This window comes from Nicotiana tabacum, chromosome 10, assembly GCF_000715075.1.
Source record: "Nicotiana tabacum cultivar K326 chromosome 10, ASM71507v2, whole genome shotgun sequence".
Classification (NCBI taxonomy): Eukaryota; Viridiplantae; Streptophyta; class Magnoliopsida; order Solanales; family Solanaceae; genus Nicotiana; species Nicotiana tabacum.
Genome location: NC_134089.1, coordinates 82,682,121 through 82,754,209, shown reverse-complemented (window position 1 = coordinate 82,754,209; position 72,089 = coordinate 82,682,121). Strand labels below are relative to the sequence as shown.

At 38.6% G+C, this 72,089-nt stretch overlaps 3 protein-coding genes across 10 annotated transcripts; 1 reads left to right on the top strand and 2 right to left on the bottom strand.

Annotated features, from left to right (window-relative positions):
- Positions 1 to 30,727: 30,727 nt before the first annotated feature.
- On the bottom strand, positions 30,728 to 35,703 carry LOC142165215 (uncharacterized). The gene is made up of 4 exons (XM_075223817.1): positions 35,543 to 35,703; positions 34,887 to 35,269; positions 34,291 to 34,789; positions 30,728 to 30,917 (listed from the first exon to the last, which is right to left on the bottom strand). Exons 1-4 carry the CDS (start codon positions 35,701 to 35,703, stop codon positions 30,728 to 30,730), a joined length of 1,233 nt encoding a protein of 410 aa, XP_075079918.1.
- A 5,121-nt stretch (positions 35,704 to 40,824) lies between these two features.
- LOC107776408 (glycine-rich RNA-binding protein RZ1A-like) lies at positions 40,825 to 45,728 on the top strand. Its single transcript, XM_016596303.2, has 4 exons — positions 40,825 to 40,964; positions 44,148 to 44,279; positions 44,812 to 45,327; positions 45,418 to 45,728. The coding sequence occupies exons 2-3, from the start codon at positions 44,169 to 44,171 to the stop codon at positions 45,316 to 45,318; spliced, it is 618 nt and encodes a 205-aa protein (XP_016451789.1). The 5' UTR covers positions 40,825 to 40,964; positions 44,148 to 44,168; the 3' UTR covers positions 45,319 to 45,327; positions 45,418 to 45,728.
- Positions 45,729 to 51,829: 6,101 nt separating this feature from the next.
- LOC107776409 (uncharacterized) lies at positions 51,830 to 68,565 on the bottom strand. Of its 8 annotated transcripts, XR_012695593.1 has the most exons (9): positions 64,458 to 68,565; positions 61,663 to 64,274; positions 60,871 to 61,562; positions 59,697 to 60,767; positions 58,473 to 58,949; positions 56,642 to 56,745; positions 53,050 to 53,128; positions 52,584 to 52,886; positions 51,830 to 52,247 (listed from the first exon to the last, which is right to left on the bottom strand). XR_012695593.1 is itself a non-coding variant. In XM_075223019.1 (4 exons), exons 1-4 carry the CDS (start codon positions 58,580 to 58,582, stop codon positions 52,865 to 52,867), a joined length of 315 nt encoding a protein of 104 aa, XP_075079120.1. In that variant the 5' UTR covers positions 58,583 to 68,558; the 3' UTR covers positions 52,330 to 52,864. The 8 variants fall into 8 exon arrangements, 1 of the variants encoding a protein (XP_075079120.1); XR_012695597.1 differs by lacking the exons at positions 61,663 to 64,274; positions 64,458 to 68,565 and adding exons at positions 57,787 to 57,886; positions 57,973 to 58,028 and having other exon boundaries at positions 58,138 to 61,002; XR_012695595.1 differs by lacking the exon at positions 53,050 to 53,128 and having other exon boundaries at positions 58,473 to 64,274; positions 64,458 to 68,287; positions 68,371 to 68,564.
- Between the last annotated feature and the right edge of the window lie 3,524 nt (positions 68,566 to 72,089).

The window sequence follows — 72,089 nt, the reverse complement described above, 5'->3', positions numbered from 1 at the left end:
CTTAATTGCTTGTCCTCTCATCTCTGCACTTGATTGATGGTAAAAATCCTAGAATTTGAGGGTTCATCTGAGTTTTGAGACCATTGGCTATGTGATTTGCTTGTTCTTCATCTCTGAACTTGATTGATTTCAAAAACCCTAATCTTTTGGACCTATTTGATTTCTTGGAGTTGTTTCATCTACTGCTTTATTAAGTTTCAAAATCATTGTTTCAATTTTGTTTTTTCATATGATTCTGACTTTTGCTAAACTCTATAAGACCTTTTACATGACCCCTTTTCGCATGCCCTATACTTGTGTGCTCTTTATATGTGCTGAACTTCCTTCTAAAAGGGTTTTCAATTTTTGATTAATTTCAGACTTCATTTGTACAAGTTTGATTGATTTCTTTCCTTGTTTGCTGACTGCCCTGTTACTCGACTTAAGTTAAAAACTTTTCTCAGCTTTTCTGACTTGGTTCATTCATGGACCAGTGATTACAAAATCTCTGATCCTTGATTTACTGGCTACTAACTGATTTCTCTTACCTTATTTATGCAACCGTGTATTTCAAAGCTCTGCCCCTAAAATAAACTTTTATGTATTTACCCCTAATTGCCTACTTTGCACAAGATGTTTATTTGATTTCTTTCCTTAAACAGTTTTACCTTTTGAGTCCGAATTCTTTAATTAAAGGAAGTCTTGTGTTGATTGATTCTTAATTGACATCCAGTTCCTTAATTATTTTCTTACCTTATTTCTGCCTATTTTTCACACTATAAATACACGACTCTTTCATTAGCACACCTATCACTCATAGTCTTTCTGAACATACACTTACACGCAATAGTATTCTCTCTTATTGTCTACATTGTAGCATGTTTACAAGACCTACTACTTTTTCTATTTGTTTCTTTGAAACTGGTATGTCCTGATTTAAGCTTTAGCACCACAACAAAGTGTTTATTTACTGCTTTTGTATCTATGTCTACTCATTGTTTCTGTATAGTTCAACACTTACTATAGCATGCTGATTTCTTTTTGCCTGTTCTATTCTGAATCCCAAACCCCTGCCCCCTATGTGTTTGAGCTATGGTTTAAGGCATGACAATAAGCAAATTATTGTCCATGAATTAAATTTGATCCCTTGGGATCCTAGTCTCTAAATAGTGTGTGCTAACAGGCTTATGAGTATGCTGGCATTCTCCATTGCTAGGCATACCCACAGCCTGCCCTTGCTTCTTTCAATTTCCCTATTCCCCCTGAACCCCTTATGTGTACTTATCTGTAGCTCTTTCCCTCTCCTTTTCCCCTTTTAGAATTCTGTTTCTGCATTGCACACTCTCTTAGTCTTTAAGTTCTACCCCTCTCTTGTGAGCCTTGCCTTGGGACCCTTTGAGCTCCCTCTGAACTTGGACACTTGAGGGCTGGCCCTTCATACTGCACGTGTCCTAATCTGATAATACATTTGGGTGTGAGCATTGCCCGGAGTCCTTTTTGAGGCTCTTAGGGAACTTTGACACACTCGAATGGGAGAAAGGCTTTGGATCTTGATATTATGGAGTTGGTTTACCTCATATTTCAGACATGAAGTGTGAATCACGCTTTCCTTTGGTTGTACTTTTATTTACATTTTTCTGATATATTTTACTTTATTCTGGGCTGTAATAATTTGCAATAAACTCTTGGGGATGGCTAGTGAAAAGGGCGGGTAACTATGTATGCAAAGGGTAGATACCATGCCTATAGGTCATTCTAAATTTTGCAACTCTCATATAGAAATCATGCCTATAAGTCATTCTGAAATCTGCATGCATATAGAAATCATGCTTATAGGAATCATGTCCATAAGTATGGAAATCTGAATTCTGCATATGCATATAGAAAATATGCCTATAGGTCATTCTGAATCTTGTATATCCATTTTCATCTAGAAATCATGTTCATAGGTTTTAAACAATCAACTGGATATAGATATCATGTTCATGTCTTAAAACAAATTCTGCCAGTTAGATACCATGTTTAGAGGTTAAAACCCGTCTTCAGTACCTATATATCATGCCTATAAGGTTTCTGCACTTTTACCATGTCTATAAGGCTTCTGACCAACTACGTGTAGAAGAATGTCTATAGGAATTATTAATCGAATCTGAATCGCTTCATTCACATCTAGAGCTATACCAGTAATAACAAGAATCATCATTTGCAGAACTCATGACCTTCGTAAAAAAACTTGCTTTCTTTAATAATATGACAACCTTTTTAATCAGTACATATTCAGTTTATTATTATTGCTTTTTGAATTTAGTAGATACCATGCCTATAGGATCCTTGTCCAACACTTAGGCAAGCCTTAGGGCAAAGTTATAAAATGAATCTGTGTTATTAACTACAACCAGCAGGCAGGCCTGATTCGGGTTTCTTATCTGAATTATGTAATAAATCAGTCTGCCTCAACTTTTAAGTTCTTAATCAGACCATAAACAGTATGTGAAAGTCATGCTAATTATGTGCTTTCTTTGTTCAAGGAGGTATATCTGAGCCTTTTACTTGTTATGTGCTTTCCCCTAACTTGCTATACATGTTTTTTTGTATGTCGCCTTAGAATTTGTCTTTGAAACCACAAATAAGCCTCATATCCCTCCCCCTTAGGATTAGTAGTCTTAAATGCCTCTGGTACTGATAGGATTGGGACGGGTAATAGTATGCAATAAGTAAACGAGACCATTCCGCGCTTTAATACCTTAACGGGGTGGGAAAGGGTAGATGTGGATATGATGACCACGCGATAACGTCTCGTGTAGCCCCTAACTGAGAAATGATTACCGAATGTTGTGTGGGGTGATCCATATTATTAATAAACCTAGGACCCCCCCCCCTTTCCCTTTGTTTCTTTGTTTCTTTTAAAAGATTTCAAACTATTTCTTTTAAGAAAATCAGCTTCCTTTTAATTCTTTCCTATTTTGTTTGTAACTATTATGTGAAAATCCCCTCTTATTTGAAGTTTTATTTGCCTACATGTTATTTGCACCTAAACTCACAACAATAGTCTAGCTGGGAACCACACTAGTGGATCCTGAGGGGTGCCTAACACATTCCCCTTGGGATAATTTCAAGTCTTTACCCAATCTCTGGTTACTCAAATCAAACATTTTTGGTGTCCTAATGCACCTTAATCATTAGGTGGCGACTCTTCAATTCAAACCCAAATTCCCAAAAGGGGAACGAGTTGTCCTCCCAAATGTCATAAACCCGATTTCGCGAGAAAAAGGGGACGCGACAGCATGGCGACTCTGCTGGGAAATCTTTTAGGCTTTTACCATTTCAGACTATTATTGTGGCTTGACATTTTTTTATATGCCTTTATTTGTTTAATACCTTTAAGCATTTCATTCCCCTTTTCAACTGCAAAACTGACTTGTTTTTTTGTTTCTTTCCTTTATTTCTTTTACTGCTTTCCTTTACTGCTTTCCTTTATTACTGCTTTAAATTTGAAGAACTGTTGTATTTACTGCTTTCTCAACGTGCAAATACGTGACAACCTGCTTTAGTTATTGCATAAACATGTTTTCAACATCATATTCCACTCGTGCCAAACAAAATACCATAGCAACACTTATAATGAGTGGTTGCGCTCTTTCGATATTATCACCCCCTAAATCCGGCAAACACATATTTGCGGTAAAACCAGTTGATCAACAGTGTAGTCGATGGTTCCGCACCTTTCCCTCTTGAGTTGTCCGCTCAAGGGTACCAGTCTAAAACCCAATAGAAACCTTACTCTGTTTAATTGTGCATGCATCATGGTCAAACCTAGCCGAGTCAGTTATGTTGTCCGCATAATGACTCTTTAAGATAGCCATGTCCAAAGTCCACTGGGTTTCCCTAAAACCTAAACGGACACTACCACGTTCTGTACATTTATTTGGAGAACTAAATGCTTCATGCTAATTATTGATGTTAAATAGTCAAGTCTGGTGGGGGTAGGGTCTAACCCTTTTGTTTTGCAGAAAATGAAAAATGAGGTCCACAACTTTGGTATGGTTAGCATACCCTCACTCTTGCTAGACTGGTGGAGGAGTCTTCCATCAAATGACCAAATCAATGAGTGGAAAGAGAGGGCCGCCAAAGCTAGCGAAAAGTTGGAATATCTGGAATACAGTCTGCTGGAATTGGAAGGAAAAGCGAAGAAAAGAGTCACCGACTACCAGAACGCTGAGGGAAATGAAGGAGAACACCTGGCAAAGGCATGTTTACTGGTGAACCTATGCGAACTGGAGGATCTGATCAACGAGAGCATTCAACCTGAGGAAGGTCCTTCTGCGATCAAATAGATAGGAGTTCATCTTTTTTACTTTATAAATATAATAAGGCCAATGGCCATTAGTGACTTTTATTTCTTGCTTATTTAGCGTCCTTTTGGGATTCGTCTACTTTTTATCAATAAAATGAGGCATTTAGCACTCTATGTTCTCAAAATTAATTTGTCGCTAGGCCTACCTCGGGCACAAAGAGGTTCCCCAAGTTAGGATACGATTTACATTCTTGCACTATGTGTTTAAATATCGCAACATTTTTCTTATAATCCTCACTAACTTGTTACCTTTTTGTTTTTAGTTTTGTTTTATTCCCCTCCCCAAAGGTTAGTTCGTGCACTCTGGCATCATCATCCTATTCCACGAGATCTAGGGGCCCTCCACCCACTCCTCCTCTTAGTCCTATCAAAAACAAGAACAAAGGGAAGATGGAAGATTCGAACAACACCAGAAAGGAAAACTCAACTGAACGGGTAGAGGTCACTCATGGTACTCAAGTTTCCAAAGAAAGTGCGTCCCAACTCGAGTAGAAACTGTTGAAGTTATAGGAGGAACTTGATCAAGTTCGGAATCTGGCGAATTTGTCATTTTCCCTTAGCACCCCAGATATCAACTTTCCCCACACTCAAAACCCTACACCTCCTCAAAATATCCCAAAGCAACAGAATCATCCCGTTCCTCACCATCACACTATTCCACCAAAGAACCAATGTAACACCTACCATACCCCAAACAACACTCCACTACTTATCCCAGAACCTTAGAAATCCACAAATGACCATTTCCACACGCCAGGCCACCATAATACTCCTATTTACGTGGGATATGAGTACACTTGGGAAGAATTCAACAACTGGTCGCCACCATGGCACGGTCCTTACTATCCGCTGGAGCAGCCAATACTACATTTGGAGCAGACTTTCCAGCCAACCGATGTTATCTATGGGTCAGAGGAAGAGGAAGCATTGACAGCGGTGAAGAACTTGTTCTTAGAAGACAATGACATGGACTGTTGTGTTGTTCTCAAGGAGAAGGAGGAGGAAGGCCCTTCCATACAGGCTGTGAATCGAGGGGCACACCTCAATAACTGGACCATAGGACAACCAGAGTCCGACAAGCCTCGGGGTAGCAAGGCTAAAACAAGCATCATGCACTATTTTTATTTACTAAATGATTTTCTTCTCGCATTTTTAATTCTAGCAATAAGATCTTCAATGTTCAAAACAATTATGCAATTTATCAAAACATTTTGACTTTTCTTATGAATCAACACTCATTATTATTTCTCTCATTACTTTACTTATATAGTATTACTATTACTTATCTTGATGAACCAACGACTGTGACATGCAACGAGACAACGCAACAAACGGACATAGATTTAGAGGAAGATGACATACTGGAAGATATTGTTAAAGAAGTCGAGAATTTTGAGAACAGACCTAAGTCCAACCTGGATGAGACTGAGATTGTTAACCTAGGAGATGCAGAGAACGTCAAAGAAACACAAATCATCGTTCATTTGTCACCGTCAGAAAAGGAAGAGCACACAGAATTTCTAAGGGAATATGAGGACATATTCGTCTAGTCGTATGATGACATGACTGGTCTGAGTACATCTATTGTGGCACACAAACTGCCAACTGATCTGACATGTCCGCTGGTAAAGCAAAAACTCAGAAAGTTCAAGCCTGATATGAGTTTGAAAATCAAAGAAGAAGTCACTAAGCAAGTCAAAGCCAGGGTTCTCAGGGTAGTAGAATACCCGACATGGTTAGCCAATATTGTGCCTATACATAAGAAGGATGGGAAGGTCAGAGTCTGTGTCAACTACCGAGATCTCAATCGGGCCAATCCAAAAGACGACTTCCCCTTGCCGAATATACACATCCTGATTGATAATTGCGCCAAACATGAGTTGCAGTCATTTGTAGATTGTTTTGCGGGGTATCATCAAATCTGGATGGATGAAGAAGATGCTGACAAAATAGCTTTCATTATGTCGTGGGGGATGTACTGTTACAAGATGATGCCGTTTGGATTAAAGAATGCTGGGTCCACCTACATGAGGACCATGACCAACATTTTCCATGATATGATATACAAGGAGATCGAAGTATATGTAGACAATGTTATCATCAAGTCCAAGAAAGCCACTGATCACATGGAAGATTTGAGGAAGTTCTTTAATAGACTGAGAAGGTACAACCTAAAACTGAATCCTGCGAAGTGCGCATTTGGGGTTCCTGCCGGAAAACTACTTGGGTTCATTGTAAGTCGCCGAGGAATAGAACTGGATCCATCAAAGGTCAAAGCTATTCAAGAGTTGCCACTGCCAAAGAACAAAAAGATACTCCGGGTTGGTTACTTTTGGATGACTATGAAGACAGACTACATCCAGTATGTCCAAAAATGCCACTGCTTCCAGATACATGCAGACATGGTCAAGGTACCCCCAAATGAGCTTACTGCAACAAGCTCACCATGGCCGTTCGTTGCTTGGGGAATGGATGTTATTGGACCAATCAAGCCTGCCGCCTCCAACATGCACATATTTATCCTAGTAGCAATCGACTATTTCACCAAATGGGTCGAGGCAGCATCTTACAGAGCAGTGACTAAGAAAGTCGTGGCAGACTTCATCCACGACCGTATCGTTTGTCGGTTCGGGATACCGGAGTTAATCATCACTAATAATGGTTCAAAACTAAACAGTGACCTGATGAAAGCCATGTGTGAAACCTTCAAGATCAAACATAAGAATTCTACATCCTACAGACCTCAAATGAATGGAGCCGCAGAAGCCACCAATAAGAATATCAAGAAGATACTAAGGAAAATGATAGAGAAGCATAAGCAGTGGCACGAGAAGCTATCATTTGCTTTATTGGGATATCGCACCACAGTTCGCACATCAACCGGGGCAACCCCCTATATGCTAGTTTACGGTACATAGGCCATCATTCCCGCTGAGGTAGAAATTCCCTCCCTAAAGATCTTACAAGAAGTTGGGCTCGACAATGCAGAGTGGGTGAAGAGTCGTTACAAGTAGCTGGCTCTTATCGATGGAAAGAGAATGAATGCAGTTTGCCATGGTCAACTTTATCAGAACAGAATGTCCAGAGCCTTCAACAAAAGAGTTAAGCCGAGACAGTTCGCACAGGGGCAGCTGGTGTTAAAGAAAAATTTTCTGCATCAAGATGAAGACAAGGGAAAATTTTCTCCCAACTGGCAGGGTCCATACATGGTTCACCAGGTTCTGACAGGAGGAGCCCTCATACTCGCAGAAATGGACGGAGAAGTCTGGTCGAAGCCGATCAATTCAGATGCAGTCAAGCATTACTATGTGTAATCTTTATATTTTCCTCATATGATGTAATTTGAACTATGCCTGACCTAATTCTCGTATAAGAGGGGATATGTAGGCATCCCTATGGGTTCGGTCACAATTCAATAAAATTTTCATCCCCCCCCCCCCGTAATTGCAAACTGGGGCAGAATTTTGAGGAGGACCCTCAAAATTCCGAAGCAATTTCAGCTAGTCATCGCAAGCAGCCGTCAGAAGCATCAACCCAGTAAAAGGTCGCAATGTCTTGAACCACGTCGTAGTCGTCGGCTCATCTAAAGAAAACTATTCTCAATTATGTATTTATGTTATATTTTTACTAAACCATGCCAGTTTGTTACCAAAAGTGCTCTGTTTAGCAACGCTACCCCAATGATACGTACAGTATCACCAGATTAGAGTCGAGAAGGTCAAGCAAAGCCAACAGGGATACGAACTAACCTCCCCTCTACAAAACTCACGATTTTTCTTTGGATGCAGACATTTGGATTGCGAAAGCATCCGACATGCTATATATTCACGAGATAAACAGTGTTCAGGAATACAACTCTCTGAATTGTTCACGTTTACCAGCATTTGTTATCCACGCACACCGGCGATATTCCCTATATCGCAACGTCCCCAACAGTCACAATATCGCAACCTGCTATCAGTTAAGAAACTCTATTACCATTTGCCTTTTTATTTTTATTTCTGCATTTCATAAGGCTACTATTCTGCCTTCCGAGACTAAGCACTGTCTCCATCTGTATTTCCTGCATTGCATAAGGCTACCATTATGCCTTCCGAGACCAAGCACTGTCTCTATCTGCATTTTCTGCATTGCAGAAGGCTACCATTCTACCTTCCGAGACTAAGCAATGTCTCCATCTGCATTTCCCGTATTGCATAAGGCTACCATTCTGCCTTCCGAGGTTAAGCTCTACCTCCATCTGCATTTCCTGCATTGCATAAAGCTACCATTCTGCCTTCCGAAACTAAGCACTGTCTCCATCTGCATTTCCTACATTGCATAAGGCTACCATTCTGCCTTCCGAGGTTAAGCTCTACCTCCATCTGCATTTCCATCTGAAAGATCGCCGCTTTGTTTTACACTTGCATGGCTGAAAGATCGCCGCTTTATTTTACACTTGCATGGCTGCAAGATCGCCGCTTTCTGCATTGCATGGGCTAAAAGATCGCCAAATACTGCATCTCATTAGCTGAAAGACTGCCAAATTATCCAAAGGCTTCATTGTTCGGAGGCACCATTTTCATATCCCGAGAACGCCATGCCATGGCCTGAGGATCTCCTTTAATCTTTTGCATATCATTATTCAAAGGCATCATAGTTCGGAGGCATCATTCTCATAGCCCGAGAACATCATTTCATGGCCTACGAATCCTTTATCATATGCTTCATGGCCCAGGACATCATGGTCTGAGGACATCATTCTAACCGCCCAAAGACAGCATTCATGGTCCGACGGGAACTTGCATTATGTATAAATTTATGCATAATATATGCTTGTATTGCTTATTTGCAGGTAAACCGGTGAGCAATGGCTATCTCAGCAGGAGAAATCTCGCTCTAGTTCCCACAGCTCTATTAGACCTTAACCATTCATCCCGACCTGAATATTGCGCCCGTTCTTGAAAAGGTCTCCATCGGCATACTCCGCCGACAGATCCTAAACTACATATGGCCTGATTCCTGTAAGACCAGGGATATGTAGGCAGCTCAAAATCCAGAGCACGGCCAACCTCTTCAAACCATTTCGTTCGGTCAAAAATTGGCCATCATATCTTTACCCGACAACTCTTTCATCCTTCCCGGGTAAAGAGGGGTAGTTGTTGATACCCAATTTTTTCTATTTTTTTATATGCAAAACACCTTTCAAATAGCATGTATATGCATATATAAGTATATTCCAAGGTTACATTATTTTTCTTAATTTTTCAAAGATTTTCAAATCAATTTATTGCCTTATTTTATCAAGAAAAATCCAATAATTATCCCCAAATTATCATTTTGATGATTTATTTATTGGATTCTCATGTTTATATTAAAATATAGCTAAGACATGTTTCACACATTTTTTACAAATTTATTTGGTTTTTTTAGGATAAAATTGTATAATTGCAATATTAGCCATTTTTATGTTTAAATCCGTCTCATGTTTATAAAATGGGATTCTGTATTTTTAAAGTGATAATTATACGTTATAAGTCATTTTAGTGGTTTTAATTTGTTTTCGAAAATTTGTTTATTATTTTTTTTATAAATTAAATGAGGAAAAAGGGGCTATTTAACTTATAGCCACATTTGGCCTTTTTATTTGACCTAATTCAACCCAATACCCAACCCAAATTAAACCAACCCAAGTCCCAAGCCCAATCCTAAATCTACCCGACCTAACCCAGACTAAATCCTGGTCGTTGATCATTTTTGATCAACGGTCCAGATCCGCCCTTACCAAATTAAACCAAATGACCCCCAAGACCCCGCTCATTCCTCACTCAACTGACTCTCTCTCTCTATCTCTCTATCTCTGGTTCTCTCTAGAACCTTCCCCCTTCCCCTCCTCTTCGATGAGTTCCATCCATCTTCTCCGACAACCTCCTAGCCTGAATCCATGGTGGTTTCACCACCCACCAGCCTTCTATGGCTCCTCACGCTTGGTTACTAAAGTTTCATGACTTGACCACTAAGAGCTGGGTCCAAACCCTTGTTGATTCAACTTTCATGGCCATGTCCGGCCTTGCTCCGCCAAGCCATGTCTGTTTCGAGCCTGGCCTCGACTCCTCCTACTTAGATCCAAGCCTTTCTCACCGTTTGGGTTTCTCTGAAACCCCAGCTTTTGAGGTTTTTCTGATCTCTGTAGATCTCTTCCAGATCCATGTATTCCCTAAGCTTTTAAACGATTTTCTGATATTTCTTTCAAAAGTTATGCTTTCAAAGCCTTTATTTTCCGATCTAGGGTTTTTAGATGTTTCTCTGATTTTTTTTTTCTTTTGTGTGCTTCTTCTACTATGTTTCTTTTACTGTGTCTCGCATGTTGTTCTTTTACTATGTTTCTTTTACTGTGTCTCGCATGTTGTTCTTTTACTATGTTTCTCATGAGTTTCTACTACTAAAAGAGCATGCTAAGGGTCTCAGTTCCCTTTCTGAGACCTCTGAACTTGTTTCGATTAGTATCTTTTCCTTAATTGCTTGTCCTCTCACCTCTGCACTCGATTGATGGTAAAAACCCTAGAATTTGGGGGTTCATCTGAATTTTGAGACCATTGACTATGTGATTTTCTTGTTCTTCATCTCTGAACTTGCATGATTTCAAAAACCCTAATCTTTTGGACCTATTTGAGTTCCTGGAGTTGTTTCATCTACTGCTTTATTAAGTTTCAAAATCATTGTTTCAATTTTGTTTCTTCATATGATTCTGACTTTTGCTAAACTCTATAAGACCTTTTACTTGACCCCTTTTTGCATGCCCGATACTTGTGTGCTCTTTATATGTGCTGAACTTCCCTCTAAAACGGCTTTCAATTTTTGATTAATTTCAGACTTCCTTTATACATGTTTGATTGATTTCTTTCCTTGTTTGCTGACTGCCCTGTTACTCGACTTAAGTTAAAAACTTTTCTCAACTTTTTTGACTTGGTTCATTCATGGACCAGTGATTACAAAATCTCTGATCTTGATTTATTGGCTACTAATTGATTTCTCTTACCTTATTTATGCAACCGTGTATTTCAAAGCTCTACCCCTAAAATAAATTTCTATGTATTTACCCCTAATTGCCTACTTTGCACAAGATGTTTATTTGATTTCTTTCCTTAAATAGTTTTACCTTTTGAGTCCGAATTCTTTAATTAAAGGAAGTCTTGTGTTGATTGATTCTTAATTGACATCCAGTTCCTTAATTATTTTCTTACCTTATTTCTTCCTGTTTTTCACACTATAAATACACGACTCTTTCATTAGCACACCTATCACTCATAGTCTTTCTGAACTTACACTTACACGCAATAGTATTCTCTCTTATTGTCTGCATCGTGGCCTGTTTACAAGACCTACTACTTTTTCTATTTGTTTCTTTGAAACTGGTATGTCCTGATTTAAGCTTTAGCACCACAACAAAGTGTTTATTTACTGCTTTTGTATCTATGTCTACTCACTGTTTCTGTATAGTTTAACACTTACTATAGCATGCTGATTTCTTTTTGCCTGTTCTATTCTGAATCCCAAACCCCTTCCCCCTATGTGTTTGAGCTATGGTTTAAGGCATGACAATAAGCAAATTATTGTCCATGAATTAAATTTGATCCCTTGGGATCCTAGCCTCTAAATAGTGTATGCTAATAGGCTTATGGGTATGCTGGCATTCTCCATTGCTAGGCATACCCACAACCTGCCCCTACTTCTTTCAATTTTCCTATTCCCCCTGAACCCCTTATGTGTACTTATCTGTAGCTCTTTCCCTCTCCTTTTCCCCTTTTAGAATTCTGTTTCTGCATTGCACACTCTCTTAGTCTTTAAGTTCTACCCCTCTCTTGTGAGCCTTGCCTTGGGACCCTTTGAGCTCCCTCTGAACTTGGACACTTGAGGGCTGGCCCTTCCACACTGCACTTGTCCTAATCTGATAATACATTTGGGTGTGAGCATTGCCCGGAGTCCTTTTTGAGGCTCTTAGGGAACTTTGACATACTCGAATGGGAGAAAGGCTTTGGATCTTGATATTATGGAGTTGGTTTACCTCATATTTCAAACATGAAGTCTGAATCAGGCTCTCCTTTAGTTGTAGTTGTTTTTACATTTTTCTGATGTATTTTACTTTATTCTGGGCTGTAATAATTTGCAATAAACTCTTGGGGATGGCTAGTGAAAAGGGCGGGTAACTATGTATGCAAAGGGTAGATACCATGCCTATAGGTCATTCTAAATTTTGCAACTCTCATATAGAAATCATGCCTATAAGTCATTCTGAAATCTGCATGCATATAGAAATCATGCTTATAGGAATCATGTCCATAAGTATGGAAATCTGAATTCTGCATATGCATATAGAAAATATGCCTATAGGTCATTCTGAATCTTGTATATCCATTTTCATCTAGAAATCATGTTCATAGGTTTTAAACAATCAACTGCATATAGATATCATGTTCATGTCTTAAAACAAATTCTGCCAGTTAGATACCATGTTTAGAGGTTAAAACCCGTCTTCAGCACCTATATATCATGCCTATAAGGTTTCTGCACTTTTACCATGTCTATAAGGCTTCTGACCAACTACGCGTAGAAGAATGTCTATAGGAATTATTAATCGAATCTGAATCGCTTCATTCACGTCTAGAGCTATACCAATAATAACAAGGATCATCATTTGCAGAACTCATGACCTTCGTAAAAAAAACTTGCTTTCTTTAATAATCTGACAACCTTTTTAATCAGTACATATTCAGTTTATTATTATTGTTTTTTGAATTTAGTAGATACCATGCCTATAGGATCTTTGTCCAACACTTAGGCAAGCCTTAGGGCAAAGTTATAAAATGAATTTGTGTTATTAACTACAACCAGCAGGCAGGCCTGATTCGGGTTTCTTATCTGAATTATGTAATAAATCAGTCTGCCTCAACCTTTAAGTTCTTAATCAGACTATAAACAATATCTTAAAGTCATGCTAATTATGTGATTTCTTTGTTCAAGGAGGTATATTTGAGCCTTTTACTTGTTATGTGCTTTCCCCCAACTTGCTATACATGTTTTTTGTATATCGCCTTAGAATTTTGCCTTTGAAACCACAAATAAGCCTAATATCCCCCCCTTAGGATTAGTAGTCCTAAATGCCTCCGGTACTGACAAGATTCGGACGGGTAATAGCATGCAATAAGTAAATGAGACCATTCTGCGCTTTAATACCTTAACGAGGTGGGAAAGGGTAGATATGGATATGATGACCATGCGATAACGTCTCATGTAGCCCCTCACTGAGGAGTGATTACCGGATGTTGTGTGGGGTGATCCATATTATTAATAAACCTATGGCCCCCTTTTCCCTTTGATTCTTTGTTTCTTCTAAAAGATTTCAAACTATTTCTTTTAAGAAATTCAGCTTCTTTTTAATTCTTTCCAATTTTGTTTGTAACCATTATGTGAAAATCCCCTCTTATTTGAAGTTTTATTTGCCTACATGTTATTTGCACCTAAATTCACAACAATAGTATGGCCGGGAACCACAATAGTGGATCCTAAGGGGTGCTTAACACCTTCCCCTTGGGATAATTTCAAGCTCTTACCCATTCTCTGGTTACTCAAATCAAACCTTCTTGGTATCCTAATGCACCTTAATCATTAGGTGGAGACTCTTCAATTCAAACCCAAATTCCCAAAAAGGGAACGAGTTGTCCTCCCAAATGTCATAAACGCGATTTTGCGAGAAAAATGGGGATCGACAAACCTTAGGCAGAAATTGGGTGAATATGGTTTTGATTTGAAAAAGGCCGAGGGAGAACTGGTAAAGGCTCGAAAAAAATTTGGCTAAGAATGCGGAGGAAGGAGCACGCTTTGTTCAACAGTTAAAAGGAAAATATGACAATGAAATCATGGGGTTGAAGAAAAAGATCATCGTCCTTGAGAACGAAATGACCAAGCAGGCAAGAGATTTCAAAGCGGAAAGAGAACACTGCTATGCCCTGATGTCGCAGCTAGAAAAAGATTGGCAGTAGCTACAAGAGCAAAACCATAAAGCCGAACAAGTTTTGGGGGCCAGATCTCAGTAGATCGGACGGTTGCTACAAGAGAAGGGTATTATCAGGTAAAGGGTTAGGAGGATTGCGGGCTACATTATAATGAAATGCAACGAATGTGAAGACATGACCAGGTCCATGTTCTTCGCTTCCGCTATGATTTTTGTCTAGAAGATTATGATGACATATTTCGTCTTCAGGAAGATATGGCGCGTAGGCCCACGGCGAGGCCGACTGATGTCCCGCGGGCCCCTAGAGCAGTAATTGAGGCACTTATGTAGTCATGATTTTTATTTGAGTATGTATTTTCAGTTCCTTTTGGAGATTGTTAGTCCATTTTCGAGTCTGTATTTTCATTTTTCTTTTGGAGTTTGTTAGTCCATTTTTGAGTCTGTATTTTCATTTTTCTCTTGGAGTATGTTAGTCCACTTGTTGAGTCTGTTAGTTTTTATATTTAAATCTGTAGGGAAAGTCGTTGTTATCAGGATATTTTGTTTTTTTGTTTATTTTATGAAAAATTGGAAAAAAACAAAAAATGTATCTTTCTTTTATTTCACATTTGTTTCCTAAACTACGTAATTATCTGATTCATGCGGCATCATGATACGTAGGCAATCCCCATAGGATTCGATCATAACCCTAAAAAAGGTGGGGAAAAAAGAGAAAAAGGGAAAGGGAGTAAATGAAAAGAAAATTGAGTGGAAAGAAATAATGGCAAAACAAGAGAGAAAACGAATGCAAATAAAAAGGAAGTAACAAAAACAAGTGGGAAAGGCCAATAGGGATCAAAGAGGGATTGGAGTAAAAAGAAAAGAGAAAAAAAAAAGAGAGAAGAGAAAGCTCAAAATGCGAAGAGTTAGTTAAAAGTCGGGATGAAGCATGCAGCCGTTCAAATGCACGATAGAAGCTTTAACTGTCTAGGTGCATTGCATCTCAAATGTGTGGTTGCCTATCTGTTAAATCTTTTAACACTGACAAGTTCGCTGTTGTTATTGAGAACAGGAAGGTGGTTAGTTTGTGTGGCATTTTGGCAACTCACCCGTACAACACCAGGTCCAAAGACAAGTTGATCATGACTGGACAAGAATTGGATGCAAGCATTATTGATCCACCGAGGGAGGTGGAGGAAACTGAATCTGGTCTGAAAGAGGAGTTACATAAATTGAAACACCAAATGGCAGAGATGTACCAGGCATGGATGAAAGGGCATCCCCCACCATCATACCCTGCCAACCCTGTCTTCATCCTACTGCTAGCTCAGTCCCAAGAATCTCCCGCCACAGATTCATCCCCACAACATGCGCCAAGATTCACCCCTTACCACCATTACCATGGCACCACTTCCCAAACCATACAAGCTCCACCAACCAAAAAAACCCCATACCCTTCTCCACCAGCTACCCCTGTTTTTGTAGCACCTCCACCAGCTACACTCCATCGATCCTCAAGTGATCCATTATTCCAGACCCAAGATAATCAGTACTATCCCCCAGAGCCTACTTTCAAGGCCCTAGATCATTACTCATAAACTCCTCGTTTCGACCTCCCGGTTGAGATTGAGAAACCACCTAAAAACCCAGAATAGGAGGAGATGTTTAGGAAGGTGAGAAGCTTGGAACAATCGCTCAGAAACATGCAAGGGTTGTTGGGTCAAGTAAGTGTAGCCTACAAAGATCTATGTTTGTTCCCTGATGTACAACTACTTGTTGGGTTCAAAATGCCCAAATTTGATTTGTATGACGGGCACAGAGACCCAATGGCCCATTTAAGGGGATTTTGTAGCAATATGAGAGGAGTCGGTGGGAAAGATGAGCTGTTAATGGCATACTTTAGTTAGAGTCTAAGTGGCGCAGCATTGGAGTGGTACACTTGTCAGAATCACAACAGATGGTATACCTTGAATGATTTGGCCCAAGCATTCGCTCGTCATTTCCAATACAACATCAAGATTGTTCCAGATCATTTGTTTTGACTAAAATTGAGAAGAAGCCTAGTGAAAGTTTCAGGGAATACGGTTTTCGCTGGAGAGAATAGGCAGTAAGGGTTAACCCTCCAATGGAGGAGAATGAAATGGTGGAATATTTTCTTCAGGCCTTGGAGCCTACTTACTTTGGTCATTTGATCTCGTCCATAAGTAAGTCTTTTAATGAAGTAGTAAAAATGGGAGGGATGGTAGAGGAAGGGCTCAAGTCAAGCAAGATCATGAGCTACTGTGCCAGTAAAGCAACTACGCAGGCAATTTAGAATGGCACCGGAAGTGTGCTTGGGAAAAAGAAGAAAGAGGATGTCGATATGGTCATTTCAGGATCATGGCACGGACCAAGGGTTCTCCTACCCACTATACCCAACCTCGACCCCAGTTTCAAGCCTATACCTCAACTCCATATAGTCTACCCCAGCACTACTTCCCACCACCAAAGCCTCAATACTCAGTCAAGCCACCCCAATATCATGTCCATCATGCACAATCATATTCTCAACCACCTCCTCACCCGTAATGGAGTGCACCAGCTCCACAAAACCCTTACCCACCACCACAAATATACCGAAACCCCACTGGTCCAAATTTTCGAGCCAAGCCAGAATTCAGGAATGAAAGGTTGCAGCGGAAGAAAACCTTCACCCCGCTTAGGTAATTGTATACCAGCTTATTTCAAAAATTGAGGCAGTTAGATGTTCTGAGGCCAATTGAGTCAAAACTACCAAACCCCTATCCAAAGAACCTAGATTATTCTCTCAGGTGTGGGTATTGTTCTGATACTCCGGGGCACAACACAGAAAAATGTTGGCATCTGAAGAACGCCATCCAAGAGCTCATTGATATGAACCAGATCGTAGTCCAGAGCCTAGATGCCCCCAATATCAACTAGAACCCATTGTCGGCCCATGCTGAAATGCACATGATTGAGAAAGTGCACAGAGATGGGAAGCCCAAGAAGCCTTCACAATCTGTCATGATGATCCGGTCTAGTGAAAGTAAGCCGGTCAAGGACCCGATTGTCATAAAAGCAACCTCTTTGATAGCTGAAGGATCGACGGACAAGTTGAGTATGCCAAATGATAAGCCAGTTGTGGTAGTTGAGAAGAGGTCCCCAAGTAATGTTGTAGCAAAGCAATAAAAGCCAAAGTTAATCATGCTGGGGGTCGCAAGTAAATCAGTCATAATTGTGGAGGGTGCTCGCACGGACCCTATCATTATCAAACCTATGACCTGGTTGCCGATAGCTGACACCAAGATTGTCATATGGAACTATAAGCGAGTGACAGTGACCGATAAAGGGAAGGAAGTTAACAAGGCCCAGGGATTAACTCGTTCGGGGAGATGCTTTACCCCAGAAGAGTTAAGGAAAGCTAAAACACTCAGAGACAATCCAGTTCTAGTGAAGAAACCAGTCACTAAAGAAGAAGTGGAGGAGTTTTTGAGAAAAATAAAGGTACAAGATTACTCCATCATAGAACAGCTGAGAAATACTCCTGCTCAAATTTCCCTTTTATCATTGTTGATCCATTCAGATGAACATCGCCGGGCCCTGATGAAGATTCTGAACGAAGCTCTTGTCCCCGACAAAATCACGGTAAACCATCTGGAGAACATTGCCAATAAGATATTTGAGTCTAACCGGATCACATTCTCTGACGATGATTTGCCTCTGGAAGGTACAGAACACAATCGAGCCCTCTATCTCACAGTGAAATGCTAAGAGTCTGTGGTCACCAGGGTATTAGTTGACCAGTGCAAACATCTGCCCTCTATCGACTCTGAACATGTTAAAAGTTGATGATGAGAGGATTCACAAGAACAACATATGCGTCCGAGGTTTTGACGGAGGAGGAAAAGACTCTGTTGGCGACATCATACTTGAGGTGACAATAGGACCAGTTGAATTCACCATGGAGTTCCAAGTACTGGACGTTGCTGTTTCTTACAATTTATTGTTGGGTAGGCCTTGAATACATGTTGCCAAGGCGGTTCCGTCCTCTTTATATCAAATGGTGAAGTTCAAATAGGATAGACAAGAAATCGTCGTGCATGGCGATGAGAATTTATGTGCTTTGAATGATACCTCCGTCCCGTTTATTAAAGCTGGAGATGATAAGGGGTTGTGGGTCTATCAAGTGTCTGAGACGGTATCAGTTGAAAAGGTTCCGGAAGGGGAATACATCCCTAGTCCAAAGTTAGCGTCTGCAATCGTCATGGTAGCAACCGAGATGTTGAAAAATTGTTTTATGTCGGGCAAGGGTTTGGGTGCATCTCTGTAAGGTATCGTTCAGCTAGTGTCCTTACGTGAAAATCTAGGCACATTTGGTCTGGGGTTCAAGCCTACAGGGGATGATGTAAAGAAGGCTCGAAAGCTAAAAAAGAAGGCATGGTCGCTCCCTAAGCCAGTCCCACGTCTCTCTATATCTTTCATCAAGGTAGGGGTGGTGAAGCGTCTAGTGACAGGAATTCCAAGGCCGGTGATTGATTTTGATGAGGAATTGATTAAAAGGTTCCAGAGTCTGTTTGATGAGGTGAACATGGTAGAAACTAGGAAAGGTTCCAGCAAAATGGATGTGCAGTTTGTTGGGCCAAAAGTGAAGATTAACAATTGGGATGCTACTCTTCTCCCTACCCGGAAGGAGTTTTGGTAGTTTGCTTTGTTTTTCTTTCAGTTTATTTGGATTATTCCAGGGTTGTAATTCAGATTTTATTTTCCGTCTATTTTGATGTACAAACCCTTCTATCCTTTATTTCAATGAAATGCAATTTCCCTTTTCCATTACTCCTGATAATGTCATTTTCTTTTCTTTCTTTGTACGTATCTTTTATGTTGGTTTCAATGACATGACATGCATGAGGAATCTTCAGCCAAGTCTTAAAAGCCAATCTAACTTTGAAATAATAATCCAAGAAATAGAGTGTGATGAGGAGATAGAATATGATGAAGAGGAATCATTTGAGGAAATTAGTAAAGAACTAAGTCACTTTGAAGAGAAACCCAAGCCTAATTTGAATGAAACTGAAGCAATCAATTTGGGGGATCCAGATAATATCAGAGAAACCAAGATAAGTGTACACTTGGAACCACAAATCTGGGAGGAAATAATCAAAGCACTGTTTGAATATAAAGACATTTTTGCATGGTCATACGACGACATGCCGGGTCTAAGTACTAACTTGGTGGTTCATAAATTGCCCATTGACCCGGCATTCCCTCCCATCAAGTAGAAGTTAAGAAAGTTCAAAACTGACATGAGTATGAAGATCAAGGAGGAAATCACAAAGCAATTGAACGCAAAGGTCATTCGAATCACACGATACCCCACTTGGTTAGCTAATGTTGTGCCAGTGCCAAAGAAGGACGGTAAGACTAGGGTGTGCGTTGATTACTGCAATCTCAACAAAGCAAGCCCAAAGGATAATTTTCCATTGCCAAATATCCACATTTTGATTGACAATTGTGCCAAGCATGAGATCGGATCTTTTGTGGATTGCTATGCGGGATATCATCAGATCTTGATGGACAAGAAGGATGCAGAAAAGACAGCATTCATCACACTATGGGGAACTTATTGCTACCAGGTAATGCCATTTGGTTTGAAAAACGCTGGGGCAACTTACATGAGGGTGATGACTACTGTGTTCCATGGCATGATACACAAGGATATTGAGGTTTATGTGGATGATATGATTGTTAAGTCAAAGCAACAGGACGACCATGTCGCAGATTTGAGGAAGTTTTTCCAAAGGCTCTGCAGGTACAATCTTAAGTTTAACCCTGCCAAGTGTGCATTTGGTGTTCCATCTGGAAAATTGTTGGGATTCATAGTCAGTCGTCGAGGCATTGAGTTGGACCCGTCAAAGATCAAAGCTATCCAAGAATTGCCACCTCCAAGGAACAAGACTAAGGTGATGAGTCTGCTCGGGCGTTTGAACTACATCAGCAGGTTTATTGCTCAACTCACAACAACTTGTGAGCCCATCTTTAAGTTGTTAAAGAAGGATGTTGCGGTCAAATGGATTGATGAGTGCCATGAGACATTTGATAAGATCAAGGGGTACTTGTCAAACCCACCTGTGTTGGTCCCACCAGAACCCGAGAGGCCTTTAATTCTTTATTTGACAGTCCTGGACAATTCGTTCGGTTATGTACTGGGTCAACATGACATCATCGGCAGAAAGGAGCAAGCCATCTATTATCTCAGCAAGAAGTTCACATCATATGAGGTTAAGTATACTCCCCTTGAAAGGACATGTTGCGCCCTGACTTGGGTGGCACAAAAGTTGAAGCATTATCTGTCGTCCTACACTACATACCTCATTTCTTGTTTGGACCCTCTAAAGTATATTTTTCAGAAGCCTATGCCCACAGGAAGACTTGCAAAGTGGTAGATTATGCTCACAGAGTTTAACATTATCTATGTGACTCGGACTGAGATGAAAGCCCAAGCATTGGCCAATCATTTGGCCGAGAACCCAGTGTATGAAGAGTATGAGCCATTAAGGACTTATTTTCCTGATAAAGAGGTGATGCATATTGACGAGGTGGATCAGGTTGAAAAACCAGGTTGGAAACTTTTCTTTGATGGAGCCGCTAACATGAAAGGTGTCGGAATAGGGGCCGTGCTTATTTCTGAAACAGGGCACCACTACCTTGTTACGGCTCAGCTTCATTTCTATTATACCAATAACATGGCTGAGTACGAGGCATGCATTTTGGGATTGAGGTTAGCTGTAGATATGGGAGTTCAGGAAGTCATGGTCATGGGAGACTTGGATCTTTTGGTGCACCAGATTCAAGGAGAATGGGAGACTCTGGATTTAAAGCTCATACTGTATCAACAATGTTTGCATGATCTTTGTCAACAGTTCTGATCAATAGAATTCAGGCATATTCCAAGGATCCATAATGAGGTTGCCGATGCTTTAGCTACCTTGGCATCAATGTTGCACCATCCGGACAAAGCTTATGTCGACCCTCTGCATATTCAAGTTCGTGATCAGTATGCCCACTGTAATGTGGTTGAGGAAGAACTTGATGGTGAACCGTGGTTCCATGATATCAGGGAGTACATCAGGATGGGGGTATATCCGATACAAGCCCCAAGTGATCAAAAGAGAACAATTCGGCGTTTGGCTAGTGGATTTTTCTTGAGCAGGGGAGTTTTGTACAAAAGAACTCCAGATCTTAGGCTATTGAGGTGCATAGATGTTAAACAAGCCACGACTATCATGACGGAAGTGCATTCCAGGGTTTGCGAGCCACATATGAGCGGGTATGATCTGGCAAAGAAAATTCTTCGAGCAGGGTAATATTGGCTCACCATGGAACGAGATTGCATTAGCTTTGTGCGCAAATGTCATCAATGCTAGGTACATGGAGACTTGATTCATACTCCACCATCTGAGTTGCATACAATGTCCGCATCGTGGCCCTTTGTCGCTTGGGGCATGGATGTCATCGGACCAATTGAGCCCGCGGCATCAAACGGGCACATGTTCATTCTGGCGGCCATCGATTATTTCACTAAGTGGGTTGAAGCTAAGACTTTCAAATCTGTGACCAAGAAGGTAGTCGATTTTGTTCATTGAAATATCATTTGTCGGTTCGAAATCCCAAAGGTGATCATCACAGATAATGGTGTTAATCTTAACAGTCATCTAATAAAAGAAGTATGTCAACAGTTTAAGATTACGCATCGAAATTCCACCCCAAACTGCCCCAAGGCTAATGGAGCAGTCGAGGCAGCCAACAAGAACATAAAGAAGATACTTCGGAAAATCGTGCAAGGTTCCAGGCAATGGCATGAAAAGTTGCCCTTTGCTTTGTTGGGTTATCGCACTATTGTTCGCACATCAGTAGGTGCAACTCCTTATTTGTTGGTATATGGCACTGAAGCAGTGATACCCACGGAAGTTGAAATTCCATCCCTTCGAATTATTGCTGAAGCCGAAATTGATGATGATGAGTGGTCAAAACCCGTTTGGATCAATTGAGTCTGATTGACGAGAAAAGATTGGCAGTAGTGTGTCATGGCCAGTTGTATCAAAAGAGAATGGCAAAAGCATACAACAAGAAGGTGCGTCCCCGAAAATTTGAAGCGGGTCAGCAAGTATTGATACGCATCCTTCCACATCAGGCTGAAGCGAAAGGCAAGTTCACCCCAAATTGGCAGGGGTCGTTCATTGTAACAAGAGTGTTGTCTAATGGTGCATTATATTTAATAGATATAGAAGGGAAATATGTAGATATGGCTGTCAATTCTGATGTAGCCAAAAGATATTATGTATGATTTCTTTGGTTTGTCTAGTTGTTGTTTGTACTTGGGATGTTTTGAAGATTGGAATGACGAAGGTATTTTATTCTGCTATCTAAACACTTTATCCTTTGTTACCCCTTTGAGCCTTATTTATTTTCTTTCATACCCCTCTTTTGGAATCAGTAGCAAAGTTCAGAAACACGGACACAAAAGGTAAATAAAGAAGAAAAGAGGAAACGAGAAGAGAAAAAGAGAAATAAAAGAATGGAAAAGAAAAAAAAGAAAGAGAAAGGAAGAAAGGAAAAAGAGAGAAAAAAAGAAAAGAAAAGAGAGAAAGGAAAAAAAAGAAGAGAAAAGTAACAACATCCAAGCAATTCCTATGACATGAACTACGTTTGACCTATTTCTTTTAAAGGATACGTAGGCAACCTCACGGTTCGGTCCCATCCAAATAAAAATTCAAAATCCCTCAGGCAAAGAAACTGGGGCAGAAGTTGTGGTTATGTAAAAGATCTGATTCCAAAAGTTGTAATTGTGAACTCATTCAAGTGGTTTTGAGCCTTTATCTTTTCTTTCTAACCCATCCAATAGCCCACATTACGGTCTAAAGAAAGACCTTCTGGCCAATATTTGAGAATGTCAAGTCAAGCGAGATAGAGTTACGATTTGTATCAAGGGAAACACTCCGTTCCGCACAAGGAAAATGAACAAATGAGAGAGTCTTATTGGTGAAAACCCTCGCAGGCACTGTAGGGCGATGGAAAGATAAGAGAAATTAAAATGAAAGAGTTTTATCGGTGAAAATCTTCACGGGCACCGTAAGGCGACAATGAGTTGAGAGATGAACAAATGAGAGAGATTTGTTGGTGAAAACCCTTCAGGGCACCGCAAGCCAAACAAGGTTAGTGACTTGGCAAAGAAATTGGGTTATGGAGATCCCGAGGCATAAAGTATGACAACTGAGAGGTGTTTGGTCGAACAGGTTAGGCTGATTAATCCGAAATGCATGTCATGATCATTGGTGTCAGCTGGCCTTACTCAGATAAGTTCATTTTCCTTTTCTACCTCAAACAATCATCTTGTCTCAAGTTTTTCTTCTTTATTTCTTTACCCCCTAAGTCATTGCATTTCATTTCTTTTGGGTTTATCTTTCTAAGGTTTTTCCAATGTCAGCCTTGTTTAAGCAAGTAAGAAAGGATTTCAAAGCTTACTACCAACTTCCAATTGCACAAAGTAAAGTGTGGCCAAAACATACCAGAAATAGCACGATGCAAAGTGGAAAATAAGGTGTTAGTGAAAGTTCCATTGGTCGAGTGGCTTGGGAATTTTGTGAAAGATACAGAGGTTCAGGTAGAAAGGACAGAAATGTAAAACAGCAGGTTGAGTGTAGAGCACTCGAGTCATTTAGGGTCCTGTGGTTGAAATTCAGTCAGAAAGGCAAACAATTCTTAGCCATTTCAAGGCAACCAGTCAAAGCAAAGCACGGCAGTAAAAGGGCCACCTTCGGCAAGTTTGCCACAAACTAACCACCACATTTTTCAAACTAATAAAGGTTTCTTTGATTGAAATAAGGGCAGGAAATCTCGTTTGTTCCGGAGGAACCCTCCGTAAGGAAAGCATGTATCGGACAGGTTCGACCGTAAATTCTCAGGACCCGCTTGGATAATAGGATTTAATTGAAAGTTTTCAGGGCCCTCCTGGATAATGAGACCTAGTTAAATTTTAAGACCTTCATTGATAACAAGATTTAGCGTGATTTCTACCTTTAGGAAATATGATTTAGCTTTAAAGTTGTCACTCTTAAGATGATATTTAATTAGAAGTTTTCAGGACCCTCCTGGATAATGGAATTTAGCTTTTAAATTCTTAGAGATTTTGGGTAACATGATTCGATTAACACTCACAGATGCGCCCAGATACCAAACTGGGGCAGAAAAGTTTCTTTTGTTTTGTCTGTTTTGTTGTAATATCTGGCGCCCACTTGGAGAACAAGGGAATACAATTAAAGTTTTGGCAATCAGGCACCTACATGGAGAACAAGGGAATACAGTTCAAGTTTTGGAAATCAGGTGCCCACCTGGAGAACAAGGGAATACAGTTCAAGTTTCGGCAATCAGGTGCCCACCTGGAGAACAAGGGAATACAATTCAAGTTTCGGTAATCAGGTGTCCACCTGGAGAACAAGGGAATACAATTCAAGTTTTGGCAATCAGGCGCCCACTTGGAGAACAAGGGAATACAATTCAAAATTTGGCAATCAGGCGCCCACCTGGAGAATAAGGGGATACAGTTAAATTTTTGGCAATCAGGCACCCACTTGGAGAAAAGGGGAATACAGTTCAAGTTTTTGGTAATCAGGTGCCCACCTGGAGAACAAGAGAATACGGTTCAATTTTTCAGCAATCAGGTACCCACCTGGATAACAAGAGAATATAGTTCAAGCTTTGGCAATCAGGCGCCCACCTGGAGAACAAGAGAATACAGTTCAAATTTTGGTAATCAGGCGTCCACCTGGAGAACAAGGGAATACAGTTCAAGTTTTCGGCAATCAGGTGCCCACATGGACAACAAGGGAATATAGTTCAAGTTTTGGCAATTAGGCGCCCACCTGGAGAACAAGGGAATACAGTTCAAATTTTGGTAATCAGGCGTCCACCTGGAGAACAAGGGAATACATTTCAAGTTTCGCCAATCAGGCGTCCACCTGGAGAACAAGGGAATACAGTTCAAGTTTCTGGAAATCAGGCGCCCACCTGGAGAACAAGGGAATACAGTTTTAATTTTGGCAATCAGGCGCCCACCTGGAAAACAAAGGAATAAAGTTCAAATGTCGGAAATTAGGCACCCACCTGGAAAACAAGGAAACCCATTTCAGAATTCAATTCGCGTCAGCAACAACAAAAAATTCGCCTCGAGAGTACAGGTCAACAGTTCAAGACACACAACAAAACTGTAGAAGCAGCAAGACCAAGTTTGAAGATGGTATATAGGATTCTTGTAATTCATAGATCATAGTTTAGCCTAACTTCTTTTATTTTTGCCTCGGTGTAATAAGGAGCTCGGCAAGCAGTAACAGCAGCAGCAACAGTAAAATCATAGCTTCCCAGTAGACCCAGCTACCAAAACTTTCCAAACTACACTGACCTAATTCCTTTATAGCCAAGGATATGTAGGCAGCCTCGGAAGCAAGGTTCGGTCAGATCTTTCAAAAAAATGCTTCCCACGGAGTATTCAAACGGGCAAAAATTGCTCGTATCCGCTCACTTTATCTTTACCCGAAAATTCTTCGTGTTCCCGAGCAAAGAGGGGCAGCTGCGAGCACGTGATTTTTGCTCTGTATGAATTGCTCCCATAAATTCAAGGAATAAAGTTTTTCCAGTTATTTGCCATTTATAAGATTTTTGTGCATATTTAATTTCCATTAAAAATTATGAAAAAATACCATGCATTGAATTTAGTTTTTTTTATATTTTTTGGAATTAATTAGTAATTATTTCTTTTATTAGAAATGAAAATCACAAAAATAGCTCATTTTACACCTTTTAATTTTTAGTTTATTGATTTTCCCTTTTAATTTAGGACTAAGTAACTTTTATAATTATTTTGATTAGGTAATTAGTTTAATTTTACAATTTAGACAATTTAGGGTTTTAATTTGAGGATTTCATTAAATAAAAAATTTAAATAAAAAAAAGGAAAACGAATTGTAAAGGGGTTAGTTTCATTTGGGCTGAATTTCAATTTGACCCAGCTTCCCTAGCCCAATTACCATTTAAACCGCCCCAGCCCTTAACCCGCAACCCGTCTGCCCCAAACCCACCTCACTCACCCAAATATACATACAAACAATACACAAGAACCCTAAACCTAATCCCAAACGGCGCTTAACACTGCTCATTATCATCTTCGCCCAAAATTCGTTCCCAGACTCGCCAAAATTCAAGCGAGTGAATCCAAACTCACCTCACCTCCCCCCCCCATCTCACCACGTCACCATATTTGTAATAGCTTCTAACAGATTCTCTCATCCCCATCTCCTTTGTCACGTGATGGAAGCCTCTAGAAGGTATATGCTGGATGAATGGGGAGTGTGGGATCGATTTCGATTGATTCCAACCCTTCATTCATCAGGTGTTTGCCTGATAACTAGAGGGATTTTTCGGAAATTTGGGAGAGGTAAGCAGAAGGGGATTCGTTTTTAGAAAAGGGGGCTAGGGTTCTTAAAGCTTTCTTCAGCTTTTTTTTTCTTCAATTTTTGTTGGCACATTTGAGAAAAAAACAAACAAAAAGCAAACGGTATAGTCTGAGTTTCCATTTTTGAGTTTTACTTTCATTTCAAGAAAAATCACAAAAAAAGATTTTTCAGCATTTTATATTGTCTCTTGATTCCTTGTTCTAAAAATGGAGCTCGATTGAAGTTAAGCTGGTGTTGGCGTTGAGTGTTGAATCCTGGTGCTTGTTTCAAATTTCTGTCCGGGCTTCATGATTTCTACTCGAACCAGTTGCTGTTTGGATTGATATTATCTTCTCGAAATCTTTGTGATTGTTGGTCATACTGTGTTTGTTTGCCATTTTCACAAGTATCAGGTTCATTTCTAATCTCCTTTAGTCTATCTTTGGCGTTTGATTAAAAAATATATTGAGAGCTTGGGTTCAGCTGGTTTAGAACTGTCTAAATCTTTGTGATTGTTGGTCATACTGTGTTTGTTTGCCATTTTCACAAGTATCAGGTTCATTTCTAATCTCCTTTAGTCTATCTTTGGCGTTTGATTAAAAAATATATTGAGAGCTTGGGTTCAGCTGGTTTAGAACTGTCTAAATCTTTGTGATTGTTGGTCATACTGTGTTTGTTTGCCATTTTCACAAGTATTTCTGCTTGGTTTGGCTGAGTTTATATGTTAAAATGAGTTTCTGAAATTGTTCTCTGATGTTCTTTGTCTGTTATTGACTTGACTAGCTTCGTTTAGTTTCTAAAAACTGTACGAATCTTCGAATCTTAATCGAGTCAATCCCAGTAGTTTGTGTATGCTTAATTCATCATTCAATCATGATCTCTCTGATGTCTCAATTTGATTTGGATCTGCATAATCTCCTGCCCTGTTTTTCCTCCATGACTGATTGACAATCACATAGTAAAGCTCTCTTTTCTTGGATTAAATCTGCCAGTTAGCAAAGTTTAGATTAGTTTGGTTCTATTTTCTGCTTTTCAAGTCCAAGCCATGAATCTACAGAACAATTGCTGGCTAGTTTTTTGTGTTAAAAGATAAAGAATGAATGCGAATATTAGCCATTTGACATCAATTCCATGTATTTGCTATGTTCTGCCTCAAGATTGAGTTATTACTATTGGGATCTTTTAGCTCATTAAGGATAAAGCTTGAAGTAGGTTGTTAGTTTGTCATTTTGAATAGAATTGTTCTTGTTTTCTTTTTCAAATCTTAAGGGGGTAGAATTTGGTTCTTGATTAATGAGTTGAAGGAAAAAATGATGCCAAATGAAGTCGTGCAATACATATTGATTTGGCCTTTAGGTGCTCAGTGGCTTTGAACTTTTCTCATATGTCAATCAAGTAATTTCAATGCATATTGATTTTGTTGGATTTGTCTGGTGTCTTCATAGTGGAGTTATAATAAAATTTGGCATATAATATTCTCAATCTATTGGTGATCGGTCATCTCTGGCTAAGTTTGAATGAAATTGAAATCTTCACTGTTGTGTTAAGGTTGGTAGAAGATAGGAAACATATATTTTCTTCCTGTTTGTCAGTGACAACATTAGTTAATTCCTTTTTAAGTTAATCCCTACCTATTCAAGTTTAAAAGATCTTTTTGTCATTTTCTTTAGTTCTAGATTATTGGTATTTGTTGGGATTGGTTCTTTAACATTCTTGGTCTCTTCTCTCTTTAGCTAGATGAGTAAGTGTTATAGAAATGTCTATGTTTGCGCCCAGGCTTCATGTTTCAAATTGTATGGCCAAGGTTGCAGAATGTGTTGCATTTGTAGTCTTCTCAGTTATCTCCAAAATTGTGTTCTAGCTTATTTTGTTTATGAAAGCTTTGGTTTGCTCTTGGTCAAAATTTTGACATTTCTAATCCTCGTGTGCAATGGGAATCATGTTTGCTGCTGAACACGTGAGAGTGAGGGGCGGTCTAGCCAGAATTTTGAAAGCTTTTGTCATATTGGAATCTGTCGTTTATTTTTATTGTTTGTGTCCTTCTGTAGCTTATATGTTCTAGATGCCTATTCTCTTTGGTTGAATAATATTTGTCTGGATGGTTGCTGAACTGTGGGTGGGGGAATATCGAGTCCATTAGGATCTAACTCACTTGCATACTTTAGGATTGGGCTTGGTCTAAATACATGAAACGAGAAATTAAAGGGAATGGAGCATGAAATGAGTTTTTATTTATTTGTTTATTTTAGTTTTCTTTACTTTTCTTACTTATTCGTAGTTTACTTTAAGCGTGTTATAATAAATCGTCATAGTTATGGGTACGATTCCCGTGGCGTAGTTGTGATACTTAATTTCGAATTAGTTTTAAATATGAACATCCGTAGTTAAATGCTTTTCCCCTTTAATAAAATTGAGGTGTGCCATCCAATCACCTAGTCTATGGCCCTCACATCAATATCCTAACTAATGTAGAAAAATGCCTTGAACTCTCGTAGTTTGCTTTAGGCGCGTTAATTAAATAAATTGTCATAGCTACGGGTACGGTTCCCGTGACGTAGTTGTGATGCTTGATTTTTAAAATCTGGGGGTACATTTATGTGATCCGGCCCCAATTTAATTTTGTTAATAAAATGGACATGTTGAGGATTGTGGGTACGGTTCCCGTGACATGATTCGCAACGTATAATCAAATAATTAGTTGCATAACAATTGGATTATTAAAAGTGGTTTAAAAGGAATAAAATGCAGATAGGTTTAAAAATATTTTAAAATCAGATAAATAGGCCAATAATAATAGTTGAGCGACCGTGCTAAAACCACGGAACCCGAAAATGCCTAACACCTTCTCCCGGTTTAACAGAATTTCTTACCCGGATTTCTGTGTTCGCAGACCATAAATAAGAGTCAACTTCCTCGATTCGGGATTTTAAACCGGTGACTTGGGACATCATAAATCATCCCAAGTTGCGACTCTAAATTTGAAGAAATAATCCCGTTTCGTTTTCTAATCTTTTTATATTTCAGAAACTCCTACATATTTTCTGTCTTTCTCTTTGATATTTTTACTCACCTTCTTTCTCCAAGCTTTCACTTTTCACCTTCTTTCTCCAAAATTTCATTAGTTCAAGTGTTCAACAATGCTTTTAAGCTTCCAAATATTCTATACTTCTATTTCTCTATGCTTTTACATTAATATATTTGAATTAAATACAAATAATTATTCTCTAGATCAAAATATTACATAATAAAAAAATTAAATTCTCAACATGCATGTGCCTAATAATAAACACAATAATAAAATATTGTATCCACAAAATATTAGAATCTTTTTTAATTTACATGTAAAAAAGTTATCGATCAAACACAATTCAAAAATTAATACTTATGGCAGTTGATGGTAGAAGTGATTGCGGGTATGATTGTCAAACCCGTGAAAATAGATCAGAAAGGGAAGCTCGTTAATGGAGGTTAGGGCTTTCTAGAGAGTTCTTCATCAGAGAGAACAAACGAAGAGAGAATGCAAAACAATTCAACTATTAACAGTTGTGGCCTCTTCTATTTATATCTTGTCTATACAGTGTAGAATTGGCTAACCACTAAATGAATAACTACTATGCCATATTAACAAAGAAAAATGGCTAACTAGTACAAAAGGGCTAAGTATAAAATAAATATTTGGGCCAACTTAAGTATGCTACTTTGGGCCTGAAGTAGTGAAACTGGTGGCCCAACACCCCCTTCAAGCTGGAGGGGGAAACAACCTTCAACTTGCCAAGAAAAGAGTGATGGAGGACACCAGGTAGTGGCTTGGTGAATACATCTGCCAGTTGGCCAGAGGTAGGAACATGCGACAACTGGATAAATCCTTCAGTAAATTTACTCCGGATAAAGTGATAATCCACTTCAATATGTTTAGTGTGCTTGTGGAATACGTGATTTTTAACAATGTGAAATAGCTGTCATATTGTCATAGAAGACAAAGATAGGAAATGAAACATCAATAGTAAGACCATGCAACAATCTGGACAGCCAAACCAATTCAGCAACAACCTTACTAACAGCTCTATACTCAGCTTCAGCAGAAGAAAGAGAAATCACAAGTTGTTTCTTCGCCTTCCAGCCAACAAGACTATTACCCAAGAAAATGCAAAAATCAGAAAAAAAAAATTGCGAGTGTCAGGGCAAGATACCCAATCACTGTCAGAATAAGCCTTGATAGAAAAATCAATAGAGTTAGAGTAAAAAAGGCCAAGGGCAGGAGTACCCTTGAGATACCTAAGCAAATAAAGAGCAACAATCATGTGAGGAAGCCGGGAAGCCTACATAAACTGACTAATGTTGAACACTAAAGCAAATACCAGGCCGGGTGTGAGTCAAGAACAATAACTTCCCTACACGACTTTTGTATTTCTCGGGATTAGGTAGGAGATCCCCAACATTAGCTTTAAGCTTCTGATTCAATTCCCATGGGCTAACAACAAAATAGACATAAATCATAATCTTTGAGTAAATCAAAAGTGAACTTCTTCTGATTTAATACAACACCATCAGGTAATACAGTGGCCTCAATACCCAAAAAATAATGAAGAAAATCCAAGTCTTTGATGTTAAATTCAGAATCTAGAAATTGTTTAAAAGCTAAAATCTCATGCAAATCATTACCAGTGAGAATGATTCATCAACATAAACAACCAGGATGACTAGATGACATGAAGACCCTTTGATAAATAGAGAGTAATCATTGAGTGAATGATGAAAACCTTTAGAATAAAGGGCTTGAGACAATTTGGCATACCTGTCACGACCCCAGTTCGTCCTCCGTAAACCATCGTGATGCCACCTAGTCTCTACGACTAGGTAAGCCTAAATTGCGGAAGAAAATAATTTAAAACAAAAATAGAGTAAATAAACAACGTTTAAAAGTGTCACTCGACATACACAATATTAACTCTTAAAACCGATACATTTTCCCAAAACCCGGAAACCCATGAATCCACAAGCCTTGGAATGACTACCAGTGTCTAACTCCAGAATATCTAACAAGGAAAATAAATATAGAAGGGCTAATACAATAGGGAGAGTAGAAAGGGACTCCTCGGTCTGCGGACGTGACAGATATACCTCAAAATCTCTGGAACAGTCGCCTCGCCTCAAGGGTGATAAGACTGAGTCAAGGTACCTAGATTTTGCACATGAAAAACATGCGTAGAAAGGGCATGAGTACACCACAGCGGTACTCAATAAGTGCAGCCTAACCTCGGTCGGGTAGTGACGAGGAAGGTCATGGCCCTACTGAGGTTAAATAAAATATAAAGTTCGATAGTGTAGAACAGAACAGTATAAATAAGTATAGCAGTAAAAGTAATACAAGATATAAAAGGGCAACAACAACTATTACAGAGGCAAGGTAAACACATAAAGAAATACGGCTCAGCACCAAAATAACAATCGGGGATCTCCCAGGTACTGTCCTGTAGTCCAAAATATACATATCCAATGGATCTCCCGGGATCCCGTAGTCCAATTCATAGTGCGCGGGGATCAACCGGAATCCCGTTTCATAGTCCCAAATACCCAGTACTGGGGAAATCTACCGGGTGCAGTCCCGTAATTCTATATAACTATGCAGGAGTATCTACCGGAATCCCACATCCGTAGTCCCAAATAAATAGACAAGGGGGAGCTACCAGAATCCCACATCCGTAGTCCCAAATGTAATTACACAGCAGCATCAGGAAAATATTCTGAAATGCCAATTTCATAACAAGGAAAATAAGTAATTCTAGCCTAGCATGCTGCACGGAATTCAGGTAAAGCAGTTTGAGCAAATAAGGCAATTAAAATACTTAGACATGCTTTCCTAAGCTAACAACATTCTTTAAATGCAGGTAATATAAACAGGAAAAGAAACATACTAGTAATTACTTAATGAAAATCGGATTTTCAATAATTAGCACAAGTACGCACTCGTCACCTCATGTACAAGGCATTTCAATTAATAGTAATAACAAATCCTAAGGGGAAGGTCCCTCACACAAGGTTAGGCAAGCCACTTACCTCGAACTGGCTCAAATTCAACTCGAAACCACGTTCTTGCCACGAGTACTCGACTCCAAATGGCTCAAATCTATTCAATCCAATTGCATAATGTAAATAACACTTCAAGTAACTGACTCTACAATTAAATTCTAAGCTAATACGCAAAATTAGATAAAAATGACCAAAATGCCCCTTGGGCCCAAGTCTCGGAATCGGGTAACATTTATATTTTCAGAATCCTCATACTCTCATGAGTTCATGCATACCAAAATTATCCAAATTTAAGGTCAATTTCCCAATCGAAATTCGAATTCTAGGCCTAAGAACTTTCTCCCAACTTTTCCTCAATTTTCATCTCCAATCCGAAATTAAATGATGAAACTAAGTATAGATTGATGGAATATAACTAGAAAGGGTTAAAGAATTGTTATCCAATGATTTCCTTCCAAAATCGCCCTCTGCCCATCTCCAATTTGATTTTTCCAAGTTTTGAACCAAACCCTCAAAATTTTATATTTCTACCCAGCGATTACCGCATCTACGGTCAAGGGAGCACACATGCGGTCCCACACTTGTGGAAGAATGCATCTCAGGTGAGAAAAGTCACTTAACAGGTTAGGTCCGCATCTGCGGTCTCTTGGCCGCATTTGCGGCACCGCATCTGCAAAACCCAGTCGCACCTACGGAACCTGGAGCTTGGGCCAAATCTCCCTCCTGCGGCCACATAGCCACTTTTGTGGCGCCGCACCTGCGGTCCCACGCTCACAGGTGTGGTTATGACAGGAAACCAGCAGCTGAAGCTGCTCAAACAAGTTCCAAATTCTTCCGACAACCTTCTGAAACTATCCCGAGGCCCCCGGGACCTCAACCAAAGGCACCAACAAGTCTAATACCACTGCCCAAACTTGTACCAATCCTTAAAACACCTAAAACAACATCAAAACTATGAATTAACTGCGAATTCAAGCCCAAGAACTCCAAAACTCTAAAAATACGCTTTCGATCAAAAAGTCTATCAAACCTCGTCCGAATGACCTGAAACTTTGCACATACATCACATTCAACACTACGGAGCTACTTCAACTTCCGAAATTCCATTCTAATCCTCGGATCAAAATCTCACTATCGAACTGGAAACTTCAAAATTTGACTTTCGGCATTTCAAGCCTAAATTAGCTACGAACCTCCAAAACACAATCAAACATGCCCCTAAGCCCAAAATCACCCAACGGAGCTAACAGAACCATCGGATTTTCATTCTGAGCCTGTCTTTACACTGTTCCGACTACGGTCAAATTTCCAACACTTAAGCTCTCATTTAGGGACTAAGTGTCTCAAAATTCTCCGAAACTCAAAACCGACCATCCCGGCGAATCAAAATAGCAGAAATAAATACGGGGAAAGCAGTTAATAGGGGATCAGAGCGTTAATTCTTAAGACGACCGGCCGGATCGTCACAATACCATTGCCTCGAAACTTGTCCAAGCCCATAAAGAGACTTTTTTAACTTGCAAGCCAAAGGAGTAGAAGAAGAAGGAGATGAAGCAGAAAGACTAGGAGGTAATTTCATATAGACCTCCTCATCCAACTCACCATGAAGAAATGCATTGTTAGCATCAAGTTGAAATAAATACCAATTCTTCTTAATAATAACAACTATCAAATACTTGACAGTAGACATGTTCACTACAGGAGAGAATGTCTCATTGGAATCCTTCCCCTCAACCTGTGTGTCCCCTCTAATAACAAGCCTAGTCTTGTATTTTTCTACTTCACCATTAGCTTTGTATTTAATTTTATAGACCCATTTGCAACCAATAGGCTTCTCACCTAGGGGTAGTTCAATAATATCCCAAGTGTTATTAGCTTCTAGAGCTTCAAACTCTTTTCTCATAGCATCCTGCCAAGCTGGAATATGGGTTTCATGAGAATAAGTATATGGCTCAAACTCTACAGGTTGGACTAACATAACAGGAAAAAGAACTAGGCATTTTATGATGTAATCCTTGAGATAAGAGGGTTGAGTGTGTGTTTTATCAGATTTTCTAAGTGGTGCAACAGAGGTGGCAGAAGAAGAAGTAGAAGGGAGAGTTAAAAAAAGCATCAGTAATGTGAGGAGAAGGTGAAACATCAAAAGGTGAAGGGTGGTTGGCAGAAGGTGAAGGGTGGTTGTCAGTAGCATTAGGGAAAGATGGAGCATCAGAAGGGAAAGAAACTAAAAGAGGAGTAGAAGGGGTTGTAGTAGCAGGAGGTAGAACAGGTTCATACCAATAGGTTGGAACAGAAGATGAAGTGGTTGAAAATGGGGATTTTGACACAGCTAGAAGGAAAAAATCTGAAGATAAAAAGAAGAGTTGTTCATGAAAAATGGCATCTCTAGAGACAAAATACTGCTTTGACTGAAGGTTATACAACTTATAACCTTTCTTTGCAAAAGGATAGCTAAGAAAGACACATGGGATAGCTCTAGGTTTCAGTTTGTCTCTTTGAGGAATTGGAACAGTAGCAAAACAAAGGCAACCAAAAGTTCTCAAGTGTGAATAGCTAGGTGTCTTGCCAAACAACAACTCATAAGGTGATTTATTCTATAGTAACCTAGAGGGAAGTCTGTTAATGATATATGTGGTTGTGAGGAGACAATCTCCCCAAAATCTGATTGGTACTTTAGATTGGAAAAGTAAGGCCCTGGAGGCTTCTAGGAGGGTTCTATGTTACCTTTCCACCAAACCATTTTGTTGAGGTGTGTGTGGACGGCTAATTTGATGGATGATTCCATTTTCAGAAAAGGAAAGAACTGCAGCATTGCTATTTCTCAATTCTAGAGTATTATCAGACCTTATGCTTTGAATGGTGACATGAAATTGAGTTCGAACCATCAATACAAAGGCCTTTAGGAGAGTAAAGGCGTTACTTTTGGACCCTATTAAATGAGTTCAAGTACATCTAAAGAAGTCATCAACAATGGTAAGAAAATATTTGGAGCCTGAATATGTAGAAGTATGATATGGTTCCCAGGTGTCAACATGAACAAGTTGGAAGGGCTTAGAACTATGAATAGAACTACCAGGATATGGTAATCTAGTTTGTCTAGCCATATGACAAATAGTACATGGAAAAGACCGTGTAGAGAAAATATCAAAAGAAATTTCAGAAATGCTTTTCATTTTAATAAAAGGAACGTGTGCAAGTCTTGATGCCAAATAATATCCATTTTATTCATATCAGCTTTATTACAAGAGGGGAAAATAATATTTACAGAACAAGGAAGATGATCAAAAACATGCAAAGATGACAAGTTGCTGGAGGCATTTGACAAAGTAACCTAAGGCTGAGAGGGCTTTTCCCTTACAAATTAATACAACCCATTGTCCAATTTATCAAGATCTAGAGGCTTCTTCAGAGAAGGGCCCTGTATGAGACATGAAAGTCTAGTAAGCTGAACTATACAATCAAATTGGTCTGTGAGTTTGTGTACAGAGATAAGATTGTGCTTAAAAGAAGGTAGATAAAGGACATTGTGAAGAATTATAGAATCAATCAAAACAAAAGAGCATGTGCAAATAACTTTTACTTTATAACCATTTGGAAGAGAAACTAGGAAAGGAATAGGTAAATGTATGATATTAATGAGATATTCTTTATTAGCAGTCATATGGTCAAAAGCACCAGAGTCAATTATCTAAGTTAAGGAATCAGATTGGTTTAGAAAAGTAGATTTGAAACTATATACTACTTTCTTAGGCAATAGAGTACCAACAAAGTTGGCAGAACTCATAATATTGAGTTGAGGTGCAGGATCAGAGACATGAGATTGTTGCAATAGGGAGAGCAGTTGAGAGTATTGCTGATTTGTCAGTCCAAGCATCACAAAAGCATTTTTAGCAACAGGCACAATAGAGGTTTGATAGGAAGAAATGCACTCAAAAGCAAAAAAAAATCAAAATATGTCACAATATTAGCAGTTGTCTTTCTACCCTTAGTAAACTTGAAGTTAATAGGAAAGCCATGAAGCTTGTAACACTTATCAATTAAGTGTCCAGGCTTCTCGCAATACTTGCAGAAGAGATTAGAGGTTCCGAACTAATTATCAAAGTTCACTCTTTAAAAGAGTGAACTATCTTTGTTGCCCCTCGAATTGCATATTCAGTTGTGGTTGAGTAGTTTATTCAGGGGATTCATATTGAAAGAGGCTACTTTAGAGGTAAATTGAGGAGGTGGGTTGACTTGTCATTGCTTTTCATCTTGAAAAAGAATGTTATAGACATTATCAAGGGATGGTAGAGGTTGCATCATCAATATATTTCTTCTCACACCAACATAAACCTCATTCAATCCCATGAGGAACTGATGGACTTTGTCCTCCTCTTTCTCTTTTTGGAGACCCTCTTTAGCAGCACAATTACAAGAATATGCATGACTGCTGCACATCACTCCCAATTGGTCCCAAATTCTCTCAAGTTTGGTAAAATATGAGGCAATATCAAGGGATCCCTGATAGGCAGAGGCAAGTTCCCTTTTTAGTTCAAAAACTTTGGTCTCATTTATACTACCATACCTATTATTTAATTACTTTCATATACTTTCGATTGTCTTGAAGTATTGAACACTTGCAACTATATCTGGTGATAATGAGCTTGTTAACCAAGATATCACCATATTATTACAAACGTCCCATTGTTTATAATCAGGGGAAGTTGTAACAGGTTTAGGACACGAATCATCAATAAATGCAATTTTATTCCTAGCGGACAACGACACTATCATACTATATTTTCAACCTCCAAACCCACTCCCCGAAAATGGCACAGGAACCAGGGACACACCAGGTACATCAGACAACAAAAGGAATAGAGGAGATGTAGGGTCAGGAGTGTACGTGAAAGAAGAAATAGAACCAGTCATGGTTATAACAATTAACTCACTAACAAACACTTTAGACTGACATCAGAATCCAACATATGCAAAAGAGAGATAAAAATACCAGCCTTTTTCGCAACCTGAAGAAGTAAGGCCTAGATATAGTAGAAAAACTCCAGCAAAGTAATGAAAATGGAGGAAACCCTAGCTCCGAGAGAAATCAAGGAAACCCTAGCTTCAGCAAAATAGAAATCTCAGCCTCCAATTAACACCAGAGATATTTAGTACAATCTACACCGTAAAACAGAATCAATCGCAAAGGAACACAGTGTATTTGCCGGAAAACCACAAAAGAATCACGAAGCTCCGACAAAGATGAATCCTGATGAAAAATGGGTGAAATCAGATAGGGGTAACACTGCTCGACGTAGATAAACAAGATCTAACGAATTCTCCTCTATGATACCATGTCAAACCAGTAAAAATAGATCAGAAAAGGAAGCTCGTTAATGGAGGTTAGGGCTTTCTAAAGAATTCTTCATTAGAGAGAACAAACGAAGAGAGAGAATGAAAATAATGGGCCAACTATTAACAGCAGTGGCCTCTTTTATTTATATCTTGTCTATACAATGTAGAATTAGCTAACCACTAAATGAATAACTACTATGCTATATTAACAAAGAAAAAATAGCTAACTAGTACAAAAGGGCTAAGTATAAAATAAATGGTCGGGCCAGCTTAAGTATGCTGCTTTGGACCTGAAGTGGTGCAAGCTGGTGGCCGAACAATGATTATTAAATGGTGATTGATAGCAATCAAGATTGATTAAAGTGCCCGACGATGTTTGTTTTGTAACCGTGGTTGATGGCTATGTGGTTTTACTGAAGGTGATGGTTGTGCGGCAATGACTGGGCAATTGGTGGTGGAAAAAGATGTGATAGTTATGCATGGTGTTTTGGGGGTGGATGTGGTCGATTGTGATGATTTTTAACGGCGGCTATACAACAGAGGCTTATAATAGATATGGTTAATAAAGATGGTAGCAATAATAAAGGTAATTAATAGTAGTGATTGGTGACAATAAGCTCATTGTGTAGATGGTGTTGATGATGGAGGTGGCTCGTGGTAGAGGTGATTGGTTGTGGTGATTGTGCGATAAGATAATTGGTGGTTATTAGTGCTCGCTGGTAAATCTTACCAATTATGGTGGTCGCTGGTTAGTAGTGGTGATGGTTGTTAGTGAAGGTGGTTTAATGATAGTGATTAAATTGTGGTAACTAAAAGTAAAAGTGGTTAGTGATGAATATTAGCAGTGGTGGTTGGGAGGTTAAGGGTGATAATGGTGGATGTGCAATGGTAGTGAATAATTAAAGTGATAAAAATGTCATCTTCGCGAGAATTTTTAAATGAACATCATAATAATTTTAATAAAAGAAATGCTTTCTAAAAAAAAATATTTTTTGAAATATTTTCGGATTTTTTTTATTTTATTATATATATATATTAACAATTAAAAAGACTTTCTAAAGATATATATAATACATAGATTCTCATATAATTTTGATGCGTAAATTATTTAATATTACCAACCAAATATTATATTAGTTATACAATAGTTACTTTCTCCTTATGCGACTAATTAAAATGCATTAGTTTTTATACGAATCTATATTATATTAAAAAACGAAATTCCTTAGAAAAATATGTTCGTTTTTTTATCATTTAAAAGTAAATTTTATATTAGATAAAATCGTATTAAATTATTTTTCCAATATATAGGACTTTGAAATCAACTTAAATTTTAGTTATTAAATCTTTATTTATTTTAGTTATGTAGAAAATCATAAATGGGTCTTTAATCCGTAATTGGAGTACTAACGATTTACTTCCAAAGTTGGTACAATGGGAAATACAATGATCGAATATACTTCCCTTTTGTCTCCTTTAGATTATTAAATAAATTGGAAAAAAGAGCTTGTATTTACTTATCACCTTTTTGTTTACTTTATTTAAATACGGAAATGAATAATGAAGTGTTGTACTCTTTGTATTCCAATAGTATGCTTTCTAATGATATGTTCCTAATAATTGAATTTTAAGATCTATTCTACAAGCAGAAGATCTAAAGGTGAAATGTCACATTGATATTTTTACTCCTTAAAAATAATATTTTATTGGATAAAGTTATTTTATAGTTAAATATTTTAGAACTTGGAATGATCTATAACCTAATATTAAGAATTTGAATTAACAAAAAACATATTTTCTTTAATATTAAGATCAAATGATTAATTCTTTGAATTAACATATTAGCAAAACAATCTAGTTTAATATTTTTTTTTCTAAATTGATCATTAAGTAAAACTACTTTCAAGTAGAAAACTATGGTACATAAATTTGTTAAAAAAACATTAGTGGTGAAAGAAATAAAAAAATATAGCAAAATCGATTATAGTGTAATATTAAGAGTCAAAAATAAAAATACAAATTTGAAGCAATAATGATGAAATAATAAAAAATAAAATATATTCTACATGAGTTGTCATTAAATTTTTTTTGTTGCATTTCATTTCTGTCAAATGATAGGTCTCTACAAATTTAATATAATAAATTATTTGTTATAAAAGATTAAATCAATATTAGCTATTTTAAACTACATGTCATATGTCAATATTTTTAGGAGCTACAGGTAACCTCCTCATTCCGTTTGAAGTTACGATATTTGACAAATATTTAAATTATGGTGAAAGTATTTTTGTGTTTCTTGCTTATTTTTAAAATTAATTAACTAAAATAACAATAATTTTCATAAGATATTCTCACATAGTTCTTTGGTATCACAATAAATTAACAGAAGACTTATATTGGACAATATTTTTTCTTTCATTGAGCTAGCTTACGTGGGATCAAGATTCGTCATTTCAGGAACTTTGCATTTTTCTTTTGACTTTTATTTTATTTTATATTCAAACATATTACTTAGTAATATTTATATAATTTCTTAAGGTTGTATTTTCATCGAGGTGGATACGTATTAAGACTAGTTTTTACATTAATTTATTACTACTAGTACTAATTATTTCGAACCATCATCCAACTGAGCCCTTAAATCTTCACGACTTCACCGCTTGGAACCGGTCATTACGGGTCAAGTAGGATGATTGCATCAAGTCATCAACTATAGTGCAGAATATATGCTCTTCTATAATAATACCCTAATATTCCCCATTCAGGCTCCACAAAAACGCTACCTAAAGCTTTCGGCTCTTCACTCTTGAAGGTATCAATCAATCTCTAATTCTTTAATTTTCAGCAACAGTTGTATCTTAATTCTTGTTTTGCCGGTACTTTTCTACCGATCTACTTAGGTTTTTGTCGCTAATTAGGGCATTTCACGATTTTCGTATTAGGAAAGTGTAAAATTGATGTACGACGTTTGATTCTTTAATTTCAGAACGTTTTGTTTTTTTTTGTTAAAAATGTTTTGGCATGTGTTGTCTGTTAAATTTGTGGGACTAAAAGATAAATGCATTTTTTGTTAATTGCTAAATATCATGTGACAAAGTGAAAGAAAGGCATCCATATTCCACATTTCCATATCGATTGTTGGTGTCAGTTTTGACCCATTAATGTGTAAAGCTGTCCCAATCTTGGATGGTTTGGGTGCATGATGTTAATTAGAAGACTAATGTTGGTTTCACCCAGATTCAACCCACCCGAAAGATTGGTTTCAACGCAGGCTACATTACTTGCATTTTCTTTTGTTAATGATGGTGGTGTCCGGGCAAAGCTTGTGCACCTCAACTATTCCATCGGGAGCCTGCTATCTTCCATTCTGCTATCGAGTACTTAGGCAGATGAGAAGAAATCACATAGTAGTATTTTCTTGCCTCTGTTGGGATTTGAATCTTAGACTTTTTTCCTCACACCCTTGGCTACATGCTACATTAATTGCCTTACCCATCCCATAAGGGAGTTTTTTACCAATATGGAAAAGCAGTAAGACAAAAAGATGATTTTGAACTTGGGGATATAATTTTACTTTCTTGTTGGTAACTCACCTTTTTTGCAACTCAATTATCTAGTTAAGTTAATCTTAGACTTTTTTCCTCACCCCAAAAAAGAAGAAGAAGCAAATGGATAAGTATTTTTGGGCTGGCCAGTCCTCAACCCTTTTAACCATTTCATTGAAGAAACAAGCATTTCTCTCCTCTCATTCTGATTTTGAATAATTTACGTTAATATTGATAATTTATTGTGGTGATAGTTAGGTGCAGGCATTACTGGGTCAACCCTTTTTTTATGTTAAAAGAATAATGCAAATCTCTTGTTCTCCTAGATGCTTAAATTTGTAGCAGGTTCAGTGGCAGGATACTATTTTATTTGATGAACTATATGTCAAGGGGAAATATCTTAACATGCTAGGCTGGTGTTTTATGATTCTTTTCTTTAGGGAGATTAGGACCGACATGTCGGCTGTCTGCAGGCTTTTGAGTTCTTTTTATGTCAGAATATGGTTATTTTGAACTTAATGTACCATTCTATAAAGAAAGTGATTTTGAATTTTCTATTTGGGACCAGTGTTTTAAAAGGCGTGGGCGTAAAGCTAGGCGTTTTACATATGCCTCAGCGAGACGTAAGCCCTGAGGCACAAACCTTATGGGTATTTAATTTTAATGTTTTATAAAATAATATAATTACAGTAAATATTTATAAATAAGTAAAATTACATAAAAATTGAAAAAAATTATAAATATGTGAAATATATATATATATAGATGTGCTCCATCCCCATAAAAAACTAGTCGAAACAATCTATTATACGCTACTTACAAGTAACTTGAGTCGAAAAGAATAAAGTTTCTACATGAAGGAACAAAAAGAATGACAAATATAACATGAATTGCTGCGCGTACGCCTCTTGAGATTTTCGCCCGACGCCATCGTATCGGGGCATTTTTGGTAGGCCTCGCCCCAGGGCTTGCCCCGAAAACGCCTTTTAAAATTAGACAAGATAAAGAATTGGGAAAGACTATAAATTAGAGCTTCAATCAATAAAAAAGGTCTTTGACTTTTAAATTTAATACATTTCAGTTCCTTTTTTAAATTTTTGAGTAATTACAAGCTGACTTTTGAGAATTTGGGTATTATGTGAAGGACTTATTCAACAAATTTTGTTTTAATTTGAAAAAAGTCTCTGGGGCTTACGTCTCACTACAAAAATGCGCCCCAAACGCCCGACGTACGCCCCGAACACTTGGGCGTACGCCCCAAATTGCAGGGCGTACGCCTCTTGAGACTTTCGCCCCACACCGCCTCGGGCATTTTTGGTGCGCCTCGCGCCTTGAAAATGCTTTTTAAAACACTGTTTGGGACAATTGTCCATGTTTGGGCTTGGCACCAGCCCTTTTTCTGTTTGCTCATGGTAATTTTCAACTTTCAAGCATATCATTCTGAACTCAATTACTCAAATTTAGATTTCTAGAAGCTACTTTGTGCAAAACTCAGATCGTTTTAACGAAACCAAGTACCGTAGCATTGACGAGCTACTTAAAGGAATACGATAACATGATATTGATATCTATGCTCACGCACACATATATTTGATAAGCGGAGACATGATATTCTTTTTAGAGATATTTACACAATTAGCCGGCCAAATTCACTGTTTGCTTTTTTTTTTTCTTCTAGCTGATATATATATAGATTATTCACCGATTATACATGGTTATACACATATTATCCATGGATTATACATATATTATACATAAGCGGTTGGATGGGCGACTATTTAGGTTAATTCTTCTTCTTTTTAACTAGGCCAAAGCATAAGAATGTCTTTTAGTCTCTACATTTTCAAAATTTGTCCAACAGATGAATAGTTAGGAAACCATACTGCTGATGATACTGAGAGCACTTTTTGATTTGTCTGTTTAAGCTTAAATGTCATACTATGAGACAACGGGTCTCATAGTAAAACTCACATAAACAGGACCTGCTGAAACAACATTTTGACATTCTTATGCTTTTTTTTTTCTTCTAGCTGATATATATATAGATTATTCACCGATTATACATGGTTATACACATATTATCCATGGATTATACATATATTATACATAAGCGGTTGGATGGGCGACTATTTAGGTTAATTCTTCTTCTTTTTAACTAGGCCAAAGCATAAGAATGTCTTTTAGTCTCTACATTTTCAAAATTTGTCCAACAGATGAATAGTTAGGAAACCATACTGCTGATGATACTGAGAGCACTTTTTGATTTGTCTGTTTAAGCTTAAATGTCATACTATGAGACAACGGGTCTCATAGTAAAACTCACATAAACAGGACCTGCTGAAACAACATTTTGAAATTTTGTTTTGCTGTGTTCCACCTCTACCTCTGGATCATTCTTGAATTTTCTCACTCCCCCTCCCCCTCCACCCCTCTCTGTCTTTCCTTTTCAGTTGCAAAAAGCTGTTTGATAAATGGGCGACGATGCTGAGTACCGCTGTTTCATTGGAAACTTATCATGGTCAACATCTGATCGAGGACTAAAAGATGCATTTAGGAAGTTTGGCAATCTTCTTGATGCAAAGGTAAGGATGAGTCATTCTTTAAAATACTGTCTTACTATTCTTCTATTTGTTTGGCTTCTTTCACCCACCCCCACCTCCTATGCATACCCAACTTGTACTCCTGAGGTGCAAATTATATTTTTCACAGAGCTTTTCTCAGTGTAGTGCTGTACTCCCTTCTCATGCTTAAGGGAAAATCAAAGAAAATGTGTTTTCTCCTGTGGAGTAGCAGAATTTTTTAAGAGCACTAAGAGGCAACTGAGCAGGAAAATAAATGTTCAACTGCATAAATAAATGTAACTACTTATCTCAACAGAAAAAGGGGTAAATGTGAGCAGCTACAAGTCATGTTGTGAGCACTTTACTTACCAGTGTTGCAGAATACATTTTGGTTTCTTTGTATCATTAAGTCTGTGGCAACACTTAAGTGACGACCTTTTTGTCTCTTTCCTTTTTCCTTATTTTGTTTCCTTCTTTCTCATACTTTACCTGGATATAGAGTTTACACATGTCTACGCCACTATCATTTGAACTGTTTTTCCCTTTGGTTCAGATTGTAGTTGACAAGTTCTCTGGCCGATCTAAAGGATTTGGTTTTGTTACATTTGATGAAAAGAAAGCAATGGAAGAAGCCATTGAAGAAATGAATGGGATGGATTTGGATGGCCGCGCTATTACTGTGGACAAAGCCCAGCCCCAACAAGGTTCAGGTAGAGAATTTGATAGTGATCGGCCCCGTGACCGAGATCGAGGTCGTGATCACGGTCGTGATAATCGTGAATATGGAGGTGGGCGTGGATCTGGTGGTGGAGAGTGCTTTAAGTGTGGCAAGCCAGGACACTTTGCCAGAGAATGCCCAAGTGAAGGAGGTCGTGGTGGTCGGTATGGCGGCAGAGATGATAGGTATGGCGGCGGCGGAGGTGGTGGTGGTAGATCAAGTGGCCATTATGGACCTGATAGAAATGGAGATCGTTTTGGAAGCCGCAGCAGCAGGGATGGTGGTGGACATGGGGGAGAACGATATAATCGTGATCGTTCTGGTCCGTACGATCGTCATTAATGCTTTAAGGTGCAATATTTATTTTGGACTTTTAATGCTGTCTGATATTCGTGGAATCATTTCATTGTAGTAACTGAAATTTTAACCTGTCTGTTGCAGCTAAAGAGTTAGGCGCCAACCAAGCTGGATACTAAGGGTTTGAAGTATGTCCGATGGCATCTTGTTTCCTTGGCCTGTTAGCAGAAGTGGATCAATCTTTTGAACTCATGAAACATGGCACTTTAATCTACTGTTCTATGTCCGTAAAATGTTCAATAGTGTGGTTTGATTGGGATCTTATGCGTGCTTAATTTATGAATTTGAATATGGTCTCACACTTTTGAATGCTACTATGGCTGCTGGTTATTTGCTTTGTTCGCTTGGAAAGTAGAATACTGATGTTTGCTGCTGGAATCAATGGTTTCTTGTGTTCACAATTGCACCTCTAATTGTGTGGTGATATAGATGGGTCTGATGAATTGCCAGGATTTTGTACTGATGATAAAATTCTGAGGTTCACCAGCGTGTTTATGTCAAATTGGGAAGCGAGGGTGAATTAGCAGTGGTTTTCCTGTTCTGTTCTCTTAGAATCTCTTAACAGTTAATGGGAGTTAAAACGGGTAATCTATTGCATTATTCCTCCATTTAGTCAGTTTTTACTTTGCAGCTTTACAGTATTAATGATGTTAACCTTTTGACAGGCTGCCTGTGTTCAAATGACCTTTTTTGGGTACATGATTGGGTCTCTTTGCTAGTTGGTCCAGTTAAACATAATTAATTTGAGAAAGCATTTTGGACAGCGACAATCCTTCTACAAGTAATTAGACCACTAATTGCTCTTATGTTCTCTAAGGATTACCGGAGGACGAGTTAGTTTCCTCTTAGATGGCAAGTTATTAGTTACTCTTGAGTTCAGCAACTGAGGTCCATTTATTTTGTTCTGGTTTTGATGTTCCTCCTCCATGGAGAAGGTTCTTGTTCGTCGTCGTGGTTTCCACATTTGAGACCCAGACGATTGTCGCTTTGCTTCAAAGTCGGGCTTCATTGCCATCTCAGCTTGTGATTCTTGGTATCTCTCCGGTAATGGTTCTGCTTTCTAATTCGGCTGGAGGAGCATGGCCTATTTGTTACACAAGGGTTCTGAAGGGGGATGTGGTTATCTGGATATTCAGTACTTCATCTGTGTTTTTCTCATCTTGGCCCGGGGGGGGGAATTTGGGGGGTTGCATATTGGCGCATTTACTCCTCTTCTTAGAAACATCATAGAATTCTATTTCTTGTTTCACTTTCTTACTGGAAACCCATCATCTGCAGGCAGATCAAAGATAGGTGCAACCTTTAAGGTTCTTAATGCTGACCTTTGTTTTTTCCAAAATTATGGGTTCAAAACTTAATAGTAGTAGTCTTTCTTATATCTATGTTCTGTGTCGAAATTCTGACTTGTTGAACCCATTGGATACGGAGTGGAATCTGCCACTGATCATCTCACAGTGGCTTCTGATCCCTTTCCTCAATACTTACATTCTTATGTACTTAAAGCCATATGTAATGAATATTAGACACTATGGCAATCTTTACTTTCCATTTTTATATTTTGGTCCATGTCAGTTCTTGTGCATATCTTTGTTTTATTTCTGCCATTCGTAACAAAGGAAGAATTGAGAAACATGGCCTTATGTTTCTCTCACTTCTACTGAGGAGATGAAGCGAGGTTAGTCGTTGCTTCCTTTGTGATTTTAATCTGTGTCACCAAAATAAATACCTTGATCTTCTGATATAGTACGCCATTTTTGTGTCATGAAATTGTCAATTTTCGACTTGTTCTTCAGAGTTGTATGTTAATACTGTTTCACTATGGCATGTTTCAGTTGTGATATCTGTCTCTGTTCTGGATCACGAAATGGTTTTGTTTTTGTTGTTTTGCTTCTGTCCTTTAGCTGACATGGTAACTTCAATGGATACATATGGCTGTTCTCTTTCGCATCCCCATGTTGGGGAATTCACTCAAGTCTATAGTATAAGCTCTTTGTAAATGAGTAAAGATGTCTGGGAGGTCGCCAATTAGGGAATGCAATTTTGCTCGTGCTAGCAATCTTCATTCTCAGATTCCTTTTCATTTTTTGGGGGTGATAAGATGGTAATGCTAATGGTTCTTGAACAGTGATCTTATCCTGCAGCATATTGTTCAGTTCTCCGCTTTAGTATCACTTATGGAGAGATACTAAGTTCTATAGCCGGTTGTTGGTGCTGTCGACCATTTTTAGAAGCTAGAAAAGAGGACAAATTATGGGTGATTAATGGGAGGTTTAAGTTTGGGTCAAGGCAATGGGGGTCAAGGGGACGGGGCTACCTCGTGCACTTGCTGGAAAATATGCTGTAGGTTTCTATTAATTTGAGTTGTCTTTTTAGATAGATTTAGTTTTAATTTCACCCATTTGAATTTGGACCGCCCCAGAATGTTCTAGTTTATGCTTCTACCTATTATTTGGAAGTAGCAAAAAAGATGTGTGTAATGAGGCAATTGTGAAATAGTTACTTCTGTGTAGGGCAAGCTCTTCTATTTTAGTTTCATGGTTTCCCTTGGCTAACGTATGACTACCAGGATTCAATTGTGCCCTGCCCATATTTATTACCGTAGGAAGGTTGAAGGTATTACTGTTTGCCTTGGGAGTTGAGATGAGGTGCGAAAATTTACTCGTAAAGCTTTGAGATGAAAAATCAGAGTACCAAAAAATTCCTCCAAATGTACAAGTAAACTTAGTAGTTATTAATAATGGTAGAATATTTTCAACAACAAAAAATCAGGTCCGAACCAATCCACTGAAGCTGCATAGATTATTTGTATTGTACCTATTATCATCAACCAAAGGAGAAAATATAGAATGAGCATGAAGTAATAATTCCATATTGATTCGAATTAATCCATACACTCCCATTTTTAATAAGATTCCGGCTAGAAGTATACAAGTACTGTTCTCAATTTTTCTGAAAGGGGATATTGCGGGTTGTTTATTTTGAGAATATGTTTGACTAACCAATTGTATATTTTTCCACTATAACTTGGAAGAGAAGTGCATACACAATAAAATGTTATGCAACGCGAGAAAATATTACAATTAACTGAAATTGACCATTCACGGATGGCTCCAACGTTTTCAACACTGGAGACTACAATATGTCACTTGCACCTCACAATTTTTTTAGCTATGAGCCAAACTTCTTAAATAGAAAGAATTCGATTACTAGAATGGAGTGGATTACAAAAATTTACATGGCGTGCCCCCCAAAGGGACTAGTCTTGGCGAAATATTCCCATTTTGAGTGGTATTAGCAAAACGCCCCCGCTTTACACTTGACACCATTATTTTTTAATTTTTAAAACTTGAAATTCTTGCTTAGCAGTGGAAAATAGAAGTTAATGATCAATTATTGTTGAAATTATTTGAATGTTTAATAATTTATGCTTAAAAGACTGATTTTGGTGATTTACTGTAAATATCTCAAAACTCCATTTTTGGACCTTAGAAAGTGTTGAAGACAAAGGACATCTTTTTAATTTGGTATTATTTGACTAAATTGATGGTTGATGATTGTTTATGTTGATATTTGAAAGCTTTGTTGAGATTATTTGCAGCAAATTTAAAGTGGTTTAATCGAAATTGAAGTTGCAAATTCGAAGAACACTTTGTTAAAACAATCGAAGAAAAGTATGTCAATCCAATAGATTTTGATGAACAACTTGTCAGATAGGTAGAGTAAATATAATATCAACTCCTACCAACTCGGTAGAGGAATCGCCGAAGAGCAAAAGTATGACAATCAGGTACACTTGGATAAATAACTTAATCCAATAGAGAAACCCCAGAAGAGCTGTGTGCGAGTCCGGGAGCCATTTTTTAAATACCGTAAAATTTGAGGACCTTCGACTATCAATCTCCCAGTATTAAGTAGTAATCAAGTTTGCTTGATCTGTTTAATTTGAGACCGCCTATTAACAATTTACTTACATACTCGATCGGTAGGAAAAATCTCTAGAAGAGCTCTCAAACTTATTGGTTTACTTTGGAACCAAAAAGGAAACTGTAAACTTCTTTATTCAAATTATTTGCAATCCATTCAAATAATAGATGCGGAGAAAATTTCCAATAAAAACATCTCTAGAAGAGAAGTGTTCTTTCTAAATTTGGGGTAGGTTCTCGAGTTTTTAGCTAATTTTGGAATTTCGGAAAGTATGTATGGCATGTATCTACAAAGTGGTTCCACAAGTAACTATGTCCCACCTCTGAGGTTTTTCTATGTTATGAATACTGAGGGTAGGAACAAGGTATGAAGAAAAGAAAGCATTTGGACTCATTATAACGCGCATCAGCTAGAGGCAAACATTAGGCCGTTTCTTTTATGTTTGGTGGAGCTGAAAGCTCTTGTAACAAGATACTTTTTCCTTCCAAAGCGAAATAATCAATTCTCTAGCTTATTACGCTCAATCTATCTAGCTTTTCTTCCCAAACACAGAAGGTTTGACTTTGCAAAATTTGACTCACCACAATTTTATATATTCCGTTGACTATAAAAGTTCTCCGGGGAATTCAGAGGAATGCTTCGATAAAAATTATTTGTTCTTGCCTCTCGCTACTATGTTTTTCCAAATTAGTCTCGCACATACTTATAATTCAGAAAAAAATGTGTGTGTATTTAGAGCTAGTTGTGTTAAACTATATTGGCGTCCAGCGAAAGAGCCACAAAATGAGACCCGTCGCTACCACAACATGGTCACTCAGGAAAGACCATTATAATAACCAGCAAATGCATGACGAATATACATAGTGTTGTGAGAGCAGACATCTAATAATGGATAAGGAAACTACAAAAATATCATATCCAAACATTTTCACCTTATCTCCTAATATACAAACTTCTTGATCAGAACAAACAACCTGTGATCTCCAAAGACCAAAAGCTCGCTTGACTGCAGCTTCGGATCCTGTCCATAAGCCACATGGTAATATCAGTCCCACTTTGTAATCCATACCTGAGAGATTGTTTGAAACAGACATCTACATGAAAAGAATAATCAGAGCCAAATAATATGAGAAAGTATGTCTCATAGTATTCAATGATTTTGAATCGACCTTCAAATTAAAGACCACAAGGCACAAGTGACAATAAGTCACATGGTATTAGGGCACTATTGAATCGTATTTTTTTTTATTTTTTTTATGTAAAGCCCTGTTGATGTTGATGTGGGGGGTTTGGCTTGACCCCTACCTTGTTCATTACAAAAGTTGTAGAGTACAAAGAGAGGAGGGGGCATAGACCTGACCTCCAAATCATTACTTACCGAACTGTTACATATAATTTTCAAAAGATAATGTGGAAGAGACTTCTCTATACAAGAACACTTCCATATCTCCTAATTATAATTCAACTAACAAAATAATTGGCTTTGTCATATCTTCTTCTTATGTTAGGTAACTGCCATTTGTCAAGTTGAAAAACTTCTTTCACCTCATTCGAAAGTTGTTGAAAGCGAAAGTTGTTGAAAAGAGTGATAGAAGGTACTAGTTCTAATTGAGGAAGCCATCTTAGCAAGAAAGTCTGCCACTTGATTTGCTTCTCTATAACAGTGTGAAATTATCACCTCTGCTTCTTGAATGATCTTAGAAGTGTCTTTGATTAGTTTTCTAAGCTTAAGGTTACTAGTATCCATATTAAGGATCATATTAGTGATGATCAAAGAGTCCAGCTCCAGGTTGAATCTATTGTACTCATTCTGCATGCACCATTTTCCTCCATATTTAGCTGCGGCAGCCTCTGCTAGATTGTTGCTTTTGGATTGATTGTTGCTTTTGGATTGAATAGTGCAGTGAGAAAGCCATGATTAGGTCTCCATTCTTATTTCTGACCACACCTCCTATACCGGCTCTGCCAGTTTCCATAACACAACTTCCAAATTTACTTGCCTCCAAATCACTACTGACTTCAACCTCTCCACCATGTCACAGATAGGGATCCAAGTTCCAGGAAGTTCAATTTTTGGGAAGGTAGTTTGTAGAGTAGCTTTAATAATCCAAACAATCTGTTGTTCCATTTTAACTCTAACAAATCTTTTTTGATCACCAAATTTGCAAGCAGTCCAGTTTCTCCATATTTCCCAACTAATAATCACTGGCATAGCTTGAATCATATCTCACAGCTAAAATATTGTTTTGAAACAGGGAAAGGACATATCAGCCAAACACTACCATTTGCCACAGCCATATTATGTCAGTTCGATTGCACCATTGCAAACTGAAATTTAGACATATTGTGTAACATCCACGACAACCACACACCATACCTCGTTTCCAGGATGTTGCTGTGGAGTTAGTTAACATTGCTAACTGATATTTGGCGTTAGCATTCACGGAAACCACACAAGCAGTAGTAAAGAATATTATGTTGCATGCAGGCAAGAACGTATGAAGATGACGAGGATATATAAGGGTCACCAACTGCCCAGATAATAAATTCAGAAGATCCTTGCAAACACCCCTTCACACACAAACCTGATGGACATCATTAACGAAACAATTTTCAAATGGAAAGGTGCTTCATCATTACATTGGTGTAGACGGGGAAAAAGAAAAAGAAAATACTACAATCCCTCCACACCAGAAATTGGGACATAGTCTGCTATCCACAGCGACCACACATGTAAACATCAGTTCCACAATAAGAATTTGATTAATGGTAAGAGTGCAACCTTTTGTGCGAGTTAGGCACAAATCATGGGTTCGAACCTTTCCGTAAACAGAAGCTTAGCATTAACTGAAGATAGAGGGGCTGGCCTATTATCCACCAAGTTTTAGACCTTGCACCACTGGCCCTCGAGAACTCAATTATCACAAAAAAAGGGACGAAGTTGGCCACCATTCCAAACTGATACCGTTTGCACGTAGTCTGCTGCATCCCTAAAGACCACAAAAGCGAATAGCAAATAGTGAAGAGTATTATGTTGCAGCTGTAAAAGAAATCATTTATAGACATCAATGATGAAAGAATTATCCAATGCAAAAGTTGGATTATCAATAAATTGTAGTAGACAGAAGAAAAAGAGACTCTGGACATAGTCAGCATACATGGATATCTCACATGTCAATCAGAACCTAGTAGCATTGGCTAACAACCAGATTATTACACTGCAAACAGTCATGGGGTATCAGCTGTTTTTTGATGATATATAATGGGTCATCAACTATCTAGAAAACAAGTTCACATGATTCTCAAGCAGACACATTAATACAAACCTATAGTTGAATATTGAGTTAGAAGCCATTTATAGACATCAAGAATGGACCAATATTCCAGTGCGAAGGTGGATCATCAAAATACTGTAGCAGATGTACAACAGACTGCATTTCCTCAAATCATCAAAAACACTGGTGGATCCTTTTCGCTGAAGAAGCATGAAAATAAGTTGTTACCACCATTTCTAATTTCCCATTGCAAGATAAGCGATAACACCTGACTGAAACTTCTCTAGTATAATCAATCTGCCAACACAAGCACTAACCCATCTTGAGACATTTTATCTAGCAGCCGCGTAATTCCTGAAAAGTGATATTAACTTTAATCAAACATGACAAAGAGAGAGCCAAAAAACACTGACAAATTTAGGAAGGGGATTCTCTATTAAAATTGCTCGACATATAAGACGGACATTCAAAGGCAACTCCAGAAAATATTGCTACTGATTAAAAACCACAGACAGACCGGTAGCACACTTGACACCTTCTCTCCTCAGTCCATGCTTGGGACCGGCTGATTTGACAGGCGGAGTTACCACGGTCACCTAAACACAAATTGTCGCAACAAGTAAATCAAAACACAAAAGGAAACACAAGAAGAACCATTGCTGGGGTCAAGGCAAGACAAGATCATATTAAACAAACAAAACAGACTCAAAGAAGATAATTAACCTTGTCAAAAAGACAGCCGAGGAAACAACCTGGAAATAAGATGGATTATACAAATAGGAAATGAATACTGTGAGGAACAGACTGGGCAGTGACCTCCTAGGTTGAAAGGAACTGTTGCGGGTGCATTTGGGTCAATGACTGTACTTAGGGATACAAAGTGAGAGGCAGAGAACTACCTAGGAGAGGATCTAGGTTAAATTCATGACACAATCGCAAAACAAATAAAGAAATTGAAACGATAAATTTAGACTAGGCAATGACCTTCTAGATCACATTCATAACTGAAAGAAATGGACGACAAATTCACACACGTCAAAATCGAGATTCAAACAGGCTCTTAATATACTGTTTTCAAAAAAAAATTGAAAAAAAGGAAAATTTTCTTATGTCCAAACAGGCTCTTAATATACTCCACCCCCCCCCTCTCCCCCCCCCAAAAAAAAAACAAAACAAATCTCAACAAAACGCCTACAAAACAAAGATCCTCGAGTGGCCCCCCCACCTGAAAATTAAAAAGATTACTTCCACATCAAAAAACATCGTTTACAGCAACAAAATCAATCCACAACAGTATGATTTAGCATATACAGGAAATGAAAAGCAAACTACAGGTACTGACTTACCTAGTGCCCGATGACTATCAATATTTGGCAGTACATACGACCACGTCAAGGTTTTCGAAAGAAGATAAAATAAAATCACATCTCCCATTCGACCTCGTCATTGTGCGTCAAACTAGCAAAATCTATAAGCTTCCTTTCTTTTAATTTATCCCTTTGATTTAGTAAGATATCTCGTATAAAGCTGGGTATCCTTCCACAATACAGAAAATATGATAAACTCCTCAAACCAAAAAGCTCAAATTGACAGCACAAACGCTTAGACCTCATTGCATACACTTCCTGAGAAAATCCCTTAAAGTTCCATCCTTTTACCTCACAGTTAAAGACTGTTTACAAGCAGCAATATGAGCTAACTTGTACATTGGTAGCACTAACAAGCCCCCAGCCTAACCTTGTAATGCACCTCAAATTCCCTAAAAAGCCACAGACTTCACCCTGCCCATGGGACATGAATCATTCAGGCAACAATAGCAGATATCATATGACAGTTCCTCCAAAGAAAAGCCAGCAGATATTGAAAAGCAGAGGCACCCGACTGCACTGAAACATCCACAGGATAAAAAGTTACTACTTCCCATATACTTCACCTGAAGTAGACAACGTGGAATTCCAGTTACACTAATAATTTTTCACTCTGGGCACAGGATTCTACTCTCACAAAAGTTCAATCCCTCCTGTTCCACTTCATACGGGATCATTATTATCCGAGGAATCAATGTCCGTATTGAAACTGAAAATTGAATGGTTTGACCCTCACACTCCTAAATCTATATATTTTGACATGGGGAAACTTACTATTTTTTTTAATACCAAACTGGGAAAAGAGTACAAAAAAGAGCCATTATCCTAGTATCTAATCCGCTCATCCTCCTATTTGCAAATGCCCCGCTTAGGAAGTTGAATGTTGTATGGGATATCAGGCAACCCAGAAGTCAACATCATAACTATCTAACAAGATATGATCATAATCCCTCGAAGGCCTTTCCACAAAATAACACCAATGAGTTATAATCTGTCCTCTCCCTCATTCGTCTATTAAAAAAACACCAATTTAGCACACAAAGTGGAGAAGGCAGTCTTTTTTGGCACTGTTGACTTCTATATAACATACTAATACAAAGCTACTAATTAGGTACACCTCCAGAACAAGACAACGCAAGGACCTCAAAGAGCAAAAACTCACATGACAGCATGGATCCGATCCCAACTTAGAGGAGCCTCACAGATATTAAGCCACATGGTACCAGGTGACTTCCAAATTCTATATCTCACAACTGAGATTTGTTTGGAACAGGTATCTACATGAAAGGAATAATCAGCCAAATGTTACATGAAAGGTATTTTATATCAGAATCAAGGTACAACCGACACAATATTTTCATAGACATGTGTTAACCTTCCTGAGGAAATAAGTCTCGCGGTATTCAATGCATGCTTTTGGATCGACCTTCAAAGCCCAAAAAGCGGCAAGTGACAGTAAGTCAAAAGATATTAGGGGGCTTTTGAATCCATTCTTCTATCTCACAGCTAAAGTATTGTCTGAAACAGGAACTTACATGAAAGGACTTCACAGCCAAACATTACCATCCACGGCATTCTACATCAGTTTGATTACACAATTGCAGACTGAAATTTAGACATTATCTGCAACGTCAACGGAAACCCCCCACACACGACACCTCATTATCAGGATTGCCATGGAGTTGATTCCCATTGCAGATTGATATTTGGATGTGCTCTGCAGCATTCACGAAAATCACACAAGCTGATGAAATCCACCAAGCAATAGTAAAGAATGTTATGTTTCAGGCAGGCAAGAACTTCTTAAAGATGATGAGAATATACAAGGATCACCAACTTTCCAGATAATAAATTCTTAAGATGCTTGAATACACAATTTGGGGCCTGGCTAAATGCGAACCTCTTATTTAGTTGAATATTGAGTTGGAAGTCACTCGGAGACATCAAGGAAAAGTTTTCCACTGCAAGGGTGTATCATCATTGCATTGGAGTAGACGTGAAAAGAAAAGAAAAAAGACTACAATCCCTCCATACTGGAAATTTGGATGTAGTCTGCAAGCGTCCACAGAGACCACACATATCAATATCGTTTTCGCAATGTTGCCAATGATGACAAGTTTGACCACCATTGCAAACTGATATTTGCACTGGTCTTGCAGCATCCATGAAAAGCTCACAAGCAAATAGTGAAGAGTTCATGTTGTGCAGCAGTGAATGGAAGCATTTCTAGACATCAATAATGAACCAAATTTCCAATGCAAAGGTGGATCATCACTAAAATGGAGCGGACATGGAAGGAAAACAAGCTCGGAAGGTAGTCTGCACCGCATTGAAACCTCACATGTCAAATCAGAAACTTCAATGGTCCACTGATTCTAAGATGCCGTCTACATCATCCATGAAAATCCAGTAGCAATAGCAAACAGTGAAAGAGTATTATACTGCAAGCAGGGAAGGATAGGGATGGAATATCGGCTGTTTTTTGAGGATATATACCGGGTAAGTAGAAAACACATACTGAAACTACATATTCATATACTGCCGGGCTAAGCACTAAACTCTAGTTGAATATTGAGTTAGGAGCCATCAATAACGAAACAATATCTCCTGTGTGAAGGTGGATCTTCAATAAATCGCAGTAGATGTGAGACAGACTGCAATCCCTTAAATCATCAAAAACATTGGTGAAATTCTTCTAACTGAAGATATAGGAAAGAAGTTGTTATTAAAATTTCTAATTACCAATTGCATGATAAGCGAGCACAACTGACTGAAACTTCTCAGTCGACTTGCCAATACAAGCTGCTAACACATCTTGAGGCATTTTATCTAGCAGCCACGCTTTCCTGATAAGTAAACATTAACTGTAATCAGACGCGACACAAAGATAAAAAAACAATGACAGATTTAAAGAAGCACATGTTCCCATCCTAATTGCTCAAGACAAGTAACAAGAAACACTCGAAGGCAGCTCCAGAAATCATTTCCATGAACAAAAAAGAAGGGACAACTATAGTTGCACACTTGACACCTTCCCTCCTCCTTATTCCGGGCTTGGGACCGGCTGATTTGACAGGCGGAGTTACAAGGGTCACCTAATTACCTAAACAAAACCTAGCAACAGGTAGACCAAAACCGAGAATTCACAAGGAGAAACCACCGTTGGTATCATGACAAGACAAGCCAAGATCATATGTTGAACAAATAAAACAGATTTCAACAAAATGCATCACTCAAACACAACCAAGACACAGTGCCGACGAACAACCTGGAAATAAGTTTCGATTTACTAACGGAAATGAAGACTGGGAGGAACAGACCGGGTAGCGACCTCCTAGTTAAAAAAGGAACAAATTGACGGAATTGTTGAAGAATGGATACAGGTCTACGACTGTACTTAGGGATACAAAGTGAGAGACACAGGTCTACCTAGGAGAGAATATAGGATAGATTGACGATTCAATCGCTAAACAAAAAAAAAAAAGAATTGAACCAATAAGATTGAGACTTGGCAATGACCTTCTAAGTAAAATTCTAATTGAAGGACAAAATCACACAAGTCAAAATGGAGTCTTTGTGATAGAATACTGTTGCAAATTCCATTATCCTAGAAATTCTCACAACTTAAATTAGAGATTGAAACAGACTCATGGTGCTGGAACATTGCAAACCTTTCCGTGATAATGAAGCAGAACAAATACTTAGCTTCTTAGACTCCATGTAAGATTGAAAAGGGATTTATTTTTTCCACTTATAAATAATGCCACCTCCTTAGTAGTACAATTACCTCATTCTCACAAAAAAGATAATGAAGCAGTGGATACACTCCTCACCCCACCCCCGAAAGCAAATCTCATCCTACAAAACAATGATGGAAGACCCCTCACCCGCCATAGAAAAATCTCATATAGCCAAGTGACAAAAGCAAACTCTCCACCGAGTCTCTCTCGAAGCTGAATCTCCAAAGGACTACTTCCACATAAAAACCTTGTTTAAAGTAACAAAATCAACAAGATTACTTCCACATCAAAAAACCTTGTTTAAAGCAACAAAATCAATTCACAACACCTCACTTTAGTGTAAGCAAGAATCAAAAAGCAAGTTGCAGGTACAAATTCCATAGTGCCAGCTGACCTACCAAAGTTGGGCATAGCCCATAACAATGTCAACATTCTCAAAAGAAGATAAAATCACATCTGTGTTCAACCACATCATTGAATATCAAAAGATATAAGAACCTATAAGCTGGGCGTTCTTGTTCCTTTTTTCCCTTTTGATGAAGGTATCTCTCCTATAAGGCTGGGGGGATCCTTCCACACAGAAGACATAATAAGACTCTCTCAGATCAAAAAGCACAATTGACAGCACATATGCTTAGAACTCACTGCATACACTCCCTGAGAAAGATCACATGGTATTATATTCCTCTCAAGTTCCATCCTCTAATCTCACAGTAAAAGACTTTTGTAAAAGCAGCTATGCGAGAAATGATTATCCAAACACCGGTTGCACTAACAAACCAAACCTAACGTGGAATGCACTTCAAATTTCCTAAACAAGCCATAGAATTTACCCTGCCCATCTAGGATCCAAATCGTTCAGGCAAAAATAGCAGATATGATAGGACAGTTCCTCCAAAGAAAAGCCAGCAGATGTTGAAAAGCAGAGTCCCCGGACTATCATGAAACATTCACAGGAAAAAATGTACTGTTTTCCAATGTGACTTCACATGAAGTAGACAACTTCATGGAGCTGGCTAGTTAGTGCACAATATGACTTCAGCTGACAAAATGCTAATCTGAAAATGCACAGCAGCTAAAATGTAAAAAGAAGTTATATCTCCAGCCCAAAACAGAACTTTATTTGTTAGAAGATATATGTGATGCATGAACCAGGAAGATGGTCAGCTGAAGCTTCTTTAATGTATTGGACATCAGGTACACTTCTTGCATACGGGTGGTTGCTTTGTTTGATTTTTCCTATACTACCTTATTCCTCCAAAAGGGGAAGAAAAAAGACCGAGCAGAAAAGATATTGCTCACTGGAAACCCTGCAACAAAATCCACATCAGCCCATTATAGCATAATATTGCGAAAGCCAGTCAACATCCACCACTCCTTAACAGGATGTCTTCTACAGAAAGCTTATGTATAGAAAAACATTTGTGAAAGCTAAAGCTAAGCACAAAATGTAAAAGCTTCAGTCAGAAAATAACGAGGCATCGTGTAATCTGAAAGAGAGAATGAAAAAACAGAAGATGAAAAAAGTTGATGAATATCCAACATGCAACGGAAGAGACCATGAGAATCCTAAATTTTGCAACATATGTACTAGTACATAACCACCCTTTGGGGTCAGGTTAAAGATAGGATGACATCACATCAGCAAAAATTGAAATCTCGACATTATTGAATTTAAGCAATCTTAAAAGCAAGCAAAAGGCAAGATGAACTCACAAACCAACAACAATTTTGCTCTATACATGACGAAAAAAGCCTTTTCCTTAATAACCTTCGCATTCACATACAAAAATAAAATAAGAGAATACATGACCTGTTCTACAGGATATGAGCCAGGTTTTTTTACAGGTACAATTGATCTGTTTTAGATTAGTGAATCGAGCTCTTTTTGGGGCAAAGGCAGTTCAAATGGTAATGTGTTATGGAGAAAAAAGTGTGGAGGGGCTCTTTTACATAATAGCTTTTACAATAGCTAACAGTTTGAAGCAAGTCTTTAAATGAATGAACATACAAAATATAATATGCATGCTTCCAAAAAAAAAAGGAGAGAGATCTACCTAATAGAATAGTTTGAAACAAATGAACTCATACAAAAATATAAGCACTAAAAGCCCTCTGCTTCCTCGTAAAGACATTGATTGATCAGAGTCTACCGAGATCTAAGATGTTCCTCTCTTCTAGTTAATATAGACTAATCATTAACTTCAGACTAGGAGGACAGCAAGGTAGCCCAAAAAGTGCTGCCATCACTATGATTAGAGAATGAAACTGAACTTAAAATCGCAATACCATAAAAGCCTAAAGAAACGCAAATCGACGAACAAGGCCATTCCATCAGGAAAGAATTCACTGCTCTAAGACCCAACAGCTGCAAGCACAAAAAGGAAGAGTTTAGTGCAAATCTCGTGAAACCCATACCACCTCGGGAAAAAAATTGAAAACACCCTTTTCTCGAAGCCTGAAAATATCCAGATTGCAGTGCAAGCACCAAAAGAAGACCAAGAGACAGCGTGCACACGAATATGCGACAGCAACCTTTGAAATCCCAAATATAACCCTCTATTACGGTCACCATGTGCTATACAACAAACAAAACCAAGCTGCCGTGACAAGCAGAAAAAGACGGAATTGCATAGCAAGTACACCACAAGTAGAGGAACACATGCGATCTCATCAGTTGTATCATCGATGAACATAAGCATCTGGCTTGAACTAAAAATGGCAGCAGAATACACCATGCACACTTGTGAAAAGATTTTAACTTAGTTGGGAACTTCCATATAACACCAGTTTTGATAAAAGCTTAGAGAGAGGAAAATATTCAATACCTATAGTCAAAGACCTGGGAACTTGCCCTTATATCCTTCATAACTGACACCATACCTAGGTATGGGACCGAACAAGATAACTAGAAATCAGGGTAAAAGAAGTTGATGCAAGGAAAAAACCAATATTAGCATCAAAATTAGCATTAGATGAAAGTCAAGATATGAAATCCAAGTAAACTGATAGCTCCACACTGGGGTTGTGCCCTGCATGTGACACATTCGGTAGAATCAAGGACGGACCCACTCACCATGAAGATCCAAGTCAGCATGGGTAGCGTTATTGCTAGTTCTACTTGTATTCTGATTCAATAAAAAGAATTTGTGAGGTTCCAGGGGAGTGATAGCTCAGGTAGTGTGGCAAAACAGTGTACACCAGCGCACAAATAGAAGAAGCACATGTTACCTTCTGTCCATTGTTGCAACTACAAATAGAACTGGAACTTGATGCTAACAGAGCAACACCATTTCCAATCATCAAGGGAAAAATAAACACAGTACTAATTGCATAGTGGAGTCTCACAACAAAAACCTCAGAGCCAACCCAAAATCTAAAAACATGCTTCATTCCCCAAAGATCGCACCAAGAATGGATCTCACCAGCTTCTCATCAGAGTCCCACATGCCGTAATACACAAGAAAACGGTCAAGGATGAGAACAACAAAAATATACACATGGAAGGAAAGCAAAGATAAGAACATTGTGAAACCAACGTAACTAGCAGAAGGTCACAAAAAGCAGCATGGAGAAGGGAAGTCTGCGACTGCGATGGCTATTGGTAAAGGGTAATTGGTGAGCTACCATGACTATGAATAGGGTAGAGGGTAACTAGCCACAATCCACCAGAAGGCCTTTCTTCAATAAACATTACCAAGACCTGATCAACCAATGCCAATGATGAAATACAAAGAACCAACTCTAATCAACAAAGAAGATAGAGGAAACAGATCTAATAACAAACTGGATCTCAGACCCAAAAGGAGAAAATTCAAAGAACTCCCAAAGCCTGACTGCCCGCTTGAATTGCTTGGGAACAAGCTTAACTTCTCAACGGAAACTATGAGAGAAATGCAAATCAGAAACCTATATCCTAACAGCTGCAAGCACAGAGAGAAGGAACAGTTAAGTGCAAAGTTGGCGAAACCCATGCCACCTAGGAAATCACTAGATATTACATACGAGAGATAAAAAAAAAACCTTTTTTCAAAGCTTGACAATATCTGGATTGCAGTGCAAGCACTTGACACCAACCTCTGAAATTTCAAAATCTAATGCTCTATCACTGTCACCATGTGGTCTACACATCCATCCAACAAACAAAAGCAAGCTGGCATGATAAACAAAAGAAAACAGAAGCAGAGGAAAAAGACATGCAGCAAGAACACCAAAAGCAGGGTAGCACTTTATGGGGCTATATCAAAAGATCCAGATTTGAGTTTAAGTACTTATCATGTGTCCATAACCATAAGAGATCTCTCTTATAAGTTGGATAATCGAAGAACATAAGCATCTGGGCTGAAAACAAAAAAGTGGCAGCAGAATACACTATAAACACTTGTGAATAGATTTATCTCTGTCAACAATTCCCGTATTACCAGCAGTGTTGACAAAGAGAGAAGGGAATCACAATAATTAGGGAAGGAAACTGGAACGAAAGTCACAATAATTAGAAGTCCAAACTACAGAAACCTCAACACAAGTCGCAAGGAAACAAGCAGCTCCACGGAGAGCCGAATTCACTGCTCTAAGGCCCAATGGCTGCAAGCACAATAGGAGGTAACATTTACGTGAAAATCTGGTGAAACCCGTACCACTAGGAAATCAGAAGAGATGACAGAGACAAAATTGAAAAACCCCCTTTCTCGAAGCCTGACAATATCAAGATTGCAATGCAAGCACCAAAAAGACCAAGAAACCATGTGTAACGCATACTGGATCACCGGCCTTTGAAATTTCAAAATCCAATCCTTAATTACTGTCACCATGTGGTCTATACATCCACCCAACAAACAAAAACAAGTTGGCGTGATAAACAAAAGAAAACAGTAGCAGAGAAGAGATGTAGCGAGAAAACCAAAAGCAGAGGAGCACTTTAGAGGGCTATCAAAAGATCCAGATTTGAGATGGAGTACTTATCAGGTGTCCATAACTATAAGAGAGATCTCATCAGTTGGATCATCGAAGAACATAAGAGTCTGGAATGAAAAAACTGAAAATGGCAGCAAAATATGCTATACACACTTGTGAAAAGATTTATCTCAGTCAACAATTTCCCTATACCAGCAGTATTGACAAAGATAAGGGAATCACTATAATTAGGATAGAAAACTGGATTGAAAATCTCAATACTCATAGAAGCCTAAACTACAGAGACCTCAATGACCGGCAAGGAAAACAAGGCAGCTCCATGCAAAGAGGAATTCACTTCTCTAGGGCCCAATGGCTGCAAGCACAAACAGGAGGTAACAGTAAGCGAAAAGCTGGTGAAACCCATACCACAAGGAAATCACAAGAGATGCCGGAGACAAGATTGAAAAACCCCCTTTCTCGAAGCCTGACAATATCAAGATTGCAATGCAAGCACCAAAAAGACCAAGAAACCGTGTGTAACACACTGGATCACCAACCTTTGAAATTCAATATCCAATCCTTAATTACTGTCACCATGTGGTCTACACATTCACCCAACAAACAAAACAAGTTGGTGTGATAAACAAAAGAAAACAGTAGCAGAGAAGATATGTAGCGAGAAAACCAAAGGTAGATGAGCACTTTATGGGGCTATCAAAAGATCCAAATTTGAGATTGAATACTTATCAGGTGTCCAACCAGGCGTCCATAACCATAAGAGAGATCTCACAAGTTGGATAATTGAAGAACATAAGCATCTGGACTGAAGATGAAAAAATGGCAGCAGAATACACTACAAACACTTGTGAAAAGATTTATCTCAGGTGACAATGTCTGTATTACCAGCAGTTTGGACAAAGAGAGAAGGGAATCACTATCATTAGGGTAGGAAACTGGAATGAAAATCTCAATAATTATATTAGTCTGAACTACAGAAACCTCACTCCATGGAAAAACGCATTCACTGCTCTAAGGCCCAATGGCTGCAAGCACAAATAGGAGGTAACATTTAAGTGAAAAACTGGTGAAACCCGTACCACTAGGAAATCAAAAGAGATGCCAGAGACAAGATTGAAAAAAACCCCTTTCTCGAAGCCTGACAATACCAAGATTGCATTGCAAGCACCAAAAAGACCAAGAAACCATGCATAACGAATGCTGGATCACCAACCTTTGAAATTTCAAAATCCAATCCATAATTACTGTCACCATGTGTCTACACATCCCCACAACAAACAAATACAACTTGGCGTGATAAACAAAAGAAATCAGTAGCAGAGAAGATATGTAGCGAGAAAATCAAAAGTAGAGCACTTTATGGGGCTATCAAAAGATCCAGATTCGAGATTGAGTACTTATCAGGTGTCCAACCAGATGTCCATAACTATAAGAGAGATCTCATCAGTTGGATCATCGAAGAACATAAGCATCTGGAATGACAAAACTGAAAATGGCAGCAAAATATGCTATACACACTTGTGAAAAGATTTATCCTCAGTCAACAATTTTCCTATACCAGCAGTTTTGACAAAGATAAGGGAATCACTATAATTAGGATAGAAAACTGGATTGAAAATCTCAATACTCATAGAAGCCTAAACTACAGAGACCTCAATGACCGGCAAGGAAAACAAGGCAGCTCCATGCAAGGAGGAATTCACTTCTCTAGGGCCCAATGGCTGCAAGCACAAACAGGAGATAACGGTAAGTGAAAAGCTGGTGAAACCCATACCACTAGGAAATCACAAGAGATGCGGGAGACGAGATTGAAAAACCCCCCTTTTTCGAAGCCTAACAATATCAAGATTGCAATGCAAGCACCAAAAAGACCAAGAAACCGTGTAACATACTGGATCACCAACCTTTGAAATTCAATATCCAATCCTTAATTACTGTCACCATGTGTAACATACTGGATCACCAACCTTTGAAATTCAAAATCCAATCCTTAATTACTGTCACCATGTGGTCTACACATCCACCCAACAAACAAAAACAAGTTGGCCTGATAAACAAAAGAAAATAGTAGCAGAGAAGATATGTAGCGAGAAAACCAAAGGTAGATGTGCACTTTATGGGGCTATCAAAAGATCCATATTTGAGATTGAATACTTATCAGGTGTCCATAACCATAAGAGAGATCTCACAAGTTGGATAATTGAAGAACATAAGCATCTGGATTGAAGATGAAAAAAGGGCAGCAGAATACACTACAAACACTTGTGAAAAGATTTATCTCAGGTGACAATTTCTGTATTACCAGCAGTTTGGACAAAGAGAGAAGGGAATCACTATCATTAGGGAAGGAAACTGGAATGAAAATCTCAATAATTATAGAAGTCTAAACTACAGAAACCTCAATGCAAATCGGCAAGGAAACATGCGGCTCCATGGAAAGACGCATTCACTGCTCTAAGGCCCAATGGCTGCAAGCACAAATAGGAGGCAACATTTAAGTGAAAAACTGGTGAAAACCATACCACTAGGAAATCAAAAGAAATGCCAGAGACAAGATTGAAAACCCCCTTTCTCGAAGCCTGACAATACCAAGATTGCATGCAAGCACCAAAAAGACCAAGAAACCATGCATAACGCATGCTGGATCACCAACCTTTGAAATTTCAAAATCCAATCCTTCCATGTGGTCTACACATCCCAACAACAAACAAATACAAGTTTGCGTGATAAACAAAAGAAAATAGTAGCAGAGAAGATATGTAGCGAGAAAACCAAAAGTAGAGGAGCACTTTATGGGGCTATCAAAAGATCCAGATTTGAGATTGAGTACTTATCAGGTGTCCAACCAAGTGCCCATAACCATAAGCGAGATCTCATCAGTTGGATCATCGAAGATACATAAGCATCAGGAATGACAACTGAAAATGGCAGCAGAATATGCTATACACACTTGTGAAAAGATTTAATCTCAGTTGACAATTTCCGTATACCAGCAGTTTGACAAAGATAAGTAATCACTCTGATTAGGGAAGAAAATTGGATTGGAAATCTCAATACTCATAGAAGCCTAAACTACAGAGACCAACGGAGACCTCAATGATCGGCAAGGAAAACAAGGCGGGGCTCCATGCAAGGAGGAATTCACTTCTCTAGGGCCAATGACTGCAAGCAAAAACTAGGGGTAACAGTAAGTGAAAAGCTGCTGAAACCCATACCACTAGGAAATAAGAGAAGCCAGACACAAGATTGAAATTCCCCCTTTCTCGAAGCCTGACAATATCAGGAATGCAATGCAAGCACCAAAAAGACCAAGAAACCGTACCACCAACCTTTGAAATTTCAAAATCCAGCCCTTAATTCCTGTCACTGTGTGGTCTACACATCTATCCAACAAACAAAAACAAGTTGGCATGATAACCAAAAGAAAACAGAAGCTGAGAAGATGAGTAGGGAGACCACCAAAAGTGGAAGAGCACTTTATTAGGCTATCTAAAGATGCAGAATTGAGTACTTATCAGGTGTCAATAATGATAAGAGATCTCATCAGCTGGATCATCGAAGAACATAAGCATCTGGATTGAAAACTAAAAACGGCAGCAGAATACACTATACATGCTTGCGGAAAGAATAATCTTAATTGAGAGCTTCCATATAACAGCAGTTTTTGACAAAGCTTAGAGACACGAAAATCTCCAATACCTCTTAAGCCTAAGACCTGAGAACTTGCTCTGCACCTTCCCGAGCACAAACACCAAAGCAATACACCTTCAGAATCACTTGCCCCCTTAGATCAATCTTAATACTCATCCATTGAAAACTACACCACCTGGGATGAAATCCACCAGATGACCAAACCAAAATATGCATTGAAGAAGTCAAGGTAAAAGAAGTTGATGCGAGAATAAGACAATATTAGCATCAATATTAGCTGCAAGACATCAAATCCAAACTGATAGCTCCATGCTGAAGTTGTGCCCTGCTTGTCTTGTGACGCATAGGGCTAGAACAGATGACGGGCTCATTCATCTGAAGATCCAAGTCAGCGGGGAGCAAAATTGCTTGAGGTTTCAGAGTAGCAATAGCTCAAATAGTATGGAAAGAAGTGTACACTACCGTAACTTCTCAAAATAGGAGGGGGAGCTCATGTTGAATCAGAGACAGAAAAATTCCCTCTATCCAAAGTTACAACTCCAAATCGAAAAGGAACCTGATCAAAAAAACTAAATAGCAAGATACTCCCCTATTGTCAATGGAAAAAATAAACGCAGTACTAATTGTGCAGCGAAGACTCACAACAAAAATATCAGAATTGCGCACAAAACCTGAAAGCATGCTTGGTTCCCTCGAAATTGCATCTAGAGTGGATCTCACTGCCTTTCAATTTCTTAACATCGCAAATCAAAGGATTGCAAACAAGAAACCCACATATCATAATAACAAGAAAATAATCAAGGATGACAACATAAAAGATAAACTATACAAGGGACGAAAGCAACCTTATGAACATAACCAAGGTAACTGGCAGAGGTCACAACAAGAAGCACAAAAAAGAAAATTCACAAAAAGCTGTTTATAAAGGGTAATCAGCGAGATACCATGACTATGAGTAGGATGAAGGTACTAGCTACAATTCCATGAAAAGAAATCACCCACCGGAAAGTCACCATAGAGAAGACTCATCAAAACCACTGGAAGCCCTTAGAATCATTCTCCTATAGTTGTTACCCAGACCTGATCAAACATTGGCAACATTGGCAAACAAACCCTCTCTAATCAACAAAAAAGAAAAACAAAACAGAAAAAATTGCAAATTGAATGCGCACACAAAAAAAAAAAAAAAAACTCAAAAAGGACTCCCAAACCCTGCCACTTGAATTGCTTGGCCCGAGCTTAATTCTCAAAGCAGTCAGATCATAGAATTGCAGATCAGAAACCTACATCGCACACAAAATAGAGCAAATCGAAAACAAAATAATAAGAAACAGATAAAGTACAAAAGGAAAGCAACAATATGAAGATAGAGAGTGATGGTAGTGACTGAGAGCTAAGAAATCAAAACCAATCTCAACGCTCCATGAAAAGAAGAATTCATTGCACTCTAAGACCCAACGGCTGCAAGCACAGACAGAAGGGAATAGTTAAGCGCGAAACGCATACACCTAGGAAATCACCAGAGATGCCAGAGACGATTGAAAAAACCCCTTTTCTCGAAGCCTCTGACATTGATCTGTAAACAACATGCAGAGGAGCGCATTCTGGACACCAACCTTAGAAATTTCCAAATCTAATCCATCCAACAAAACAGGTGTGATAAGCAAAAGAAAATTGGAGCAGAGAAAACTAGTAGCGAGAACACCAAATATAGAGAAGCACTTTAGGCGGCAATCTAAAGATTCAGAATTGAGTACTTATCCGTAAGACACTTATTCCTTTAGAACCACTTGCACCATGGACCCTTGAAAAGTGACATCAAAACCTAGGAATGAAATCCACCGATGACCGGACCAAATAAGCATTGAAGAAGTCAGGGTAAAGGAAGTTGATGCGAGAATAAGACAACATTAGCATATAAGATGCAAGATATCAAATCCAAACCGATAGCTCCATATCGAAGTTGTGGCCTGCTTGTGAAACATAGCGCACCTGAAGCTCATGTCAAATCAGAGACAGAATGATCTCTCTGTCCATAGTTACTAACAAGAACTGGAACCTGATCGCTAACATAGCACATCCTCTCCGATCATCAATGGAAAAAATAAACTTAGAACAAATTGCATAGGGAAAATCTCACAACAAAAACCTCAGAATCGCCCAAACCTGAAATCGTGCTCTGATTCCCCCAAAATTGCATCTAGATCTAGATTCAGGCTTTCAATTTCTCAATCAAAGGACTGCAATTCAGAAATCCACATACTGTATAATACAAGAAAACAAGAATGATAACCACTAACCTACACCCCGCTGTACAGGGAGAAATTAGAAGCTCAATTGAAACCAAAACAAACTGGGATGGAGGAATTGGCTCCGGGGCGAGTCTATTTATAAGGTTGTGAGGCTGGGATGGACGGCTAAGATTAAGCGATGAAGATAGCGCGTTGCGGGATACCAGCGGATGTATTTGGACCAGGAAATTTCAAAGGCGGTGGAAAAGTGGATTAGGTCGGCATCTTTTGAGTGGTATTAAATTTAGCAATATTTTTGCATTAACTATTACGTGGTCCACAATTAATATTTGTTTGTAAAGGCTTTTTACAACCCCCAAAAAAAAATTAGCAACCAGAATAAAAATTTTGTTTTCTACAAGACAATACAATTAACTCAATTGCGTTTTTTATTTGTAGGAAAACTTATCTTATTTTTCTTCCAAGATTACTTCCCTTTGATTTTTGGCTTGGTGCAAATTATAGTAAATTTAAAAGTTATAAAAATAAAATAATATATATATATATATATATATATATATATATATATATATATATTGTGACGACCCGGCCGATCGTCTTAAGAATTAATGCATCGATCCCCTATTAACTGTTTTCCCCGTATTTGTTTCTGCTAATGTGAGTTGCCGAGAGGGTTTATTTGGAGTTTCGGAGAGTTTTGAGACACTTAATCCCTAAATGAGAGCTTAAGTTTTGGAAATTTGACCGTAGTCGGAACAATGTGAAGACGGCCTCGGAATGGAATTCCAATGGTTCTGTTAGCTCTGTTGGGTGATTTCGGGTTTAGGAGCGTGTTCAGATTGTGTTTTGGAGGTCCGTAGCCAATTTAGGCTTGAAATGCCGAAAGTTGAATTTTTGAAGTTTCCGGTTCGATAGTGAGATTTTGATCCAAGGGTCGGAATGGAATTCCGGAAGTTGGAGTAGCTCCGTAGTGTTGAATGTGACGTGTGTGCAAAATTTCAGGTCATTCGGATGGGGTTTGATAGACTTTTTGATCGAAAGCGTATTTTGAGAGTTTTGAAGTTCTTAGGCTTGAATCCGATGCTAAATTGATGTTTTGATGTGGTTTTGAGCGTTCCGAAGGTTGGAACAAGTTTGAATGATGTTATGGGATATGTTGGTAGGTTTGGTTGAGGTCCCGAGGGCCTCGAGTGTATTTCGGATGCTCAACGGGTCATTTTTGGAACTTAGGAAATTGCAGAAAATGTTGCAGCAGTCAGTTCTGGTTTCCTTCTTCGCATTCGCGAAGAGGAGCTGGGGCTGGTGAGGAATTTATGCTTCGTGTTCGTGAAGTGTCTCTCGCGTTCGCGAAGCTGGGAGTTCTATACCTACGCGTTCGCGATGGTCTTCTCGCGTTCGCGTAGGAGGAGGAAGTTTTGAATCGCGTTCACGACCTGGGCATCGCGTTCGCGATGAAGAAATCTTGGCCCAAGTGAGATTGCACTTCGCGAACGCGAGGGGCCTTCCGCGTTTGCGAAGAAGGAATATCTGGGTAGTATTTAAATAGCCCACCCGCGACCCTTCTTCATTTTTCCACCATTTTTTAACGGGATTGAAGCTTTTAAGGGTGATTTTTTAGGGAACCAAAGGGTAATCACTTGGAGGTAACATTTTTGACTTCATAACTCGTTTATATGTGATTAAAGACCTAATTAGTGGTAAAAAATTTGGGGGGAAATGGGTAATTAGGGCTTGAGATTAAGAGACCTTAAAATTGGTATTTTAGGGGTCATTTGAACTCCGATTTTAGTGTTCTTGTTATGTATAGACTCATGAGAGTATGAGGATTCTGAAGATATAAATTTCACCCGATTCCGAGACGTGGGCCTGAGGGGCGTTTTGGTCATTTTATCTAATTTCGCGTATTAGCTTGGAATTTAATTGTATAATCAGTTACTTGAAGTGTTATTTACATTATGCAATTGAATTGAATAGATTTGGGTCATTTGGAGTCGAGTACTCGTGGCAAAGACTTGGTTTCGGGTTGATTTTGAGCTGGTTCGAGGTAAGTGGCTTGCCTAACCTTGTGTGGGGGACCTTCCCTTAGGATTGGTATTGTAATAATTGAAATGCCTCGTACGTGAGGTGACGAGTGCGTACTTGTGCTAATTGTTAAAAAATCCGGTTTACATTAGGTAACTTTAATTGTGCTTTCCCTTTTTATTTATTCTACTTGCACTTTTAAACCTGCTGTTAGTTAGAGAAGCATGTCTAATTGACTTAATTGCTTTATTTGCTTAACTGCCTTATTTGTATTATGTGAAGCATGCTAGGTTAGAATTGTCTGTGTTACCTTGTTATGAAGTTGAGTTTATTTGAGTATTCCCTGTGCCATTATTGTGTGTTTTACCTTGGGACTACGGGACGACATCCTGGGAGATCCCCTGTACGCATTTACGATTTGAGCTGAAGTGCGGGATATCGAGAGATCCCCATCACGTATATTGAGGATACTAAGAGATCCTAGGGATACCACGAGATCCCTAGCATATAATGAGGATACCGAGAGATCCTCGGGATACCAAGAGATCCTCGGGATACAAGGAGATCCCTAACATACATTGAGGATACCGAGGGATCCTCAGGATACCAAGAGATCCCTAGCATATATTGAGGGTACTAAGAGATCCTCGGGATACTAAAATATTCCCGGTTATTTCCTTGTGATTGATTTGCTTCTGTTCAGTTATTGAATTCCTTGTTTTCCTGTATTAAATTCGTATTGTTTGCTTTCAACTGTACTGCTTATCTTATATTGTCATACCTTATATTTTTATTTTATCTCAATAAGGTCCTGACCTTCCTCGTCATTACCCGACTGAGGTTAGGCTTGGCACTTACTGAGTACCGCTGTGGTGTACTCATGCCCTTTCTGCGAATGCTTTTCATGTGCAAATCAAGGTACTTTCACTTTGTCTTATCATCCTTGAGGCGAGGCGCTTCTGTAGAGACTTCGAGGTATATCTGTCGCGTCCGCAGACCGAGGAGTCCCTTTCTATCTTTCTGTAATAGCATAGCCCTTAAGTATTCCCCTTTTGTTAGACATTTCTGGAGTTAGAGCTTCTTATTTATCTCTTAGCTTGTGATTCATGGGTTTCGGGGTTATGGAAAAAATGTATTGGTTTTAAGAGTTAATATTGTGTATGCCGAGCGGCACTTTTAAACGCTATTTTATCACTCTATTCCTGTTTTAAATTGTTTTTTTCTTTTCTTCCGCAAATTTGGTTTATCTTCCGCATTATAGGCTTACCTAGTCGTAGAGACTAGGTGCCGTCACGATGGTTCACGGAGGGCAAACCGAGGTCGTGACAAGTTCATATCAGAGCTCTAGGTTCATAGGAGTCATGAATCACAAGCTGGTTTATTAAAGTCTCACTGATCGGTACGGAGACGTCTGTACTTATCTACGAGAGGCTATGTAACTGTTAGGAAAATTCCACTTCATTTGATTTTCTTGTCGTGTGAGATTTTTGACATCACAATCCTAAACCTCTGTCTTCTATTCTCTCACAGATGATGAGGACACATGCTACTAGAGATGATCAAACACTTGCGCTCCTTGCGAGAGTCGTCAGAGGTCGGGACCAGGGTAAA

Coding starts and splice junctions, on each gene's coding strand:
- LOC142165215 (XM_075223817.1), bottom strand. CDS start 35,703: ATGGTTCGAACTCAATTTCATGTCACCATTCAAAGCATAAGGTCTGAT. Junction 35,270..35,542: donor CAAAATGGTTTGGTGGAAAG/GTAACATAGAAC, acceptor TGTCTTTCTTAG/CTATCCTTTTGCAAAGAAAG. Junction 30,918..34,290: donor GGACAAGTTTCGAGGCAATG/GTATTGTGACGA, acceptor CTTGGGTAATAG/TCTTGTTGGCTGGAAGGCGA.
- LOC107776408 (XM_016596303.2), top strand. CDS start 44,169: ATGGGCGACGATGCTGAGTACCGCTGTTTCATTGGAAACTTATCATGG. Junction 44,280..44,811: donor GCAATCTTCTTGATGCAAAG/GTAAGGATGAGT, acceptor CCTTTGGTTCAG/ATTGTAGTTGACAAGTTCTC.
- LOC107776409 (XM_075223019.1), bottom strand. CDS start 58,582: ATGATAGTCCGGGGACTCTGCTTTTCAACATCTGCTGGCTTTTCTTTG. Junction 56,746..58,472: donor TTGGATCCTAGATGGGCAGG/GTAAATTCTATG, acceptor TTTACTTATCAG/GAAAGCGTGGCTGCTAGATA. Junction 52,887..53,049: donor AGGTGTCAAGTGTGCTACCG/GTCTGTCTGTGG, acceptor ATCACTTTTCAG/GAATTACGCGGCTGCTAGAT.